This window comes from Oncorhynchus gorbuscha, linkage group LG10 (genome assembly GCF_021184085.1).
Source record: "Oncorhynchus gorbuscha isolate QuinsamMale2020 ecotype Even-year linkage group LG10, OgorEven_v1.0, whole genome shotgun sequence".
NCBI classification, from domain to species: Eukaryota; Metazoa; Chordata; class Actinopteri; order Salmoniformes; family Salmonidae; genus Oncorhynchus; species Oncorhynchus gorbuscha.
Genome location: NC_060182.1, coordinates 69278955 through 69342457, shown reverse-complemented (window position 1 = coordinate 69342457; position 63503 = coordinate 69278955). Strand labels below are relative to the sequence as shown.

The 63503-nt window shown below is 43.3% G+C and overlaps 2 protein-coding genes and 2 pseudogenes across 6 annotated transcripts; 2 read left to right on the top strand and 2 right to left on the bottom strand.

The window, feature by feature from the left end:
- Window positions 1-7672: 7672 nt before the first annotated feature.
- LOC124046435 (protein max-like) lies at window positions 7673-22491 on the bottom strand. Of its 3 annotated transcripts, none has more exons than XM_046366793.1 (4): window positions 22294-22491; window positions 8827-8934; window positions 8302-8485; window positions 7673-8127 (listed from the first exon to the last, which is right to left on the bottom strand). In XM_046366793.1, the coding sequence occupies exons 1-4, from the start codon at window positions 22468-22470 to the stop codon at window positions 7940-7942; spliced, it is 657 nt and encodes a 218-aa protein (XP_046222749.1). In that variant the 5' UTR covers window positions 22471-22491; the 3' UTR covers window positions 7673-7939. The 3 variants fall into 3 exon arrangements, with proteins under 3 accessions (XP_046222749.1, XP_046222751.1, XP_046222750.1); XM_046366795.1 differs by having other exon boundaries at window positions 8347-8470; XM_046366794.1 differs by having other exon boundaries at window positions 8347-8485; window positions 22294-22482.
- On the top strand, window positions 19798-21075 carry LOC124045257 (annotated as a pseudogene).
- Window positions 22492-41330: 18839 nt separating the features above from the next.
- On the top strand, window positions 41331-43039 carry LOC124046928 (annotated as a pseudogene).
- Window positions 43040-46030: 2991 nt separating this feature from the next.
- Window positions 46031-50893, bottom strand: LOC124045256 (sushi domain-containing protein 6-like). Of its 3 annotated transcripts, none has more exons than XM_046364539.1 (8): window positions 50689-50893; window positions 50156-50307; window positions 49503-49694; window positions 48979-49371; window positions 48661-48855; window positions 48312-48474; window positions 47571-47968; window positions 46031-47460 (listed from the first exon to the last, which is right to left on the bottom strand). In XM_046364539.1, the coding sequence occupies exons 2-8, from the start codon at window positions 50271-50273 to the stop codon at window positions 47435-47437; spliced, it is 1485 nt and encodes a 494-aa protein (XP_046220495.1). In that variant the 5' UTR covers window positions 50274-50307; window positions 50689-50893; the 3' UTR covers window positions 46031-47434. The 3 variants fall into 3 exon arrangements, with proteins under 3 accessions (XP_046220495.1, XP_046220496.1, XP_046220497.1); XM_046364540.1 differs by having other exon boundaries at window positions 50693-50893; XM_046364541.1 differs by having other exon boundaries at window positions 48979-49368; window positions 50689-50892.
- Window positions 50894-63503: the final 12610 nt, after the last annotated feature.

The window sequence follows — 63503 nt, the reverse complement described above, 5'->3', positions numbered from 1 at the left end:
GTTGAACTGCACATACTGATTTTCTGAAGAAAGTATTGCTACTTATTACCCTTATCTGCCAGATGTCAGTGCTGTTCTACTTCTCGTCACAAATACTGGAATTATTTCCTCCTGTTAAGGTTTGATGCCTGCATAGGCATAATTTCAGAAGCACTTTAGCAACATAAACACATCTTGGTGTTGATAGGCTATTGTAGCAGATGGTGCGGAGTACATGGACATACCAGTGTACCATACATCCTCCGATAATATTTTCATGAGGCTCATTTACCAAAAACCGGTGAAGTGTACATACTGACCACATCATTTGGAACTTGTTTGAATTGCTAACATGTTTTCATCCTCAACCTTTGACAAACATCAGTCTTTCATATCCTAGTGTGGAAGTGTTGTCTTTCTTTTACTCTCTTCACTCTCTGGCGCCAACAGAGATGGCCGCCTCGCTTCGCGTTCCTAGGAAACTATGCAGTATTTGGTTTTCATGTATTATTTCTAACATTGTTACCCCAGGAAATTTTAAGTTTTATTACATACAGCCGGGAGGAACTATTGGATATAAGAGCAATGTCAAATCACCAACATTACGACCAGAAATACAACTTTCCCGAAGCGGATCCTCTCTTTGGTCCACCACCCAGGACAATGGATGGACCCAGCCGGCGACACGGGGCACACCGCTCCCGAGTACAGTCATGGCCAAAGGTTTTGAGAATGACACAAATATTAATTTTCACAAAGTCTGATGCCTCAGTTTGTATGGTGGCAATTTGCATAAACTCCAGAATGTTATGAAGAATGATCAGATGAATTGCAAAGACCCTCTTTGCCATGCAAATTAACTGAATCCCCAAAACGATTTCCACTGCATTTCAGCCCTGCCACAAAAGTACCACCTGACATCATGTCAGTGATTCTCTCGTTAACACAGGTGTGAGTGTTGATGAGGACAAGGCTGGAGATCACTCTGTCATGCTGATTGAGTTCGAGTAACAGACTGGAAACTTCAAAAGGAGGGTGGTGATTGGAATCAATGTTCTTCATCTGCCAACCATGGTTACTTGCAAGGAAACACGTGCCGTCATCATTGCGTTGCACAAAAAGGTCTTCCAGGGAAGGATATTGCTGCCAGTAAGATTGCACCTAAATCAACCATTTATCGGCTCATCAAGAACTACAAGGAGAGCCGTTCAATTGTTGTGAAGAAGGCTTCAGGGAACTCAAAGTTCAGCAAGCGCCAGGACCATCTCCTAAAGTTGATTCAGCTGTGGGATCGGGCACCATCAGTACAGAGCTTGCTCAGGAATGGCAGCAGGCAGGTGTGAGTGCATCTGCATGCACAAGTGAGGCAAATAATTTTGGAGGAAGGCCTGGTGTCAAGAAGGGCAGCAAAGAAGCCACTTCTCTCCAGGAAAAACATCAGGGACAGACCATTCTGCAAAAGGTACAGGGATTGGACTGCAGAGGACTGGGGTAGAGTCATTTTCTCTGATGAATCCCCTTTCCGATTGTTTGGGGCATCCGTAAAAAAGCTTGTCTGGACAAGACAAGGTGAGCACTACTATCAGTCTTGTTTCATGCCAACAGTAAAGCATCCTGAGACAATTCACCTGTGGGGTTGCTTCTCAGCCAAGGGAGTGGGCTCACTCACAATTTTGCTTAAGAACACAGCCACGAATAAAGAATGGTACCAACACATCCTGCGAGAGCAACTTCTCCCAACCATCCAGGAACAGTTTGGTGACGAACAATGCCTTTTCCAGCATGATGGAGCACCTTGCCATAAGGCAAAAGTGATAACTAAGTGGCTCGGGGACCAAAACATCAATATCTTGGGTCCATGGCCAGGAAACTCCCCAGACCTTAATCCCATTGAGAACTTGTGGTCAATCCTCAAGAGACGGGTGGACAAAGAAAAACCCACAAATTCGGACAAACTCCAAGCATTGATTATACAAGAATGGGCTGCATCAGTCAGGATGTGGCCCAGAAGTTCATTGATAGCATGCCAGGGCAGATGGCAGAGGTCTTGATAAAGAAGGGCCAACACTGCAAATATTGACTCTTTGCATCAACTTCCTGTAATTGTCATTCCATAGTAACAGCTGACAAAAATATCTAAAGACACTGAAGCAGCAAACTGTGGAAATAAATATTTGTCATTCTCAAAACTTTTGACCACGACTGTATACTACTCACCAATGTCCAGTCTCTTGACAACAAGGTATACGAAATCCGAGCAAGGTTTGCCTTCCAGAGAGACATCAGAGATTGTAAAGTTCTTTGTTTCACGGAAACATGGCTCACTAAGGATACGTTATCAGTCGGTACAGCCACCTTGTTTCTTCACGCATCACTCCAACAGAAAAAAACTTCTCTCTGGTAAGAATAAGGGCGGGGGTGTATGCCTTATGATTAACGAGACGTGGTGTGATCATAACAACATACAGGAACTCAAGTCTTTGTTCACCTGACCTAAAATTCCTTACAATCAAATGCTGAACGCATTATTTACCAAGGTAATTCTCTTAGATTATAATCACAGTCGTGTATATCCCCCCCAAGCAGACACATCGACGGCCCTGAAATAACTTAATTGGACTCTATGTAAACTGGAAACCACATATCCTGAGGCTGCATTTATTGTAGCTGGGTATTTTAACTAGGCTAATCTGAAAACAAGGCTCCCTAAATTTGATCAGCATATCGAATGCGCGACCCGTGGCTGGCAAAACCCTGGATCATTGTTATCCTAAATGCCGCGACACAAGCCCTCCCCGCCCTCCTTTCGGAAAATCTGATCACAACTCCCTTTAGTTGCTCCCAGTCTATAGACAGAAACTAAAACAGGAAACGCCCGTGCTCAGGTCTGTTCAACGCTGGTCCGACCAATCGGATTCCACGCTTCAAGATTGCTTTGATCACGTGGACTGGGATATGTTCCGCATAGCGTCAGACAATAACATTCATTAATACGCTGATTCGGTAAGCAAGTTTATTAGCAAGTGCATCGGTGATGTTGTACCAACAGCGACTATTAAAACCTTCCCAAGCAGAAACTGTGGATTGATGGCAGCATCCACACAAAACTGAAAGCGCAAACTACTGCTTTTAATCAGGGCAAGGTGAGGTATGTGGCAGGGTCTAAAGTCAATCACAGACTTCAAAAAGAAAAACAGCCCCATCGCAGACCACGATGTCTTACTCCCAGACAAACTAAACAACTTATTTTCTCGCTTTAAGGACAATACGGTGCCACCGACACGGCCCTCTACCAAAACCTGTGGGCTCTCCTTTACTGCAGTCAACATGAGTAAAACATTTAAACGTGTTAACCCTCGCAAGGCTGTCGGACCAGACGGCATCCCCAGCCGCGTCAAAGCATGCGCGGACCAGTTGGCTGGTGTGTTTACAGACATATTCAATCAATCCTTATCACAGTCTGCTGTTCCCACATGCTTCAAGAGGGCCACCATTGTTCCTGTTCCCAAGAAAGCTAAGGTAACTGAGCTAAATGACTATCGCCCCGTAGCACTCACTTCCTTCATCATGAAGTGCTTTGAGAGGACCATATCGAGGACCATATCACCTCCACCCTACCTGAAACCCTAGACCCACTCCAATTTACTTACTGCCCCAATATGTCCACAGACAAGACAATCGCAATCACACTGCCCTAACCCATCCAGACAAGAGGAATACCTATGTAAGAATGCTGTTCATCGACGACAGCTCAGCATTTAACACCATAGTACTCTCCAAACTCATCATTAAGCTCGAGACCCTGGATCTCGACCCACCCTGTGCAACTGGGTCCTGGACTTTCTGACGAACTGCCCCCAGGTGGTGAGGGTAGGAAACAACATCTCCACCCCGCTGATCCTCAACACTGGGGTCCCACAAGGGTGCGTTCTCAGCCCTCTCCTGTACTCCCTGTTCACCGATGACTGCGTGGCCATGCACGCCTCCAAATCAATCAAGTTTGCAGACGACACAGTGGTAGGCTTGATTACCAACAACGATGAGACGGCCTACCGGGAGGAGGTGAGGGCCCTCTGAGTGTGGTGTCAAGAAAATAGCCTCACACTCAATGTCAACAAAACAAAAGGAGACGATCGTGGACTTCAGGAAACAGCAGAGGGAGCAGCCCCCTATCCACATCGACGGGACAGTAGTGGAGAAGGTGCAAAGTTAAGTTCCTTGGCGTACACATCACGGACAAACTGAAATGGTCCAACCACACAGACAGCCAGAGTGGTGAAGAAGGCGCAGCAGCTCCTCTTCAATCTCAGGAGGCTGAAGAAATGTGGCTCGTCACCAAAAACACTCACAAACTTTTACAGATGCACAATCGAGAGCATCCTGTCGGGCTGTATCACCGCCTGGTACGGCAACTGCTCCGCCCACAACCGTAAGGCTCTCCAGAGGGTAGGGAGGTCTGCATAACGCATCATCGGGGGCAAACTACCTGCCCTCCAGGACACCTACACCACCCGATGTCACAAGAAGGCCAAAAAGATCATCAAGGACAACAACCACCCGAGCCACAGCCTGTTCACCCCGCTATCATCCAGAAGGTGAGGTCAGTACAGGCGCATCAAAGCTGGGACCGAGACTGAGAAACCGCTTCTATCTCAAGGCCATCAGACTGTTAATCACTAACACTGAGTGGCTTCTGCCAACATACTGAACATCTCTAGCCACTTGAATAATGACAAATTAGATGTAATAAATGTATCACTAGCCACTTTATATAACGTTTACATACCCTACATTACTCATCTCATATGTATATATGTTCTCTATACCATCTACTGCATCTTCCCTATGCCGTTCGGCCATCGCTCATCCATATATTTTTTTATGTACATATTCGTATTCATTCCTTTACACTTGTGTTTATAAGGTAGTTGTTGTGAAATTGTTAGATTACTTGTTACATATTACTGCATGGTCGGAACTAGAAGCCCAAGCATTTCACAACACTCGCATTAACATCTGCTAACCATGTGTATGTGACAAATAACATTTGATTTGATTAAACAGAACAGGTATTAGCCTACACCACCAGATAAAGATGGCTCCTTTAAAATGCACGATGAGCCTGCATGAGAGGTGTGTGTCAGCTATGTGGATAATCTGAGCTCAGTGCTCACTTCAAATTGGCAGTGGCAATAGGCCGGCCAGCCAGCACTATGCAACTCCGTGCTTAGAGCATGTAGTGTTTAAAATGTGGGATAAACATTGACACTAATGGTGCTGGTAAGAACAAAGTACCAAGAAAACTCACCAAACAGTAAGGCATTCTTTGACATATATTTTAAGCTGCCATTGAGGTCATGTCTCCCTTGTAAAATAGGTATTCTGACCGCAATTGGACTTCCTGGATAAAGGTAGACTTGGTAAGGAACCATTTTACGTCTGTATTGTAGTCCCCCACTAACAAAGGTCATAACAAAAGCTGAAAGATTGTAAGCAAGACCACCTTGAAGCATGGTCTATCTAGGTTTTCAAACATGTATTGTCAAACAAGGGTAATCTAGTTGACTGTTCATCTAAAAGTATGCTATGCTATCACAACACCCTATCAGACCAAGAGTTTACCGTTCAAAATAAATGCATCCTGTCACTAAACACAGTACTGGATAAAATAGTTTTATTTATAATAGTTCCTCAGCAAAGGTATGCCTCAACTTCCAAAAATGGTTGGCAGTACTTACAACACCTGTAATATCAATAGAATCAACAAAATAAAATCTAGATTCTTACACACTAATTATCTGTAAAATAAAAAAATCTAAATGACAAACATTCCCAGGACAGACAAATATTTTGAGGGTTTTTCTTTGTAGAATGGACAACATTTACAAGTATACAGTAATATGCACTACACTGATATGGCCTTTTCCTTTAATACAAATAAAAAGTTTACTACCTTTTAACTGCATTGTGTAACATTAAGTATTTATCCATTTCGAAAAAATAAAAATGTAATCTCCATTTTCTTGAGAATAACAAAGTAAAAACATTGCTGAACCTGTGAGGTGAGAATATATTAAATTGATGCCAACACTGATGAAGGATGAACAATCTCCATTGACAAGTGGTAAAGTTGAACAAAAATGTACAATATGGAATAAGAAATCAATTTCAACATATCACTTTGAAATATGTGTATTCAAATCCCTATATTTAAAGCCATCCACCTTGATTCCAGAAGATTGCATTAGATACATTTTTTTTCACAGCAACTTCGCATTCTTTTGTGGAAAAGTACAAATATTAAAAAGGTAAACTATTCCTACAGACATTTTCTCAAAGGTCTGTGTAAGTCTCAACTCTTCTAACAGGTTCATTGAGGTGATTCAAAACGAGAGATGGGAGTATTTGTTGTAGCTAGACTAAAGCTGTTCACCTGCTCACCTTCATATCCAATTCTGAACAATGATGTTTTAAAAGCATCAAGTCCTTCAAACTGCAGAGCTGTCTCACTTTGGGGGTGTTGAGAGGTGTTGGTGCACCATGAGGCGTGACAATACACTGGCAAAGGAGGATAAAGGTTGAAGAGTTGTATATACCCTGCATTCGAAAAGTATTCAGACCTAGACTTTTTTCACATTGTTACATTCTTATTCTGAAATGGATAGAGACATTTCCTCAATCTACACACAATAACCCATAATGACAAAGAAACACCTGTCTATATAAGGTCCCACAGTTGACAGTGCATGTCAGAGCAAAAACCAAGCCATGAGGTCAAAGGGGCAGCAGGGAGCCTAGTGGTTAGAGCGTTGGGTCAGTAACCAAAAGATTTCTAGATCGAATCCTCAAGCTAACAAGGTAAAAATCTGTCATTCTGCCCCTGAACAAGTCAGTTAACGCACTGTTAACCGTCATTGTAAATAAATAATGATGGTCACTCTGACAGAGCGCCAGAGTTCCTCTGTGGAGATATGAGAACCTTCCAGAAGGACAACCATCTCTGCAACACTCCACCAATCAGGCCTTAATGGTAGTGGCCAGACATAAGCCACTCCTCAGTAAAAAGGCACATGACAGCCCGCCTGGAATTTGCCAAAAGGCACCTAAAGGACTCTCAGACCATGTAGAAACAAAATTCACCTGTCTGATGAAACCAAGATTCAACTCTTTGGCCTGAATGCAAAGTGTCACATCTGGAGGAAACCTGGTACCATACCTACGGTGAAACATGGTGGTGGCAGCATCATGCTGTGTGGATGTTTTTCATCGGCAGGGACTGGTAGACTAGTCACAATCGAGGGAAAGATGAACAGAGCAAAGTACAGAGATCCTTGATGAAAACCTGCTTAGGACCTCAGACCTGACAGCTTACCTTCCTACAGGACAAAAACACTAAGCACACAGCCAAGACAATGCACTAGTGGCTTCAGGACAAGTCTCTGAATGTCCTTGAATGGCCCAGCCAGAGCCCAGACTTGAACCGAATCGAACATCTCTGGAGAGACCTGAAAATAGCCATGCAGTGATGTTCCAAATCCAACCTGACAGAGCTTGAGAGGATCTGCAGAAAAGAATGGGAGAAACTCCACAAATACAGGTGTGCCAAACTTCATCATACCCAAGACTCGAGGCTGTAATCGCTGCCAAAGGTGCATCAAAGTACTGGGTCTGAATACTTGTGTAAATGTGATACGTTTACTTTTAATGAATGTGCAACAATGTCTAAAAAAAACAGTTTTTGTTTTGTCATTATGGGGTAATGCGCATACATTTAAAAAAACATTTTAATCCATTTTAGAATAAGGCTGTAAGTAACAAAATGTTGGAAAAGCCACGATCGCACCTTTCTCACATGGTCTTCCCTCTGTCTCCTGGACTGGCATGAGAAGAATGGAAACAGACTGAACAGGAGGGGGCTGGTGGATAAGAGTCTCTCTGGTGATAACACTGTGGATGGAGTCTAGATGGGCTCCACACGCAGCTTCTTTCTATTGGCCGGCTCCTCTGTCTCTGATTCAGAGCTGGAGTCAGAGCCTCCATCGAAGGCAGACACTGTGCTCCCCTTGGGGTTGGTGTACCAGCTGCTGTCAGAGGAAGAGTAGTTGGCCTGGAGAGTAGTGTTCCCTTTGGCCTTCTCCAGTGCACGGACTAAAATCAACCAGAGAAACACAGAACAATAGGATAAGTATAAGTCTCTCCCTTCTCCACCGTGAAACATTGTTCACTGGAATAATGCAATAAAGGCCATCAGAAGCAGAGCGTAAGTAGTGCAAGTATGGTTCTGATCAGTAGTGCCCATGACCAAGACACACCATGACTCACCCTCCTGCACCTGCAGTTGTCCCTGGGCCTTGAGCCCACACTCACCCTGCTGCTCTAGCATTGCATTCTGCTTCTTCAGGTCGTCAATGTCCTGCTGGTGTGTGTGGTTTTTTCGTCTCATGTACTGGATGTAGTCTGTGGCTTTGTCTAGGATCTGAGCTCGGGAAGCCTGTTTGACAGATTGCTGTCAGCAGCAAATTAAAAACTCAGCCATGAGGCAATGTTTCATTTGTCCTTATCAGAGCATTACAGATGACACACACTGCTGGCCTAGTTATTGAAGATTAGGCTAAATACCATTAGCTTATTGGAACCAAGTATCATTCCAAGCTGATTATTAACTCATTAATGAAAAATAAACCATTCAAAATGATGGGTGAGGCTTATTTGATCACCATTGCTACAGTAGTACATTTAGCATTAATACATTTGGACATTCATACAAACTACTAACTTCATATTGCATTTATTCTACAGTCCGACAGAGCTGGATAGTAGAAAATACCGATTACTAACTTCACTAACCTTCTCCCCTTGTAACACAGGCACAGAGTCCCGTAAACTGCTGAAGCTGTCTTTAATGTGGTCCCTACGTTTGCGCTCCAGCGCATTGTGATGTGCTCGTTTGTCAGCCTGTAAAGAGAGATTCACAGAGGAATCAAAGTCAACCCAAACTAGCAATAGGCGGCAAAATGTTAAAGCAAACATTTTAAAGTTGGCTGTCCATTTTAATTTCCATTAGAATCCAAACTCAACAATTTAACACATTAGCCATGAGTTGATCCTAGTAACAGTAAGGATAAATAGACTGATGCACGATTTAAAGGGATATTTCGCCCAAACTACAAAATTACATTGGTTTCCTTACCCTGTAAGCAGTCTATAGACAGGGTATCGGTGGCATAAATCCCATTAAAGTCATGGGACCGATATTAGCTTTTTTTTAACACATGTTCAAAACACCTAAGTGATTTGAGCTTCACAATACTTGGAACCACCAAGAATCTTCCTAGAGCTGGCCGTCTGGCCAAACTGAGCAAATCGGGGGAGACAGGCCTTGGTCAGGTAGGTGACCAAGAACCCGATGGTCACTCTGACAGAGCTGCCAGAAGGACAACCATCTCTGCAGCACTCCACCAATCAGGCCTTAATCGTAGACTAGCCAGACAGAAGCCACTCCTCAGTAAAAAGGCACATGACAGCCCAATTGGAGTTTGCTAAAAAAAAGGCACCTAAAGGATTCTCCGACCATGAGAAACAAGATTCTCTGGTCTGATGAAACCAAGATTGAACTCTTTTTCCTGAATGCCAAGCGTCACATCTGGAGGAAACCTAGACCTAATCCCTACGGTGAAGCATGGTGGTGGCAGCATAATGCTGTGGGATGTTGTTTTTCAGCAGCAGGGACTGGGAGACTAGTCACGATTGAGGGACAGATGAACGGAGCAAAGTACAGAGAGCCTTGATGAAAACCTGCTCCAGAGTGCTCAGGACCTCAGACTGGGGTGAAGGTTCAGCTTCCAACAGGACAATGACCCTAAGAACACGTCCAAGTCAACACAGTAGTGGCATTGGGACAAGTCTCTGAATGTCCTTGAGTGGCCCAGCCAGAGCCCGGACTTGAACCCAATCGAATCTCTGGAGAGACCTGAAAATGGCTTTGCAGCGATGCAATTTCCGTTTGTTCTTATTTTATTAATTTGCTACTTTTTCTAAACCTGTTTTTGCTTTGTCATGATGGGGTATTGTATGTAGATTGCTGATGAAAAAAAACGATGTAATCAATTTCAGAACAAGGGGTCTGAATACTTTCCAAAATCACTGTATGTTGCTTTCTGGGCTTTAACAGAAACAAACAGCCACAAATGCAATAACTGCATTGTCTTTTCACCTATTGATGAAGTGTGAACAACCTGCCAAAAGACTAAATCAATGACATCAGACATGTTTATGTTAAGCCGCAAGGTTTACAAGTTTCTTGCAAGAAAACAAACTAAAGGAATGGGTAATTTCGTACCGCTAGCTAGCTAAATACAGGATGTGTTCAGGTATTATATGATGGAACTACCCTTTCATAAGCCTTATGTAGCTAGCTAAAATTACATCTAAAAGAGAAAAGTCTACCTAGCTAGCTAACTTCTGAGAAATGGCACTGCCCTTGTACACTTCTCTTCATGAGCTAAGCCGACCTCGCAACCGTGTTGATGGGGTAATATTAACCTTTAGCACCCATTGACACATTCATAGACACTAAAACTACCTATAGCACACATTGATAATAGTATCTTCTGGGCAGGGGAGTTTTGTTAAGAGTCTCAACACTTCTCCAGAGTGGCGCAGTGGCCTAAAGCACTGCATTGCAGTGATTGAGGCGTTACTACAGACCCAGGTTCAAATCCGGGCTGTGTCGCTGCTGGCCGCGACCAGGAGACCCATGAGGCAGAGCACAATTGGCCCAGCATTGTCCAGGATAGAAGAGGGTTTGTCCGGCAGGGATGTCCATGTTCCATCGCGCTCTAGCCGGGCTCATGCACGCTGACTTCGGTTGCCAGTTGTACCGTGATTCCTCAGAAACATTGGTGCGGCTGGCTTCTGGGTTAAGCGAGCAGTGGGTCAAGAAGCAGTGCGGCTTGGCAAGTTCGTGTTTCAGAGGATGCAAGGCTCATTGGAATTGGGAGTTGCAGCAATGGGACGAGACCAATTGGATATTTGTTATTTATTTTAACTTTATTTAACCAGGTAGGCAAGTTGAGAACAAGTTCTCATTTCCAATTGTGACCTGGCCAAGATAAGGCAAAGCAGTTAGACACATACAGTAGAAAAATACATCTCTATACGATGTGAGCAAATGAGGTGAGATAAGGGAGGTAAAGGCAAATAAAAGGCCATGGTGGCGAAGTAAATACAATATAGCAAGTAAAACACTGGAATGGTAGATTTGCAGTGTAAGAATGTGCAAAGTAGAAATAAAAATAATGGGGTGCAAAGGAGCAAAATAAATACAGTAGGGGAAGCAGTAGTTGTTTGGGATAAACTATAGATGGGCTATGTACAGGTGCAGTGACATGTGAGCTGCTCTGACAGCTGGTGCTTAAAGCTAGTGAGGGAGATAAGTGTTTCCCGTTTCAGAGATTTTTGTAGTTTGTTCCAGTCATGGGTAGCAGAGAACTGTAAGGAAAGGCGGCCAAAGGAATAATTGGTTTTGGGGGTGACCAGAGAGATATACCTGCAGGAGCGCGTGCTACGGGTGGGTGCTGTTATGGTGACCAGCGAGATGAGATAAGTGGGGACTTTACCTAGCAGGGTCTTGTAGAGGACCTGGAGCCAGTGGGTTTGGCGACGAGTATGAAGCGAGGGCTAGCCCACGAGAGCGTACAGGTCGCAGTGGTGGGTAGTATATGGGGTTTTGGTGACAAAACAGATGGCACTGTGATAGACTGTATCCAATTTATTGAGTAGGGTATTGGAGGCTATTTTGTAAATTATATCGCCGAAGTCGAGGATCGGTAGGATGGTCAGTTTTACGAGGGTATGTTTGGAAGCATGCTTTGTTGTGAAATAGGAAGCCAATTCTAGAGTTAACTGTGGATTGGAGATGTTTGATGTGAGTTTACAGTCTAACCAGACACCTAGGTATTTGTAGTTGTCCACATATTCTAAGTCAGAACCGTCCAGAGTAGTGATGCTGGACGGGCGGGCAGGTGCAGGCAGCGATCTGTTGAAGAGCATGCATTTAGTTTGACTTGTATTTAAGAGCAGTTGGAGGCCACGGAAGGAGAGTTGTATGGCATTGAAGCTCGTCTGGAGGGTTGTTAACACAGTGTCCAAAGGGCCGGAAGTATACAGAATTGTGTCGTGTGCGTACAGGTGGATCAGAGACTCACCAGCAGCAAGAGCGACATCATTGATGTATACAGAGAAGAGAGTCGGCCCAAGAATTGAACCCTGTGGCACCCCCATAGAGACTGCCAGAGGCCCGGACAACAGGCCCTCCGATTTGACACACTGAACTCTATCAGAGAAGTAGTTGGTGAACCAGGCGAGGCAATCATATGAGAAACCAAGGCTATCGAGTCTGCCGATGAGGACATGGTGATTGACAGAATCAAAATCCTTGGCCGGGTCAATGAATACGGCTGCACAGTATTGTTTCTTAGTGATGGCGGTTAAGATATTGTTTAGGACCTTGAGCGTGGCTGAGGTGCACCCATGACCAGCTCTGAAACCAGATTGCATAGCGGAGAAGGTGCGGTGGGATTCAAAATGGTCAGTAATCTGTTTGTTGACTTGGCTTTCGAAGACCTTAGAAAGGCAGGGTAGGATAGATATAGATCTGTAGCAGTTTGGGTCAAGAGTGTCCCCCCCTTTGAAGAGGGGGATGACCGCAGCTGCTTTCCAATCTTTGGGAATCTCAGACGACACCGAAAGGGAGGTTGAGCAGGCTAGTAATAGGGGTTGCAACAATTTCGGAAGATCATTTTAGAAAGAAAGGGTACAGATTGTCTAGCCCGGCTGATTTGTAGGGGTCGAGATTTTGCAGCTCTTTCAGAACATCAGCTGACTGGATTTGGGAGAAGGAGAAATGAGGAATGCTTGGGCGAGTTTCTGTGGGGGGGTAGAAGTCGACAGATTAATTAGGGTCGATTTCAAGTTTTCATAACAATCGGAAATCTGTATTTTTGGGGGCCGATTTTTGTTTTTTACAACTCAGATAAGAACACATACTTTTTTTCATTGACGGCCTAGGAATGGTGGGTTAACTGCCTTGTTCAGGAGCAGAACGACAGATTTTTACCTTGTCATCTCAGGGATTCAATCTTGCAACCTTAAGGTTAACTAGTCCAACGCTCTAACCACCTGCCTCACAAGGAGCCTGCCTGTTGCGCGAATGCAGTAATAAGCCAAGGTAAGTTGTTAGCTAGCATTAAACTTGCTCCAACATGTACCTAACCATAAAAATCAATGCCTTTGTTAAAATCAATACACAGAAGTATATATTTTTTAACCTGCATATTTAGCTAAAAGAAACGTTAGCAGGCAACATTAACCAGGTGAAATTGTGTCACTTCTCTTGCGTTCATTGCACGCAGAGTCAGGGTATATGCAACAATTTGGGCCGCCTGGCTCATTGCGAACTAATTTGCCAGAATTTTGCGTAATTATGACATAACATTGAAGGTCGTGCAATGTAACAGCAATATTTAGATTTATGGATGCGATCCGTTAGATAAAACACAGAATGGTTCCGTATTTCACTGAAATAATAAACATTTTGTTTTCAAAATGATAGTTTCCGGATTCGACCATATCAATGACCTAAGGCTCGCATTCCTGTGTGTTATTATGTTATAATTAAGTCTATGATTTAGGAGATGGAAGCTATACTCTTACACTGGCAATACTAAAGTGCCTATAAGAACATCCAATAGTCAAAGGTATATGAAATACAAATCTTATAGAGAGAAATAGTCCTATAATTCCTATAATAACTACAACCTAAAACTTCTTACCTGGGAAAATTGAAGACTCATGTTAAAAGGAACCACCAGCTTTCATATGTTCTCATGTTCTGAGCAAGGAACTTAAACGTTAGCTTTCTTACATGGCACATATTGCACTTTTACTTTCTTCTCCAACACTTTGTTTTTGCATTATTTAAACCAAATTAAACGTTTCATTATTTATTTGAGGCTAAATTGATTTTATTGATGTATTATATTCAGTTAAAATAAGTTCATTCAGTATTGCTGTAATTACAAATACATTTTATTTTATTTATGTTTTATTAATTTTTTTAATCGTCCGATTAATCGGTATCGGCCTGTTTTGGTCCTCCAATAATCGGCATCGGCATTGAAAAATCATAATAGGCCGACATCTATTGGGGGGTACAGTGCAGTTGACTGGGGTAGGGGTAGCCAGCTGGAATGCAGGGCCAGCCGTAGAAAATGCTTATGAAATTCTCAATTATAGTGGATTTATCAGTGGTGACAGAGTTTCCTATCCTCAGTGCAGTGGGCAGCTGGGAGGAGGTGCTCTTATTCTCCATGGACTTTACAGTGTCCCAAGACATTTTTGTGTTTGTTGCAGGAAGCAAATTTCTGCTTGAAAAAACGAGCCTTGGCTTTTCTAACTGCCTGTGTATATTGGTTTCGAACTTCCCTGAAAAGATGCATATCACGGGGGCTGTTCGATGCTAATGCAGAACATCATAGGATGTTTTTGTGCTGGTTAAGGGCAGTCAGGTCTGGAGAGAGCCAAGGGCTATATCTGTTCCTGGTTCTACATTTCTTGAATGGGGCATGCTTATTTAAGATGGTGAGGAAGGCTTTTTTTTTAATAACCAGGCATCCTCTATTGACGGAATGAGGTCAATATCCTTCCAGGATACCAGGGCCAGTTCGATTAGAAAGGCCTGCTCGCTGAAGTGTTTCAGGGAGCACTTGACAGTGATGAGTGGAGGTCCCTTGACCGCTGACCCATTACGGATGCAGGCAATGAGGCAGTGATCGCTGAAATCCTGGTTGAAAACAGCAGAGGTGTATTTAGAGGGCAAGTTGGTTAGGATGATATCTATGAGTGTGCCTGTGTTTACGGCTTTGGGGTTGTACCTGGTAGGTTCATTGATCATTTGTGTGAGATTGAGGGCATCAAGCTTAGATTGTAGGATAGCTGGGGTGTTAAGCATGTTCCAGTTTAGGTCACCTAGCAGCACGAGCTCTGAAGATAGATGGGGGGCATTCAGTTCACATATGGTGTCCAGAGCACAGCTGGGGGCAGAGGGTGGTCTATAGCAGGCGGCAACGGTGAGAGAGTTGTTTTTAGAGAATTGGATTTTTAAAAGTAGAAGTTCATATTGTTTGGGTACAGGCCTGGATAGTAGGACAGAACTCTGTAGGCTAACACCGCCCCCTTTGGCAGTTCTATCTTGTCGGAAAATGTTCACATAGTAAACAGGATATTTTGTCAGGACAAGATGCTAGAATATGCATATAATTGACAGCTTAGGATAGAAACACTCTAAAGTTTCCAAAACTGTCAAAATATTTTCTGTGAGTATAACAGAACTGATATTGCAGGCGAAACCCTGAGGAAAATCAAAACAGGAAGTGGCTTCTATTTTGAAAACTCCATATTCCACAGCCTCCCTTTGCTGGATTTAAAGGGATATGAACCAGATTCCTTTTCCTATCGCTTCCTCAAGGTGTCAGACTTCAGACATAGTTTCAGGATTTTGTTTTGAAAAATGAGCCAGAACGATAACATCGCGTCAAGTGGTCACATGAGTTTTGCTCGCGCAACAGAATTTGGACAGCCATTGTTTTCCCCTCTCCTACTGTGAAAGACATTTGCGGTTGATATATTATCGATTATATATTTTAAAAACAACCTGACGATTGATTATAAAAAACGTTTGACATGTTTCTGTGGACATTATGGAAACTATTTGGAATTTGTCTGCGTTTTCGTGACCGCTCTTTCCTGTGGATTTCTGAACATAACAGAGGTATTTTGGATATAAATATTATCTTTGTGGAACAAACGGAACATTTTGTGTAACTGGGAGTCTCGTGAGTGAAAACATCCGAAGATCATCAAAGGTAAAATATTAATTTGATTGATTTTCTGATTTTTGTGACCGAGCTACGTATCGTGCGCTCGATAAACTTACACAAACGCTTGGATTGCTTTCTCTATAAAGCATAATTTCAAAATCTGACACGACAGGTGGATTAACAAAAGGCTAAACTGTGTTTTCCTATATTGCACTTGTGATTTCATGAATATAAATATGTATAGTAATATTTATTGTATGTAGCGCTATGCTATTCAGCGGTTGTTGATGACACTTATTCCGATATCGGGATTGCAGCCATAACAAGTTAACTGGGAATATTGAAGAACTAGGATTATTGAACCACAAGCTTTCATATGTTCTCATATTCTGAGCAAGGAACTTAAACTTTTGCTTTTTTAAATGGCACATATTGCACTTTTTCTTCTCCAACACTGTGTTTTTGCATTGTTTAAACATGTTTCATTTATTTGAGACTAAATAGATTTGATTTATGTATTATATGAAGTTGTGTTTATTGTTCATTCAGTATTGTTGTAATGGCATTACAAATATATAAACAAAAATAATGATTAATGAATAAATAAATGTAAAAAAATATATATTATTATAAAATTAAAATAAAATTAAACGCCCGATTAATCGGTATCAGCTTTTTTTTGGTCCTAGAATAATCGGCATTGGCATTGGACAATCATAAACGGCCGACCTCCATTTACTACACACCTTTTATAGGGTTACCAGAGGGCCATATCTCCATGTTACAGTGCTTGTTGACGGAAAACAGACAGAGGCGACCACCTGTGCTAATTAGCTATCTAGCGTGCTTTGAACACCTGTGTGTCAGCGTAACTCGAGAAGTGTAGCAAAAGTATAGTTTTGTTGGCTGTAGGCACCCATAGCTTTATGGATGTGTGCAAAACTGCTACAGTAAGTATCCTTTTCATTTTAAGGAGTCTTTCTCGCTGGTGAAAGATAACACCACTAGGGGGGATACAGTCCTAGACCACTGATATTCTACCCACAAGCAAATATACAAGGCCCTCCCTCATCCGCTAAATCGGCAGGTAGCCTAGTGGTTAGAGCGTTGGACTAGTAACTGAAAGGTTGAAAGATCGAATCCCAGAGAATCTGTCGTTCTGCCTCTGAACAAGGCAGTTAACCTCTCTTGAGTAGGGGGCAGTATTTTGTGTCCGGATGAAAAGCGTGCCCAAAGTAAACCGCCTGTTATTCAGGCCCAGAAGCTAGGATATGTATATATCATATGGTAGATTTGGATAGAAAACGCTCTAAAGTTTCTAAAACCTTAAATTATGTATGTGAGTATAACAGAACTGATATGCCAGGAAAAACCCTGAGGACAAACCATCCCCAAAAAAAGAAATTTCAGCCTACCACTATTTTCAATGGCTATCACTTTTATTATAAAGCCAAGTCCTCCCAGACTGCAGTTCCTAGGGCTTCCACTAGATGTCAATTCTTTAGAGTTTCAGGCTGGCTTTTGGAAAAATGAGCCAGAAATTGTAGTTTTTCTGATTGAAAAATTGAATTTTTTAGTTAAAAAATAAAATATCAGCAAATCAGGCCTCCGTACTCTTGCTTCCTGTTTTACAAGCAGAATCTAAAACCGGAAGTACCCACGATTCACTCCGTTGAGAAATGGTCTCCAGAATAAGAGGTTATGCTACTTTACTAGCGCTGATAGGAATATGTTTAGAGACTCCGCCAATAACATAGATGAGCTAACCACCCGCCACCGGCTTCATTAGAAAATGCATTGGCGATGTCGTACACACGGTGAGGGTTTGCTGCTTCCCCAATCAAAAGCCCTGGATTAACACCAAGGTTGGAGCTAAACTAAAAATCAGGGCTACCGCACACAAAGCTATCGTAGACAACCCTGATGCTACGACCGAAGACAGGAATAAGTACAAGGAGGCCCGCTATTAACGCAGCAGATTCATCAAACGAACAAAAGGACAATATAGGAATAAGGTGGACTCATATTACACAGGCCCTGACACCCGCCACATGTGAGAGGGGCTACAGTCCATTACAGATTACAAAGGAAGACCCAACCGTGATCTACCCAATGATGCCTCTCTAAAAGATTAACTCAATGCATTTTATGCACGCTTTGACCACGTTGGGTCATGTGTGAGGACTGGGTGATCTCACGCTGAGGCCGACGTGAGAAGGGTCTTTAAATCAAGTCAACACCCGCAAGGCCCCGGGACCCAACAATATTCCAGGGTGCGTTCTCAGAGCATGTCCAGAACAGCAGGCATATTCACATTCAATTTTCAACCTCTCCTTTTCCCAGTCTGTAGTCACCGCATGTTTTAAGATGACCACAATCATTCCTGTTCCTAAGAATTCTAAGGCTTCATGCCACAATGATTACTGCCCTGTAACAGTCACTTCTGTAATCATGAAGTGCTTTGAGAGGCTGGTTATGGCACACATTAACTCCACCATCCCAGCCACTCTAGACCCACTCCAATTCCAGTGTTGATTTGCTAAATTGTAATTACTATGGCCTATTTATTGCCATACCTCCTCATGCCATTTGCACACACTGTATATATACTTTTTTAATGTTTTTATTGTGTTATTGACTGTACGCTTGTTTATTCCATGTGTAACTCTGTGTTGTTGTTTCTTTTGCACTGCTTTGCTTTATCTTGGCCAGGTCTGCAACTGGATCCTGGACTTCCTGATGGGCCAACCACATGTGGTGAGGGTAGGCAACATCCCCTCAACCACACTGACCTTTAACACAGTGGCTCCACAGGTGTGTGCTTAGTCCCCTCCTGTACTCCCCGTTCACCCACAACTGTATGGACTTCAATGCCATTATCAAGTTCGCCGACGACACGACAGTGGCAGACCTGATCACCGGCGACAAGAGTCAGCCTACAGGAAGGAGGTCAGTGACCTGGCAGTGTGGGGCCGGAGCAACAACTTCTCCCTCAACGTCAAGAAGACCAAGGAGCTGATTGTGGACTACAGGAAACAAGGGGGGACGAGCACACCCCCACCCACATCAATGGGCGGTTGTGGAGCTGGTAGAGCGCTTCAAGTTCCTTGTGTCCAAATCACTAGACTTAAAATGGTCCACACGCACAGTCACGAAGAAGGCACGACAGTGCCTGTTCCCCCTCAGGAGGCTGAAAAAGTTTGGCCCTCAGAAATGTTTTGGTACCCTTCCCCAGATCTGTGCCTCGACGCAATCCTGTTTCGGAGCTCTACGGACAATTCTGTCAACCTCATGTCTTGGTTTTTGCTCTGACATGCACTGTCAACTGTGGGACCTTATATAGACAGGGGTGTGCCTTTCCAAATCATGTCCAATCAATTGAATTTACCACAGGTGGACTCCAATCAAAGTTGTAGAAACATCTCCAGGATGATCCATGGAAACAGGATGTACCTGAGCTCAATTTCGAGTCTCATAGCAAAGGGTCTGAATACTTATGTAAATTTGGTATCAGTTTATACATTAGCAAACATTTCCAAAAGCCCATTTTTGCTTTGTCATTATGAGGTATTGTATGCAGATTGACGAGGAAAAATAAGGCTGTAATGTAACTATGTGGAAAAAGTCAAGGGTCTGAATATAAATGGAATGGCATCAAACCATGTGTTTGATGTATTTGTTACCATTCCACTCCCAACAGTACCACGACCCCATCCTTCCCAATTCAGGTGCCACCAACCTCCTGTGACAGGTGTTCAGCGGATGCTAGATTGATAATTAGCACAGGTTGTTCGAGAACACATTTCTTTCCTCGAGGCAAGCAGAAGTTGGTAGCCGAAGTCTACGCCCTCCTCGTCGGCGATTGGTCAACCGTAGGGATTCCACAATGATGTGCACGTTGTCATTCAAGGAGAGAAGACTGGTCCTCATTCGCTTTTTTTCTCTCTTCCTAAAGATGGTGGCAGGGACTCTGTACACGTATCCAGAAAACTAGAGAGCCTTCAAGGCTCAGATTGCAGCCCAGTACAGCGGTGCCTGCCTCAAGGTGGCCAGCAGCGTCCCTGCCTTCACTTTCGGGCAGACGAACCGTACCCCCATCTTCCTCAACAACTTCCCCTTGAGCAAGGTTCCAGCTTTTCAGGGTGATGACGGCTTCCGTCTTTTCGAGAGTAATGCCATTGCTCACTACCTGAGCAATGAGGCCCTGCATGGCAGCAGTCCCCAGGCCCAGTCCCAGGTGCTTCAGTGGGTAAGCTTTGCTGATGCTGAAATCATCCCTCCAGGCTCTGCATGGGTCTTCCCAACCTTGGGAATCATGCAGTTCAACAAGCAGGCAACAGAGCAGGCCAAGGAGGAGGTGAAGAAGGTTCTGTTTGTCCTCAACACCAGGACCTTCCTGGTTGGAGAGCGAGTCAGCCTAGCTGATATCAGCGTGGCCTATAGCATGATCTGGCTCTTTAAACAGGTCCTTGAGCCTTCCTTCCGCCAACCCAGTTCAAGACCATGCTCGGAGAGGTCAAGCTCTGCGACAAGATGGCTCAGTTTGATCCCAAGAAGTTCTCTGACATGCAGCCCAAGAAGGACAGCCTTCCCAAGAAAGACGCCCCTCCCAAGAAAGAGAAGGCTGGAACGAAGGCAGGCAGACCTCAGGAGAAGAAGGAAAAGAAGAAGAAGGAAGAGAAGGAAGCTGCCCCTGCTGAAGAGGAAATGGACAAGTGTGAAGCAGCTCTGGCTTCAGAACCCAAAACAAAGGACCCTTTCACTCACCTACCAAAGAGTGCGTTTGTCATGGACGAGTTCAAGAGGAAGTACTCTAACGAGGACACGCTGACTGTAGCCGTGCCCCACTTCTGGGAACACGTTGACAGGGCTACTCCATCTGTTACGGTGAGTACAAATACCCCGAGGAGCTTACCATGACTTTCATGAGCTGCAACCTCATCGTGGGAATGTTCCAGAGACTTGACAAACTCCGCAAGAACGGCTTTGCCAGCGTGACCCTGTTCGGCGGGAACAACGACAGTAGCATTTCTGGAATCTGGATCTTTTAGCTTTCACTCTGTCTGTTGACTGGCAGATTGATTACGAGTCATACGCCTGGCGCAAACTGGACCCCGACAGCAGCGAAACCAAGACCATGGTCAAGGAGTACTTTGCTTGGGAGGGAGAGTTCAAACGCATGGGAAAACCCTTTAACCAGGGCAAGTGCTTCAAGTGAGCAGGGTGGAGGATGATGGCACCATGACCCCTATACGTCTGCCATTATACATCAACACCTTAACCTAAGGACATTCAAACACCTTGTGCTTGGACCTTCTCAAACTGATCTTCAATTGGAGTGGATTGTGTCTCAATGGTCTTAACAGAAGCGATTGTTTTGAGTTGACAAATAAACATGTTTTCCACAATGAAAAAATAATAATAATAATAAAAAGACTCGTCCTCATTCACATTTTTTTACTTGAAATACTGCACCAAACATCCTAGTCAGAAGCAAAATTGTGCAACTATCATCTCCTCTACAAAAATGTCAAAATTAATGACATATCTTGATGTAATGGACAAACAGTACTATTGAAAAAAAAATTCTCGCGAAGGTCTTATTAAGAGAGTATATGCCTGCCGAACGGAAGCATGCTGACGCCTTTACACACAGGTGTTCGGACCATAGCGAATTAGCACAGGTGGTGCCTCTGTCAACACGCGTTGTTCGTGAAGATATGGCAGTGTGGGAACGCTATAACCATATAAAAAGGTGTGTATCAAGTGAACATATTGTATTACATTTATTTTTCACTGATCTGAAATACAAGCTCCGTTCCAAAACTCGACTGCAAGTGATGCGTGTTAATGTGTCAGGGCTCTGAACTCCCCGTACAAAATACGCCTTCATCCAATGATGTGTAATGTAATGGGACAGCGTCATAAACTAATCTCATTCCTGCATTGAGGTACTTTTTCAGACCCATATCTGGCACCAGCTCCAAGTGTCTTAATGTAACCATGTTTGCGTTCCGATACCAGTGCATCTCAGCATAATTTTGGGGTTATATTCTTTCAAGGTAAACAACCCCAGTGCAGAGCAGTGTAATGGTGGGGTTATCATCTTACAATATATATAAATGATGCAGATGGATTTTGCGTCGCAGGCATCGCTGTTTGTTGATGCCCAAGGGTCTAGCCAGGTAGCAAGCGATTTTCATTCAGTTAACCACTTCAACTAGAACAGGCAAGCTCCGTGTTGGGTAACGCTTGCTAACGTTAACTACATTCTTCTAAAACTGGTAACGCTAACTAACATTAACTAGTAAGTCAAACGTTTGAATGTTTTAGCTAACCAGGTTACTGGGTCAAATATTTCTGATCTGCCAGTTCAGCTACACTAGCTAGCTAGTACGCGTTTCCCTCAAAGGCTCGAGCGAGCACATTAACTTACGTCACTGTCAACATCGATATCTTCGTTGTCGCTCATTCTTCGGTGAAACGTATGAGGAGGAGGGGGGTGTTTAAAAACAAAGCGAGGTGGCAACCAAAATGAAATCAAGAACGGAGCAACTCCTACAGCAGGGACAAGACGATCAACGGATTCTCCCCACGTGATTCGCCTACACATGGACACAACAGCCTGTAAAGCGCATGTGCGAAGACGAAATGTTGTATGGGTATTGGTGTCCTTGACTCATTAAACGCGTACTATTGTCACCATTTTGTAATTGGACTGTATTATTCCTGACAAAGTTTTAAAATACCATTACAATATCTGCTTTATAATTTTACCATATACCTTGTGGTGAATAGGCAACTGATCCTAATTCAGTGACTTCTACAGATGCATAGAAAGACAGACAGATTCTGATCAGTAAATTCACATTGATAAATGGTGTTAATTTATTACCCTTGATTAAGGAGGGATTCTGATGGAATGTTCAAACTACATACAGATGAGAGCACACTATCACAGATGATAGGGGGGAAACCTAACAATATATTTGGTCATATCATCATAGCTGTCTTTACCTGTTTATTATTATTCAGAATTAGGTGTAGGTATGTACAATCTATATTTTTCCTGTTTAAGCATGCATGGTTTCCATTCTTGTTTGCAGACGTCATTGATCACAAGAATAATAGAGGGGTATAGGCAGGTGGCGACGATAACCAGGCATGCCCTTCTGCAGCCTGTGATTATAAGCCAGGTGGCAGCTCAGCTTCAGCAGCCCTCCCCCACTCCGAGCAGTTAACCCACTGTTCCTAGGCCGTCATTGAAAATAAGAATTTGTTCTTAACTGACTTGCCTAGTAAAATAAAGGTAAACATATATATACACTTCTCTCCATAGGACCTGCATATAGCCATTGTTTCCCTACCAGCACCTGAAAATGTCCCTGGCTGCAGTCTGATGGTATTTAACATCGGCAGAACAAGTAAAACATTTTATCGTCTCACAAATGGGTATGATATTTGAAAATCAAGGAAATAACTCTGCACATTTTAGATATATACTTTTTTGTACTTGTAGTACCCCCCAAAAAACAGGCCACCTATAGTATTCATAGTGGGATTATGTTTGGTGTTCAGATAAGTAAACAAATTATCCAACCATCTGACATTCTGCAATTAAGCCATATGATCCTCTGATAGTTAATGGATGATCTTACAATAGATATATTCTGAAAATAAACAGTATAGAGTGCTTCTTGTATTAGTTATGTTTGACACTGATTCTTTAGCAGTGAAGAGAATGACACTATCAAATGATACACCTAAGTAGGCTCGACTTGTTCATAGAACAACCAGCTCTTTCCAACGCCATATTCATCACCACCCACACCATATGCTACCCTCAACCCTCACTGTCGTTTCCATCCCCCTCAACACACACAAAATAAAACGTAATCAGTTATATTACGTCTCTGTGTTGTATAACACGACATGAAGTGAGACCTAAGACAACTACATAGCATGGCACTAACACATCACAGCAACATTATAGCAACACAACATGGCAGCAGCACAAAACATCATACAAACATTATTAGGCACAGATAACCTCAAGAAGGTAGAGACAACAATACAACACCCGATGCAGCCACAACTGTCAGTAAGTGTACACGATTGAGTCTTTGAATGAAGAGATAAAACGGTCCAGTTTGAGTGTAGTTTTTTTTCAGCTCGTTCCAGCAAACTGAAAATAGGAGTAACCCAGGGATGTGTGCAGTTTTGGGACCTATAACAGAATGTGACTCAGAATGGGTGTTGTATACGGAGGCATTCTTCTTACCAAACCACATTACTTTTGTTTTGGAAGTGTTCAGAACAAGGTTAAGGGCAGAGAAAGCTTTTTGGACACTAAGAAAGCTTTGTTGTAGAGCGTTTAACACAATATTCGGGGAGGGGCCAGCTGAGTAAGACGGTAACATCTGCATATAAATGGATGAGAGATCTTCCTACTGCCTGAGCTATGTGTTGATCAAATCAAAGTTTATTTGTCACGTGCGCGGAATACAGCAGTGAAATGCTTACTTACAGGCTCTAACCAACGGTGTGGGGGAAAAAAAGAAAAAAAAGGTGTGTGTGTAGGTAAGTAAAGAAATAAAACAACAGTAAAAATACATTTGAAAAAAAGAGTAGCAAGGCTATATACAGACACCTGTTAGTCGGGCTTATTGAGGTAGTATGTACATGCAGGTATCGTTAAAGTGATGAACAGAGAGTAGCAGAAGCGTAAAAAGAGGGGTTGGCGGGTGGTGGAACACAATGCAAATAGCCCGGTTAGACAATGTGTGGGAGCACTGGTTGGTCGGGCCAATTTAGGTAGTATGTACATGAATGTATAGTTAAAGTGACTATGCATATAAGATAAACAGAGAGTAGCAGCAGTGTATAAGGGGTTGGCGTGGGGCACACAATGCAAATAGTCCAGGTAACCATTTGGTTACCTGTTCAGGAGTCTTCTGGCTTGGGAGTAAAAACGGTTGAGAAGCCTTTTTGTCCTAGACTTGGCACTCCGGTACTGCTTGCCATGCGGGAGTAGAGAGAACAATCTGAATGGGGTGGCTGGGGTCTTTGACAATTTTTAGGGCCTCCCTCTGACACTGCCTGGTGTAGACGTCCTGGATGGCAGGCAGCTTTACGCCAGTGATGTACTGGGCCATACGCACTACCCTCTGAAGTGCCTTGCGGTCGGAGGCCTAGCAATTGCCATACCAGGCAGTGATGCAACCGGTCAGGATGCTCTCGATGTTGCAGCTGTAGAACCTTTTGAGGATCTCAGGACCCATGCCAAATCTTTTTAGTTTCCTGAGGGGGAATAGGCTTTGTCGTGCCCTCTTCACAACTGTCTTGGTGTGTTTGGACCATCTAGTTAGTTGTTGATGTGGACACCAAGGAATTTGAAGCTCTCAACCTGCTCCACAGCCCCATCGATGAGAATGGGGACGTGCTCGGTGCTCCTTTTCCTGTAGTCCACAATCATCTCCTTTGTCTTGGTTACGTTGAGGGATAGGTTGTTATTCTGGCACCACCCGGCCAGGTCTCTGACCTCCTCCCTATAAGCTGTCTCGTCGTTGTCGGTGATCAGGCCTACCACTGTTGTGTTGCCTGCTAAATTAATGATGGTGTTGGAGTCGTGCCAGGCCATGCAGTCGTGGGTGAACAGGGAGTACAAGACGGGACTGAGCACGCACCGTTGGGGAGCTCCAGTGTTGAGATCAGCGTGGCAGATGTGTTGCTACCTACCCTCACCACCTGGGGGCGGCCTGTCAGGAAGTCCAGGATCCAGTTGCAGAGGGAGGTGTTTAGTCCCAGGATCCTAAGCTTAGTGATGAGCTTTGAGGGTACTATGGTGTTGAACGCTGAGCTGTAGTCACTTAACAGCATCCTCACATATGTGTTCCTTTTGTCCAGGTTGGGAAAGGGCAGTGTGGAGTGCAATAGAGATTGTATCATCTGTGGATCTGTCTGGGCGGTATGCAAATTGGAGTGGGTCTAGGGTTTCTGTAAATTGAGAAGGGCGTGAGGCCTAGGATCGAGCCTTGGGGCACTCCCTTGGTGACAGTCAGTGGCTGAGACAGCAGATGTTCTGATTCTATACACCACACTCTTTGAGAGAGGTAGTTAGCAAACCAGGCTAAAGACCCCTCAGAGACTCCTTAGCCGGCCCACAAGAATTAAATGGTCTACCGCAGGGTTGGGCAATTCCAGTTCTCGAGGGCCTGATTGGTGTCACAGTTTTGCCTCAGCCCAAGCTAACACAGCTGACTCCAATAATCACCTAATCATGATCAATTTAATTAATCAGCTGTGGTTGCTAGGGATGGAGACAGTGTGACACCAATCAGGCCCCCAAGGACTGGAGTTGCCCATCCCTGGTCTACCGTATCACAAGCTTTGGCCAAGTCAATAAAAATAGCAGCACAACATTGCTTAGAATCAAGGGCAATGGTGACATCATATAGGACCTTTAAGGTTGCAGTGACACATCCATAACCTGAGCGGAAACCAGATTTCATACCAGAGAGAATACTATAGACATCAAGAAACCAAGTCAGTTGATCATTGACAAGTTTTTCCAACACTTTTGATAAACAGGGCAAAATAGAAATTGGGATATAACAGTTGGGATCAGCTCGATCTCCCAAGTAATGGACACACCGTGGCTGCATTTCAAGCAATGGGAACCTCCCCAGAAAGGAGAGACGGATTAAAAAGGTCAGAGAAAGGCTTGGCGATGATATGGGCAGGAACCTTAAAGAAGGGTCTTAACCATCTGACCCTAATGTTTTTTGGGTCAAGTTTAAGGAGCTCCTTTAGCACCTCAGACTCAGTGACCGCCTGCAGGGAGAAACTTTGTAGTGGGGCAGTGGAAAAAGAGGGAGTAGCGTTCGGGCTAGCCACTTTAGAAAGGGTGGGAGATGAGGAAATGTTGGATGGGCAAGGAGGCATGGCTGAGTCAAATAGGAATCCTGACTTAATGAAGCGGTGATTTAAAGAGCTCAGCCATGTGCATCTTGTCAGTAACAACCACATTATCCACATTAAGGGACATGGGCAGCTATGAGGAGGACGGTTTATTCTCCAGGTCTTTAACCATTTTCCAGAACATCTTTGGGTTAGATCCAGAGAGAGTGAACTGCCCCTTAAAATAACTAACTTTGGCCTTCCGGATAGCCTGAATGCCGGATAGCCTGAGTATGCGTGTGCCAAGCCGTTTGCCAAATGGAATTCTCGAGGTGGAGTAACTCTACCAGATCATTGTTGAACCAGGGGCTGAACCTGTTTTTAATTCTAATTTTCTTTATGGGTCGTATTTAACAATACCACTGAAAATATTAAAAAAGAGGGTCTAACTGTCTTCGACAGAGGGGATCAAGCTGATTCTACAACATTTTACAGAGGCCAGTTCATGAAGGAAGGCTTGCTCAATAAAAAATTTTCGCAAGTGTTTGACAAATCTGGACAGGTTGTTTCACTGAGCAGCCATTACGAAGACATGCTATAAAACAGTGATCACTTAGGTCATTACAGAAAACATCAGACTGATACCTATCAGGATTATATCTTTTCTGGGTGTTTGGAGTCATACCTTGTGGGATTGGTGATAATCTGAGAGATTTGGGGAGTCCCATTGCTTTAGGACTTGGTCAGGTTGTTTAAGCATGTCCCAGTTTAGGTCACCTAGCAGGACACATTTAGACTCAGTGTAAGGGGCTAGGAGAGATCTTAGGGCATTTAGGATACAGGCCGGCGCTAATGGTGGACGATAACACCCAGCGACAGTCAACAAATATCTATTTGAAAGTTTAATGCTTAAAACCAGCAAATCAAAATGTTTGAGGACAGACTTGGTGGAGACAACCAAGCACTGAAGGTGTTCCTTGGTAAAGATTGCCACTCCACCACCTTTGGAAGATCTGTCTTGCCGAAAAAAGGTTATAACCAGAAAGGTTAACATCAGTGTTCAAAACACTCTTTCTTAACCATGTCTCAGTAATGACCAACACTTCTGGAATGGAGCTGTGAATCCACACTTTCAATGGATTGATTTTAGGTAATAAGCTTCTAGTGTTAACATGCAGAAAACCCAGGCTTTTACGAGAGCAGAAATCAGTGAAGCAGACATCAGAGCACAAGTCAGATTTGGGGTTAGCAACAGTAGATGTGCCAGGGTGTATTTGCACATTTCCAGATATCATCAGCAGTAATACAATCAGGGCACAGCAGAGGACAGGAAGAGCTCTGCAGTGTTGATTTATGACATTTGAATGTGCATTAGATGGCAACAATATCATATTGTACAGCAATTTCATCAGGTAACATGAATACAAAGCCGGCGAGAGGTGGTTAGAATATGATGGGAGTCCCGAGTATGGGAACAAACAGTCTGTCCCATGATTAGGTAAACAAGCAAGTTAATAGTCAACAAAGCACGCAAGGAGTCATGAGGCAAATAGCATAAAGTACAAGAAAAATATATAACTATGTTAGCTAGTTAACATTTGCTACGTATTGAATTTCCATCCTCTCAGGCCGGGGGCACATTGTATGAATTTATGGTTGGATCAGAATCGCTGTTATAATCATTGGCCAGTAGGGAGAATTAAGTAAAACCACAAGTCTAACTCCCTATCTCCATCCGTGGCTATTTTAGGAAAGGGACAGTTTTAGCTACCTAGCTAGCCACCGGAGGACAACAACATGCAACAATTCAAGTTTGGTCTGATGCCAAATCCAAACTAACAATCCTTTACATTTTATTTTGGTGCACCAGGACCATTCACAGCTGAGCTCATCAGTTTAGCTCAACACTGATTGGCTATTATTTGTTATTCTTTTATCAAGGGAGGCCAAATGCTTGCTGGCTTCCCTTGCATTCAATACTAGGTGCAGCAACCATGTCATACTCTTTTTGACCAAACAGCATCAGATAGATAAGTTCCACATATTGAGACAGTAGTTGTTTCGTCGGATGCTTTCTCTTGTGAGATACAATCGAATTGAAGGAAATTTATGAAACACAGAGAGAGACGAAAGATAATTTTGTATCTTTTCATATTTTTGCTTGGGAAAGCCTGTGTTGCCTAGGCATCCATGAATACACACCACTGCATGAAAGACAGGAGGATGCCATTACCATTTCTCAACAAGTAGGGTGAGTCAACATGTTTTTTCTATTTACACACACACACACACACACACACACACACACACACACACACACACACACACACACACACACACACACACACACACACACACACACACACACACACACACACACACACACACACACACACACACACACACACACACACACACACACACACACACACACACAAATCAGAACCATTGAGAGCCACATATTTAGCTTATATTGATTGGAATAAACTGTTTTTGGTATCTTTTAGTTGTCACTGTACTAGACTAAGGATAGGAGGTTTGATGTTGTTGAAGTGGAAATGGTGCTGGAATAGTGGAGGCAGTAACTGTTTTCTTCGCGACATGCGGTAGGTAACTCTGCGTGGTTCAAAGTCAATAGTTGTTTAGTAGTCCAAAAATGTCGGAAACATTAACTTGCTTGACCATGCTGTAGGTCATGTAACTGCTTGTTACATGCAGTATGCTTCGTGGACGGTTTTGTGATTAAATTAAGGTGTGGTTGCAACTGTGTCTTATTGTCTCGGCATTATGCCTATATATCACAGTTGCAAGGCATATGAACTACAATGCAATTATCATAACACATACAGTGCCTTTATAAAGTATTCACCAGAGGTGTGGAATCAACTCAGTTGCCGAAGAGGAAAGAAACTGCTCAGGGATTTCACCATGAGGCCAATGGTGACTTTAAAACAGTTAGAGTTTAATGGCTGTGATAGGAGAAAACTGATGTTCGATCAACAACATTGTAGTTACGCGACAGTACTAACCAAATTGACAGAGTGAAAAGAAGCCTGTACCGATTAAAAAATATTCCAGAACATGCATCCTGTTTGCAACAAGGCACTAAAGTAATACTGCAAAACATTTCGCAAAGCAATTAACTTTTTGTCCTAAATACAAAGTGTTATGTTTGTGGCAAATCCAATAAAACACATTACTGAGTACCATTCTCCATATTTTCAAGCATACTGGTGGCTGCATCATGTTATGGGTATGCTTGTAATCATTAAGGACTCGGGAGATGTTCAGGATTAAGCACAGGGAAAATTCTAGAGGAAAACCTGGTTAGTCTGCTTTCCACTAGACGCTGGGAGATGAATTCACCTTTCAGCAGGACAATAACCTGAAACACAAATCTCCACTGGAGTTGGTTACCAAAAAGACAGGGAATGTTCCTGAGTGGCCGAGTTAGTTTGACTTAAATCTGCTTGAAAATCTATGGCAAGACTTGAAAATGGTTGTATATCAATGATCAACAATCAATTTGACAGAGCTTGTAGAATTTTGAAAATAATAATTTGCAAATGTTGCACAATCCAGGTGTGGAAAGCTCTTAGAGACTTAGCCAGAAATACTCACAGCTGTTATCGCTGCCAAAGGTGATTCTAATATGTATTGACTCAGGGTTGTTTCCATACTTACTTTTCAATACATTTGTACAAATTTCTAAAAACATGTTTTCACTGTCATTATGGGGTATTGTGTGTAGATGGTTGAGGGAAAAATGTATTTGATTCATTTTGAATTCAGGCTGTAACACAACAAACTGTGGAAGGGGGTATGGATACTTTCTAAAGACACTGTAGGTTGTAATATGGCTTTTTCCTGGCTTGGCTTCCCCAGTGATTTTCCCCACACACTGCTACCTTCTATGTCATGGAAGGAATGTTCCTAATATGTTGTATACTCCGTGTATATCGAGTACATTTCATAGTAATTTATTTATACATTTAAGCTGGAGCTTTCTCAAATAGCTACGATTTGCCAAAGAACTGCAATTGCAACACATAGCTCACTTGGTGTGGTAAAATGCATTCTTGTGAACTGCCTGCCTGCATCAGCTGACCTGCAGGATGATTTGGCCAGGTGTACAGTTGCAACCTGGTCTCAGAGCATTTTGTATTATTCTGTATTGTGGCAGACCAGTGGGTTTGGTCAAGACGTTTACCCATATCAGACATGGACAGAGAAAGATTAGCTCAGTTTCAAGGGTGTTTATTTAAATAATAGGTAAAAAAGAAAAGGATAGGTCTCCCCTATGAGACCCTCTCCGGGATGCTGTCTTCTGGTATTCTGGGTCTGGTTGTATCCTGTCGGGCAAAAAACTGAACTCCCTCTTCTTACTTCTGCAACCGTCAACAATACCACGGGAGTCCTTTCTTCCCCTATTCCTCCTGTGTGCTGCCATTTTGGCAGCTTTATGGGCCTTGCACAGCTGGTGAGCAATCCGCCCTTGATTACTCACCAGCTCCCAATCAGCCCCAATTAGTTCTGGCTGGAGAGCCCGTCGAGACCTGGCACGTCCAGCAGATTGAGCCATCGCCTCGTGATGTATACTCCATCTGTTACCAGGCCTCGGCGAGTCTCCCCCTGGTGGCTGACCTGCTGTACACCACAGTATGTAAATCCAAGGTACTGCGTTTAGTATGATATGTATTAATTTGTGGTCCATCACCCATTTCTTGTGATATATTACTATTTACACTTCGTATTACATGTTACGAATTTACAAAACATATATGTTAGAATTCCTATCTAGGTGGCTAATGTTAGCTAGCTGGCTAACGTTTTCGAGGCACAACATTACTGAACATAACGAGCCAATGTAAACTGAGATTTTTGGATATAAATATGAACTTTATCGAACAAACCATACATGTATTGTGTAACATGAAGTCCTATGAGTGCCATCTGATGAAGATCATCAAAGGTTAGTGATTCATTTTATCTCTATTTCTGCTTTTTGTGACTCCTCTCTTTGGCTGGAAAATGGCTGTATGTGTTTTTGTGACTAGGCTCTGACCTAACATAATCATATGGTGTGCTTTTGCTGTAAAGCCATTTTGAAATCGGACATGAAGGGTAGATTAACAAGAAGTTCAGTTTTAATTTGGTGTATTGTACTTGTGAATGTATGAAAGTTAAATATTTATATTAATTAAATAAAAATATTTTGAATTTCGAGCTCTGCATTTTCAGCGGATGTTGTCGAGGGTTCCGACAAACCTCCAAACGAGCATCAACGCCATACAACACTCCTTCCGTGGCCTCCAACTGTTCTTAAATACTAGTCAATTTAAATGCATGCACTTCAACCAATCGCTACCGCCCGACTAGCATCAGTTCTGACGTTTCTGACTTAGAATATGTGGACAACTATAAATACCTAGGTGCCTGGCTAGACTGTAAACTCTCCTTCCAGACTCACATTAATCTTTTTGGGATAGGGGCAGTATTTTCACTTTTGGATGAATAGCATGCCCAGAGTGAACGCCTCCTACTCTGTCCCAGATGCTAATATATGAATATTATTGTTAATATTGGATAGAAAACACTCTGACGTTTCTAAAACAGTTTTAATGATGTCTGTAAGTATAACAGAACTCATATGGCAGGCGAAAACCTGAAATCCAACCAGGAAGTGGGAAATCTGAGGTTTGTAGTCTTTCAACTCAGCCCCCATTGAAGTTAGAATGATATTAGTTATGTTTCACTTCCCAGGGCTTCCACTAGATGTCAACACTATTTAGAACCTGTTTTGAGGATTCTACTCTAAAGGAGGGGCTCATAAGGGCTCTTTGAGTGAGTGGTCTGGCAGAGTGCCACACCCTCGGTATGGTGGAACTGTGTTTCCAAGGAGTGCATTCTGATGAAGATCATCAAAGGTAAGTGAATATTTAAAATGCTATTTCTGAGTAATGTTGACTACCCAATATGGCGGGTATCTTTTTGGCTGCTTTGTTGTCTAAAGGCTGTTATTATTGCATGGTTTGCTTTCTCCGTAAAGTTTTTTAAAAATCTGACACAGCGGTTGTGGTCCTTCTGTAGCTCAGTTGGTAGAGCATGGCGTTTGTAACGCCAGGGTAGTGGGTTCGATCCCCGGGACCACCCATACGTAGAATGTATGCACACATGACTGTAAGTCGCTTTGGATAAAAGCGTCTGCTAAATGGCATATATGGCATATATATATATATAAGGAGAAGTGTATCTATAATTCCATGCATAACAGTTGTATCTTTTATCAACGTTTATTATGAGTATTTCTGTAAATTAATGTGGCTCTGCAAATTCGCGGACCTGTTTTCTGGAGGCATGGATGAGTACAGAAATTAATGATAGTTATGATTTTGGAGATGCAGCCTGTTTAGATTTAGACCCCCTTACCATGTGACCATAATGCCATGTGACAGGGGGTTCTAGACAGAAAGCAAAGGGGTTCTAGAGAAGAATGTGAGGCGGGATGGGGAACGTGTGTGTGTGTGTGTGTGTGTGTGTGTGTGTGTGTGTGTGTGTGTGTGTGTGTGTGTGTGTGTGTGTGTGTGTGTGTGTGTGTGTGTGTGTGTGTGTGTGTGTGTGTAAGAGAGAGGGGAGCGACAGGGGGAGTGAGAGAGGAGAGACAAAGCACAAAGCGGACCAAAGATTTGAACATCACAATAAAGGTAAGAAAATACTTTTAAAATAATGACAGTTCCTTGAGGTGTCATGATAACCAACTTCATTAGTAATTGTATTATATTTTGGGATTGTTCTGTGCTTAATTTTTCTCTTACATCATATGTACTATAATAACAACTAGTTGGAATACAGTGACATTTAAGTACTAGTGCGTTTAAAACAGACAGGGTCTGCATGAAAGTAACCTATTTACACATAAAGGAGATCTAGCTTGAGTTTTTCTGGATTACAAATTAGTAAGGGCAATAAAATAACTGTATGTGTCTTGTGAAAACATCATGTTGAGTCCAGATGTTTTTGTTAAGAGACCATTGTTAGGTTCTAATTTTCAGAGGAAAAACTCAACAGACAATATGAAAGCTTAACCAACTTTATTTTTCCCAGAGGGTCAATACAGCTGCATTAGACAAAGACATTGTTCACACAAGCACTGATATTTAACCCTTTCTCCTAGGCTGAGTCTCCTCCTACACATCTGAACAAACATAGTTTCCTGCCTAGCAGTAAAGAAACAAAGTGATACGGGCCATAAACGGTTCTTTCTCCCTTAACATGACCTGACCTCGACCCCCTTCATCACTAATCCACAGCTCTCTCCCCTTATCAATACCTGCCACGTGATCACTTTCCCTGCACTCAGCATATTCCAAGCTTAATTGCACACACTATATACCTTCTGGTGTAGACCCTCTAAACCTATGCACTCAATATTTCAAATATGCAATAATCTGAGTACAGCGCTCAGACACAAAAACAAGCCATACAGATACCCGCCATGTTGTGGAGTCCGTAAAAGTCAGAAATAGCGTTATAAATATTCACTTACCTTTGATGATCTTCATCAGAATGCACTTGTGGAATCCCAGTTCCACAATAAATGTTTGTTTTGTTCGATAAAGTCCATCATTTATGTCCAAATACCTCCTTTTGTTAACGCGTTTAGATCACAAATCCAAAATCATGAGGCGCGGACAAGTCCAGGTGAAAGTTCAGACAAAGTTCAAAAAGTTATATTACAGTTCGTAGAAACATGTCAAACGATGTATAGAATCAATCTTTAGGATGTTTTTAACATAAATCTTCAATAATGTTCCAACGGGAGAATTCCTTTGTCTTCAGAAATGCAATGGAACGCAGCTATCTCTCACGGACATGCACGTGATCAGCTCATGCCAGTCTGCCAGACCTCTTACTCAATCAGCTCTCCTTCTCTCCCCCTTCACAGTAGAAGCCTCAAACAAGGTTCTAAAGACTGTTGACATCTAGGGGAAGCCTTGGGAAGTGAAATATGACCCCATAGACACGGTATATTCGATTGGCAATGAGTTGAAAAACTACAAACCTCAGATTTCCCACTTCCTGGTTGGAATTTTCTCAGGTTTTCGCCTGCCATATGAGTTCTGTTATACTCCCAGACATCATTCAAACAGTTTTAGAAACTTCAGAGTGTTTTATATCCAAATCTACTAATAATATGCATATATTAGCTTCTGTGACTGAGTAGCAGGCAGTTTACGCTGGGCACACTTGTCATCCAAGCGTGAAAATGCTGCCTCCTATCCCAAACAGGTTAACACAGTGTCCAAAGAAGGGCCAGATATATACAGAATGGTGTCGTCTGCATAGAGGTGCATCAAAGAATCACCCGCAGCAAGAGCGACATAATTGACATATACAGAGAAAAGAGTCTTGAACTCTGTGACACCCCCATAGAGGTCCGGACAACTCTGTGACAAGAATGTGGTGATTGGCAGAGTCGAAAGCCTTGGTCAGGTCGATGAAGACGGCTGCACAGTACTGTCTTTTATTGATGGCGGTTATGATATCGTTTAGGACCTTGAGCGTGGCTGTGTGGACCCGTGACCAGCTCAGAAACTTGATTGCATATCGGAGAAGGTACTGTGGGATTCAAAATGGTCTGTGATCTGTTTCTTCACTTGGCTTTCAAAGACTTTAGAAAGGAAGGGCAGGATGGATATAGGTCTGTAACAGTTTGGGTCTATAGTGTCTCCAACTTTGAAGAGGAATCTCAGACGATACGAAACAGGTTGAACATACTAGTAATAGGGGTTGCAACAATGGCGGTGGATAATTTTAGGAAGAGAGGGTCCAGATTGTCTAGTCCAGCTGATTTGTAGGGATCCAGATTCTGCTTCTCTTTCAGAACATCAGCTGGATTTGGGAAGTTTCATACCGTAAGGAGCAACGCATGTTGCGCACAGAGTTGTTTTGGTAAAGCGCATATTCAGCTGTTTATATATCAATCAGTATGGCGACTAAGTCAGGGAAAGCTAAATCTAAGTCTAGATATACAGATGTACACACAATTTTAGAAGAAATTAATCGAGGACGAATCATTTAGCGATTCCCAAATGGTGGAATATATTTTGAACGGAGAGAACATCGTTTTGGACTGGTAAGTTCTTCTCATGCTATAAATAATATAATATAAAAAATAAAATATTATTTGTGAAATGAAATAGCCTATTTGAGGCTGTTGAGGGGAGGGCAGGCCCACAACAATGCCAAAGTGAAATGGAGACAGTAGATACAGCTGGTCTGTTGTAATATAATAAAGACAGTAGATCTAGCTGAAATGTCATAATATAAATGAGACAGTAGATGTAGCAGGTCTATAATAATATATTCAACCTTATGTTCCCTGTACTATATATATATATATATATATATATATATATATATATATATATATATATATATATATATATGTTTATTATACCTGTTGATACAGGGCTCATATGTGAAACTATTCTAACTGAACATTTTCTTTCACGGTGACACTGACTCTGAATGGGAGCCCCCAGTGCCAAGGTGTCCATACCCCACTGAAGCTGGTTCATCCAGCTCCTGCCACAAGTGGTGTTCATCTGCCCAAATGTATTTCTGCAGGCATGGATGTGCTATGGCACCTGCATCAGCAGCATAATATTGTGTGTAGAGGACTGCAGATCTTCCAAATATTGAAAATGTTATTTTGTAAATTTATATATTTTTTCTCAATTTTGGGGGGGGGTGTGTTAGAATACCAATTTTGGTATTTTGTATATAGTTATTCCATTCAAAATGTATAACTTCACCAATTTGGCCACTTGGGTACATTTGGGCTACTTGTGTGGGACACCTGGGTCACTTCATGATAAATGTCATGTAGCACACTCATTTTGGAAGTTCTGAACCTTTGATTTCTGAACCTTTGCACAAGTACTGTTGCCCTCTTATGTTTTCCCCTGAAATTGTCCCCATCATCCTATCTGAATGTTTGCTTTATCTTGTTCATTTTAAAGATGATGATACAATGAAAAAAAACATATATTTTTTTATTGTTGTGTTAACAGACCTATTGTTATATTCTCCTACATTCAATTCACATTTACACAAACTTCAGAGTGTTTTCTTTCAAATGGTACCAAGAATATGCATATCCTTGGTTCTGTGCCTGAGCTACAGGCTGTTAGATTTGGGTATGTCTTCAGGCGGAAATTGAAAAAAGTAGGGGGTAGCTCTAAGAGGTTTAAGCATATCCCAATTTAGGTAACCTAGCTGTACGAACTCTGACGATAGATGGTGGGCAATCAATTCACATATGGTGTCCAGGGCATAGCTGGGAGCTGATGGGGGTCTATAACAAGCAGCAACAGTGAGGGACTTATTTTTGGAGAGATGGATCTTTAAAAGCAGAAGCTCGAACTGTTTGGGAATAGACCTGGATAGCAGGCTATCTCTACAGTACATTGCAATTCCGCCCCCTTTGGCAGTTCTGTCTTGATGGAAAATGTTGTAATTGGGGATGGAAATTTCTGGATTTTTGGTGGCCTTCCTAAACCAGGATTCAGACACGGCTAGGACATCAGGGTTGGCGAAGTGTGCTAAAGCAGTGAATAAAGCAAACTTAAAGAGGAGGCTTCTGATGTTAACATGCATGAATCCAAGGCTTTTACGGTTGTCGAAGTCTGCAAATGAGAGCGCCTGGTGACACACAGGGCCTGGCTTAACCTCTACATCACAAGAGGAACAGAGGAGGAGTAGGTTGAGGGTATGGCTAATTGCTATAAGAACTGGTCGTCTGGTGCTTTAGGAACACAGAATAAAAGGAGCAGATTTCTGGGCGTGGTAGAATAGATTCAGGGCATAGTGTAAAGATTTGGTAGGGTGAGTACAGTGGGGGTAAACCTAGGCATTGAGTGACGATGAGAGAGGTTTCATCTCTGGAGAGGCTAGTTAAGCTAGGTGCAGTCACCGCATGTGTGGGGGTGGGACAATGGGGCTATCTGAGGCATGTTGAGCAGGACTAGGGGCTCCGCAGTAGAATAAAACAATGAGAGCTGCCCTAAATAACAGTATACAAGGCATATTGACATTAATGAGAGGCATAAAGCAATCCCAGGTGTTGATTGGGGGAGCTAAGACAACAACGGGTGAGACGACAGACAACAGTAAACAGCTAAGACAACAACAACGGGTAGATGGCGATAAATGGGCAGAGAGGGTCAGTTAGCCACACACAAGGCCTGAGTTTGAGGCTGGGGCCGACAGATAAACAAAATGAAGTACTGTGTTAATGAACAGTCCAGCAGGCATCAGCTGTGTAGCCGAGTGATCATAGGACCAATGAGCAGCAGTAAATGAAACAGGGAGGCGTTCGGTAGTCGATTACTATGCTAGGTGAGCGGGAGACAGTGTTCAGGAAGCTAGCAGACCGAGGCTAGCAGATGGATCTTCACCACATCCACGACGCAGAGGCTGGTTGAGAGCACATCGGCCGAATTACGTCAGCAGATCAGCAGACCAGTCGTGATGCTTGAGGCTGTTGCATGCTTCTGGACGTTAGCCACAATAGCCACTTGGTAGCAGCTAGCTAGCTGCGAAGATCCGGTGTAATGGTCCAGAGCTTGCGGCAGGAATCCGGTGATGTAGTGGGGGGAAAAAAGCAGTCTGATATGCTCAGAGCTGATATTGCGCTGTTCAGACTAGCAGGTATAATACCAGGCTATCGCGGCTGGTGTACGTGCTGAAGGTAAAGACCTCTAGCAGTGGCTATCAATGACTAAATAGCTAGTAGCTCATTAGCTGGCTAGCTTCTGATGGAAGTTCCAGTTATAAGGTCTAAAAAATAGCAGATCTGTACCACATTGGGTGAGGTGGGTTGCAGGAAGGTATATATAATTCTAAAATTGAAAAAATAGATTGAAATATCATGAAATGTATACAACAACAAAAAACTAAAAAGAAATTGGACAAAAACAAATATGTTTTACTGCTGCGCCATCTTGGAAAAAGCCTCAAAGAATGCATGTATGATTGGGCACACCACTGCATCTATTTTTTGGGCACTGTGCCTGCTTGTTGCTGTCTGACTAGCACAGGTTGATGAGAGGCCCTGTCAACAAGGGCGCCGCCAGGGATTTTGGGCCCCATGAAAAGATATCACATTGGGCACCAACCATGCACAATTGCTGTAACCACACACTTCCAGAACCCAATTGTCTCATTCAAAGCTTTAAATAACTCTACCTTGCAGGCTTGCAACTCTCTTGTAGTCCAATATTTACTGTACAATATTTACTGATAGTGAGCTGTGAAAATATAACACTGTGCAGACATGCATGCAACATTCTGCATACAGTGGAATTCACTATTTGATGCTAGACTGATACCCTCTATAAGAAATGTGCTAAAGGCCGTCTTTTACAGTCTAAATGTACGTTTTATGGTAAAATTCTTGAATGGAAAATCCTCTTAGATTTATTTTAAGTTCTTCATTAGTATTAACTTAAATATACATTAACCTCTTCAATTAAAATAAATGAACAATCTATAGAATGATATAACAAATAAAATAATTACATTCCGCAGCAGAACTAAGTATACATACCAACTAGAAAATAAGCAGCTGTAAAAATGGAAAATAGAAAACAAAATGTAAATGAAAAGGCCTGATGGTGGCGCTAGAGGAAAGGTCAAGTGGTCATCAAATCAACAGGTTTCTTCCACTTGGGTTCTTGATGATGCACAACAAATTTTATGGCAATCCAGCCATTAATTGAGATATATCTTGTACTCAGTCTTGTTCTCAGCCTGTGGGCATCATGTGTGTAGCGATCCAATATCCATAGCCATGCCATTTAACAGTTATGGCCCTTGTTCAGCCTTACTCACCAAGAGCCCAGCGCCGAGCCTTCTTGCTAGCAAAGTCACTGATCAAGTCCAGCTTTCCAGCTAACTGACTTTCAATGGACAGCATGGCAAGACTGCAAAGCCTGTCCTGGGACATAGTGGACCTCAAATAGTTTTTAAATCAGTTTTAGCTTACTGAAAAATAGAATATAAAAATATATGTAAAGCAATGCACACTTCTCCAAAAATGCTTTGCAGCTGCATCTAACAAATTGCATTCAGGAGACCAAGAGGGAACAAGTTAGGGGGGGGGGGGAGTGGCAGCATATACAGTGTTCTGGTGTCTTACTTCATTTTGAAACTCAGGTGTAAGATCTCTGGAATACTTCATGGTCAGTGGTTGGCACACAGAAGGGACTTTATCCTCACTAATCTGCCCAACTTTCAGAACAGCAGAAAATGATTAAAAAATGTTTGCGGTAGTGTCCAAGTCACTTATGATGTTGTCCATAGCAGTAAAAAACACTGTGTTCCAAAACACCTTTGCTGCACTTTCCTGAGCTGTCTCCTCTTGAGAGGTCTCATCATGGAATCTCTTCCTTTTCCTCTGACAGCTGTGTTCCTTGAGGTTAAACATCCATTTGCGTAGCAGTCATTGTTGCCTCAGACAAGAGAGACTCACATACATCTCTAAGAGCCTGCATCTCTTCCTTTACGGCTCTGATATTGGCTGCCTCTGTGTCAAGTGAGATTTTTCCTGACTGTAGAATCACATTCCTGTCCTCAATGCATTGCAGTACCTGAAATTATGCCAAATGATATGTCATTGAACACAATGCTGCTCACCTCCTTCAGTTGGGAGTAGGGCTGCTTCAGGGGTATGGAGATGAGGAGACAGGGCTGTTGAGCCTGAAGCTGCATCTGTTGGGACTGGCACCAGGCAGAGGCAGGGACAACTGATTTAGTATGAATAGCTTGCTAAAATTTTGCCTGCATTGATTAAATGACAGCAAAAAGAGGAGCAAAATGTAAACACTTTTCTGTGACAATATTTAGTAACTAATGTCAGGGGAGCAAAAGTTGCCTCTTTCACCAGCTAACAGGTTAATTTTCACCACTCACGGACTACACCCTCCTTCCTTTGTGAAAAATTGGGTGACATACTGTCGCCCTTTATTTTCTCTCACCTCTTTACGTTTTTTCTTTAGGAAGCTGAGACATGATGCTCCACCGTCACTCCTCACTCACAGTTCACTGCTAGCATGTACCGTTTACGCCTGTTTTGGGGGCAGGACCGAACTATTTAATCTAAATAAAGGGTGAGGAGGTGGGAGGGTTAGTACATTGTAAATAAAATATTATATTAATGATGATAGGTTAATAATTGAATATTGAAAACATTTTACCTAATGTTCTAATAATTTTTTAGGGCCCGTCAGTCACAGGCCCCTTAGAATCGTCCTAACTTTCCCCCCTCATATGGCTCCCCAGCCTGTCAGTGGGTGCCTATGGAATCGCATAAGGATAGCAAAGCATCTAGAAAAACAAATCCTACTCATCCAATTCATTATGCTAACATTGCTATGTTTGCTCCTTAGTCACAAGGAAAGTGGCATATTCTTTAAAAAATGATTTGCCCCTTATCCTAGCAGCTGAAAGTCACAAGGAGAATATCTTAGAGCGCTCGAAGAAATTCCAAAGGGTAATACTAACCGCTGCATGGTCAGAACTGAGTGACAATGGCATGCATTTATAGAGTAGTCTACTAACTCTCTGGACTGGTGAGACATTATCTGCATAGCTACAGAGTCATTCAACATTACAGGACATATTTTAATCATATTCTGAGGTGAAATGTCACCTGGTAGCAAAATACATTAATTGATATTGCTGTTCAAGTTTCATCTTGTATATGAATTGTGCGTTTGAATTGAGTGATACATTATACACTGAGTATACTAAACATTAGGAACACCTTCCTAATATTGAGTTGTACACCCCCAACCCAGCAGCGTTGCAGTTCTTGACGCAATTTTTTGTCTTGCCCACACATACACAATCCATATCTCAATTGTCTCAAAGCTTGAAAATCCTTCTTCAACATGTCTTCTCCCCTTCATCTACAGTGATTGAACAAGTAATTGAACAAGTGACATCAATAAGGGATCATAGCTTTCACCTGGATTGACCTGGTCAGTCTATGTCATGGAAAGAGCATGGAAATGTCATAGAAAAGGTAGTTAATGTTTTAAAAACTGTGTTTTTGTAGCTATTTCAAGAACTAAACTGTCTTATTGTGAAAATAGTAATACTCATGGAAGTGAATTCAAAGTTTGATCACAAGGTTGAAGTGTAATAGAGTAAACAGGATCAATTTTAACTGCAGTTGATCAAGTCCAAGAGACAACAAAGAACCCTTTGCTCTCTATTGACATAGGATATATTTTGTCTGTTTGATTGTTATGTTCTGTGTCTCAAGGTATAATAAATATAAAGTAAATGAACAACTTTGGGATGAATGGCACCATGAACCAGACAGAGGGCAGCACAGAGACAACTATGACGTTTGGAATGGCAGCAACACCTACAACATCACACCTCTCAATGTAACCTCTGTCTTCCAGTCCCCTCATCCCCCCCTGGTAATGGACAAGGCCATCAGTGGCATCACCATCATCATCCTCTTCATCACCATGGTGTCCCTGGGCTGCACCATGGAGATCTCCAAGATCAAGGCCCATATCCTGAAGCGGTGGCCATTGCAGTGGTGGATCAGTTTGGTATTATGCCCCTCACTGCCTTCAGTCTGGCCAAGATCTTCCAGCTGGGCCCCATAGAGGGTGTGACCATGCTGATCTGTGGCTGCTGTCCGGGGGGAAACCTCTCCAACATCTTCACCCTGGCCCTGAAGGGTGACATGAACCTCAGATGAAACTCATTGATATGTATGTTGTGAGGAGATTACAGCAGTCTGCTCCATCAGGCTGCTGAGGGTTTTCAGCACATTTACGTCAGGCCACAGAGGCCATTAACATGTCAGACAAAACCTAAATGGTAACTTCTTGAAAGTAAATTTGTTTCACAATAGAAAAATGCAAATGTTGAAATAATTGTGCACATGGCATAAATGCTAAACAACAAAAAAATCACACAAACTCAGTTAATAAAATATGGAATGAAAATTATAAAAAGTTTAATTCCCCCTTCTCTTTATATCCTACAGCATTGTCATGACCACATGTTCTACTGTTTTGGCCCTGGGTATGATGCTTCTGCTGCTCTTCCTATATTGACATAGCTTAAATAACTTGGAAAATGCTGTGCCTCACACCGGCATCACCATAGCTCTCATCATGACATTAGTGCCCTGTGCCATTGGCATAGCCATCAACCATTGTGTACCACAATACGCTCAGATCATAATATAAGTAAACTGAAATACATTTACATTTACATTTAAGTCATTTAGCAGACGCTCTTATCCAGAGCGACTTACAAATACAGGTCCCAGATTCACAATTCTTACACAAAAACTTAAGTAGCTTCTTCAGAAAAAAATAAGAAGTTCATAATATAGTTTGTAAATTCAATTCATCAACAATATCTTAAGATTGAATGATTTTCTCACAAACATCTCAAATACACTGCTCAAAAAAATAAAGGGAACACTTAAACAACACAATGTAACTCCAAGTCGATCACACTTCTGTGAAATCAAACTGTCCACTTAGGAAGCAACACTGATTGACAATAAATTTCACATGCTGTTGTGCAAATGGAATAGACAACAGGTGGAATTTATAGGCAATTAGCAAGACACCCCCAATAAAGGAGTGGTTCTGCAGGTGGTGACCACAGACCACTTCTCAGTTCCTATGCTCCCTGGCTGATGTTTTGGTCACTTTTGAATGCTGGGGGTGCTTTCACTCTAATGGTAGCATGAGACGGAGTCTACAACCCACACAAGTGGCCCTGGTAGTGCAGCTCATCCAGGATGGCACATCAATGCGAGCTGTGGCAAGAAGGTTTGCTGTGTCTGTCAGCGTAGTGTCCAGAGCATGGAGGCGCTACCAGGAGACAGGCCAGTACAGGAGATGTGGAGGAGGCCATAGGAGGGCAACAACCCAGCAGCAGGACCGCTACCTCCGCCTTTGTGCAAGGAGGAGCACTGCCAGAGCCCTGCAAAATGACCTCCAGCAGGCCACAAATGTGCATGTGTCTGCTCAAACGGTCAGAAACAGACTCCATGAGGGCCCGACGTCCACAGGTGGGGGTTGTGCTTACAGCCCAACACCGTGCAGGACGTTTGGCATTTGCCAGAGAACACCAAATTCCCCACTGGCGACCTGTGCTCTTCACAGATTAAAGCAGGTTCACACTGAGCACATGTGACAGACGTGACAGAGTCTGGAGACGCCATGGAGAACGTTATGCTGCCTGCAACATCCTCCAGCATGACCGGTTTGGCGGTGGGTCAGTCATGGTGTAGGGTGGCATTTCTTTGGGGGGCCGCACAGCCCTCCATGTGCTCGCTAGAGGTAGCCTGACTGCCATTAGGTACCGAGATGAGATCCTCAGACCCCTTGTGAGACCATATGCTGGTGCGGTTGGCCCTGGGTTCCTCCTAATGCAAGACAATGCTAGACCTCATGTGGCTGGAGTGTGTCAGCAGTTCCTGGAAGAGGAAGACATTGATGCTATGGACTGGCCCGCCCGTTCCCCAGACCTGAATCCAATTGAGCACATCTGGGACATCATGTCTCGCTCCATCCATCAACGCCACATTGCACCACAGACTGTCCAGGAGTTGGCGGATGCTTTAGTCCAGGTCTGGGAGGAGATCCCCCAGGAGACCATCCGCCACCTCATCAGGAGCATGCCCAGGCGTCGTAGGGAGTTCATACAGGTACGTGGAGGCCCCACACACTACTGAGCCTCATTTTGACTTGTTTTAAGGACATTACATCAAAGTTGGATCAGCCTGTAGTGTGGTTTTCCACTTTAATTTTGAGTGTGACTCCAAATCCAGACCTCCCATGGGTTCATAAATTTGATTTCCATTGATCATTTTTGTGTGATTTTGTTGTCAGCACATTCAACTATGTAAAGAAAAAAGTATTTAAGAAGAATATTTCATTCATTCAGATCTAGGAGGTGTTATTTTAGTGTTCCCTTCATTCTTTTGAGCAGTGTATATTATTACAAACTTAAAATGTTTGTTGCTCGGCAACCGATTTAGCTAGCTATCTATCTCGGATGACAATCATGTTAGCATATTTCCTACTGAGATTACTGTTCTAAAACATGTTCTTGGGTTTAAAATAATCTATACTGAAACTCAGATTAAGTTTGTGAGTCAATGAAACATGTTCAATTGCTTTATGAGTGTATTCTGATTTGGCAGAGCTTTAACAATCATCAGTAAGTGCACTGCTGTATTCATCTGGTCATGGATGGGGCCAAGGGGCATGTATCCATTCATAGCTATCAATAATAATATAGTCGAGTGAACCATGTAACAAATAGGTGGCCTTTCCCCCGGAGTTTATTGGCCCCCTTTATCTGTTCTACATCATATTCCAGGGTGGTGAGGCACTGCTTTTTATCATCTTCAGCTGTTACCAAAGCTTCAAGCCACCAGTTTAGGGTAAGTGTCACAACTGTCTGGATAACACTAAAGTAGGTGTGGCTCACAGATCGTAATGTAGCCGAACCACGCTGTCGTTAGTGTGCCAGACTGTTTTGACAAAATAAAGGCAGTCTTTCTTCTAAAATAATCTCTTTATCTACCTGTATACCTGGCAGTGGCTGGCAGTATAAAGTTACTATAGGTCCCAGAAGGGAGAAGCCCATAGAGATGGAGAGGGCACAGGAGGACAACAGGTCCAGGACAGGAACCACCACAGCAAATGCAACAGAAGACATCAAATGTATGGCATTTAGGGCAACATAGCTTGCTTGGGATGTGGAGCACAATTTTACCAATGCAACTGTATACTGTAGGTGGAATGCAGTGTCTAAGAAACTAGATACTATCATGTATTGTTGACCCTAGAGTTTGACACAACAGGGAATGCCCAGGTATGTTATACTTAGTGTGTAAATCTGAAAAAATTATGTAGATTAAGGTTTTTTAACCAAATACAATAAGTCATTTCTGTATAACATAAAAGCAGCATATGTTCCTTTTGCTGATAGTATGGAGTAGCCAAAAATCCATCAGTGTTCTTGTGGCAGTTTTATGAACAATTGTGACGCTTGTAATTAAAAACCTAATTTTCAAAAAGTGGGTTTTAGAAGTCAAGACTATGAATCAAGTAATTCACAATGCCACCAGGTGCTGAAAAGGTACACTAACCGTGGCTATAAAACTATTCAAGTGAAAAAGTTTGGGATTGGTTGACAAGAACAAAATGTTCCACAGCTAAAATTATATTTAATCAAAAATTATCACAGGGTATATACACAGAGTAAAATAAACACACACCAATTGCATTGTTTAGTCCCAAAGGAAATCCAAAGCAACTGAAACCATTTGAATAGACATGACACTAAGCTTCTGTACATAACAATGACCTGTTTCATTAAATTATGGTTAACCCTCTTCACTTTAGTCTCACATTATGTCCTTATGAGTCCACCAAGGTGGCAAAGTTAAAAGACCCGTCTTCATATGATTTCCCAAGAATTGTGGAAGCGTCAAAGGAACCATGGCTGATCAACAGCATTCTGAACATGAATATATTAAATACTCAATTAAGTTTCCCTATCTAGACTTAATTAAAACCATTTCAAAAACAACCCACAAATAAATAGTAAGTAGCAGGTGTCCAAGAAACACCAACTATGCTCCAATTTGTTACATCACTAAGCTGTGGCGACTGAAAATGTACATTCATTTTAAAATCATTTTCAGGAATGAAACCCAATACAGATGGTGTTTGTGCATAGAAGTGGAGATCTAAGGCCATTCGAGAAAGGGTGTACTGACATGAGTGAGAGAATATGAATGCTAAGCCCAATGTCAATGAGCTGAGAAAAGGTGTGCCTCAACCTTGGGAACACTTGCCTTCAGCGAAATCTTCAAATAAGTGCGCGGGGAAAACATTTGAGTTCAAAACCATGATCAGAAAGGATGTGACATCAAATAGTTGTGCCATAAAGAACCCCATGAGAATATGAAAAGTTAAAATCATACCTTCTTATCATTAAAATGTTAAGAGTAATTGTAAAATCTGTGTATGTGTGATAATTACTGGTTCAATCTAAGTTGCCGTTGTCTTTATCATGCATCATGCCTGTTGTGCTGCAGTGATCATGTAAAAACAGGTTGACATGGTACAAATTGGTGATGGGGGCAATGGTTCTCAAAATGTGTTTGCAGCATTAACCATCATGGGGGAAAAAATAAATACATACGGATTACAAGTACAGAATTTTCAAAAGGCATATTGAGCCTTTCAAAAAAAACTTCCAACATACTGGGTGCTCTTTCAGTTATGTCTCTGCACTAAGCCAATGGTTAAAAGAGCACGTGTCAGACACTGGACATAGTGTAAGAAGTCCTATAAAATTGCAAAGCATGTATGTACATGTGAAATCCCTCTTCCCCCATCCAGAGGAGGGCACAGAGGTAACATTCTGCTGAGAATGACACAGCCTCACTTATTGCCCCAAGGGGGGGGTGGATAGTCTGTTGTGTTGGCAGCTGCTGCAGTGGGGAGCTCCAGACAGGCCTCTGGCTCAACACAGCAGGTCAACAGCAACCCTGTCAGCAACTCTGGGTGTTTCCGTAACATACACCCCAGCGTCTGCAGCATGCTTCAGGCCTCCTTTAACAAAGGCATATCTGCAGGACGAAACAAGATACATCAATACACTGTATGCATATATGGGCATTATCAACCAATACATGCATGAAGAGAGGCCTGTTTGGAGAGACATAGATCGACGTCCCACCGTCAGAGTAGTCCATCTCAGAGTTGAGGGGCAGGCTGTGCTGCTCTCTGCATGTGGAGTCCCTCCGCAGTGAGGGTGAAGGCACTGCAGCAGCAGCCTGCTCCAGGCCCCAGCGGGAGGAGGATGAGAGAGAGGAGGGAAAGGCGAAGGATGATGGTACTGGGTGAACCACTGCCATCTCTGAGAGCTGGGGGAGGGTGGAGGGCCTGGCTTGAGCAATGAGAGGTTCTGTCGTCCCTGCAGCTTGCCGGCCCTCTGACAGCACTATCTGGACTCGGGACTCAGAGCTGAGACTCAGAGCCCCTTCCCCACACACCGCCTCCTCATAGGAGGGCAGGGCCACCTGTACCCCCTCCACCATGATGGACACGGGCTGGCCTGACACCCCCTGCTCACGGCTGAGGGGGAGCACAGAGGAGTGGAGCAGTCTGTTAATACCTCATTACTTTAGACTCTTAAAGGAAAGACTCACCCATTTAGAAAGTTATCGTATTTGTACATTTCTGAGCGATGGACTATCGATCCCCAGGGTCATATCATGTTTTCACGTGTATCCGAGCTATTCACTGTTCAAGCAGATATGAATACAGCCGGAATGAGAAGTTTTGCATCATATGAACTATTTCTGCCTGCTTGAACAGCTATGAGACATGCACACCCCTGGAGTACACACAGCTTTAGTAGGATTAGCCTACCACAGCTGATACTGAATAAGCACGTTTGTGGTTTCAGGCCACTCACCGGCTGTGGTTGAAGGACTTGAGTTTAGGCTGCAGCAGGACAAACAGGACCACCAGCAGCAGGACAAACAGGACCACCAGCAGCAGGATGAGGGCTACAGAGCTGGCAGTGGAGGCCACAATGGATAGGGTGGGTATGCCAAACACAGGGGTAGGGTCTCTGTCTGGAAGAGGGGAAGCAGGCAATGAGACCACACTCAAACACTGTCCATTAAAAAGCATGAGGCGTCAAAAGGTAGCATAGTATAATTTCATCTTACAGGTTGATACAACAATAAAACAAATAGTTCAAGCTACCTAACACTGAACCCTGGAGAATAAGACCGTGTAATCACAATATGGTCACCAACCTTGGTCCAGGAGACAGCTAATCTGCAGGGAGCCGTCCCACTCCCCGTCCTGGCAGGTCAGGTATTTATAGTCTCCCTTCAGGATGTAGCCTTCATCACAGAAGTACTCGATAACAGTGTGATGGTTTAGTCTATGGCAGGGGGACGGGTGGCAGGTATAGCCCCCATTCTCTGGTTCAAATGGAGGCAGACACACTGTCGACAAGAAGAAGAAAAAAAGAGAACCATTATCAGTGAGCGAACAAACCAAATTTTAGACTTAAAAATATGTTAGTGTGTTTGGAATGAATTCAGAGTATTTAGTAAAGCCATTAGTACCATCACTACGTATGCAGCGGGGTGGGTCTGAGGACCAGCAGCCCAGGTGGGTGCAGGTGATTATGTTGGGCCCGTCCTCCAGGAAGCCTGGGTCACAGCTGTACTGGAGCACCGTGCCCACAGGGAAGGAACCTCTGTTGGTCTCTGTCAGGTTGACTGACCCATGCTGGACCATGAATGGCCTCACACATCCTTGGTTGACACAGCTAATCTGCATCGGGCCATCCCACTCCCCTTCCTGACAGGTAAGATATTTGTATTTGTAGTCTCCCCTCAGGATGTAGCCTTCATCACAGAAGTACTCAATCACAGTGCCCTGGCCTAGCCCATGGCAGGGAGAGGGGTGGCAGATGTACCTTCCATTTTCGAGTTCAGACGGAGGCCGGCACACTGCTGGTCAGAAACAACACAATCATGTTATAGTTATAATCCTGCATTAACTTCATTTTGATTTCAACTGGAGAGAAATTATACTTATCACAATGAGTTATAGTGGTGTCCACATTGTGGAGAGAACCACTCACAGTCACTCTGTATGCAGCGGGGTGGGTCTGAGGTCCAGAGGTTAAGAGGGGTGCAGGTGAGGATGCTGGGCCCATCAGCCAGGTAGCCTGGGTCACAGCTGTACTGGAGCACTGTGCCCACAGGGAAGGAACCCCTGTTGGTCTCTGTCAGGTTGACCAGGCTGTTCTGCACCATGAAGGGCCTCACACATCCTGAGGGACAAAAGGGCATATAATTGATGCTAGAACATTCTGATGTTAATGTTCTATTTGATGGTTTTAAAGCAATGTTGTTAAAAGGTATTTCTGATGCTTATATAATATAAATGATTCATGAAAACAGTGGGAGCAGAGTTGGCACAGGGCAAGAGAGGATCTCTAGCAACAGCTTCAAGCCCCCATCCACATCCAGCATTTTTTACTAATCAGCTATTGGAAGTAGAGAATGTGGGGACTTGACACCTTAATATTGCATGTGGCAGATGTGGGCCAGCTGTTTGCTCAAACGAACCCAATTCCAATGTTACAATTGACCATAAAGAGCAATGTACATCTGGCATTATTAGACTTAAAGAGGAGAGCTGAATCTTAGCAGGGTAAAAGCAGCTGTAGTGTACAGAAAGGAGGAATGAAGCTGTGTGAGAGCCTTTTGCTGAAGATGAGTGATCTCTTACCTGACCCTTGTCCAGTGGATAGCACAGTCAGGAAGAGCAACAGAGAAATCGACTGCTTGTCTGCTGAGGTAGGCAGCCCAAGGGCTTTTGACGTGGGCTCGTACATTCCATTGCACATCTTTTACTTCCACTGCAGAGGTAGTCAGCTCAACCTATGGGATAGAAGAGCATCCCCATCACAGCTCTAGTTATGCTAGCCACATTTGACGGAGCCAATACGAAAATTCAATTTGATAGCTAGCTAGCCAGCTTGTTACGTTCTGTTAGGTCATACTGTACCCAGGTCCATTTTGTTTTAAGCTAGCTAACTTAGCTACACCACAAAACCAGACTAGCAGCGGTACTAGCTAACGTTATTTATCGCCAGACGTCAGCACACTAGATAACTGCGAATCAATTAGCTCTAGCTAGAACTAGCTATGCTAACAACAAAACCCTTAGCTATCTATAGTAGCTGCATCGCTAACGAACTAGCGTTAGCTCTGCTTGTACGCTATACTATACTTAACTAACGTGTCGCTTTGCATGCTTACCCACACAACAATACAGCCAGTTAGATCCTCCTCCACCCTCTTCCTCGCTTACTGTGGATACATCTGGATCATAATATCAGTCTCTGTCGAAGTACAAAGGCAAAAAGGCAACTGTCCTTCGCCAGATGAATCAACAATGCGCGATCAGGGGAGACTGGAAATCGCCGGGTAGGCTGAGCTCTTCTCTGGACTGAGTTCTTCTTCTTTTACGTTTTATGGCAGACTTCACCTATTGATGTATTGCCGCCACCTACTGTATGGGATATTGAAACAAAACGTATATATCCCCAATCCTTCAGTCACATTCAAATCACACAGTAGTGGAAAAAGTACTTAATATTGTCATACTTGAGTAAAAGTAAAGATGCCTTAATAGAAAATGACTCAAGCAAAAGTGAATGTCACACAGTAAAATACTGCTTGAGTAAAAGTCTAAAGGTATTTGGTTTTAAATCTACTTAGGTATCAAAAGTAAAATGTATAAACCATTTCAAATTCCTTATATTCAGCAAACCAGACGGCACAAAAAAAAACATATGACGGATTACCAGGGGCACACTCCAACACTGAGACATATTTACAAATGAAGCATAATGAGAAGTGGGCTTATTTTGTTAATTGTGTTTCTATGGAACAGAAGGAGTGACTCAAGAAGATGTCTGATTGGAATGTGTTGTGTGTGGAACTTCCAAACAGGGCGCCTATCATGGGTGTTATCTCTGGGGTGGTGCTAGATGTAAATGCAAAGGATATACGTGAAGAATTGGATCAAGTGGTTGGTGAACAACGACTGATCCGCATGCTAGATGGAGTGCGGAAGACCACTCCATCCATTCTATTGTTTTTTTTGATGCAGAGTCTCTCCCTTCTCACGTGTAATTGGATTATATGAGATTCCCTGTGAGAGCCTTTGTGCCCAAACCCATGCAGTGTGAGAAATGATTTGATCATGTGTCAAGTGTATGTAGAAGGTATTATATGCCAGCTAAGCTTAAATGCTGCAATTGTGTTGGTGAACATCCACCCAAATTTCTGAAGTGTCCTGCTAGGGTGAAGGAGATGGAGGAGGCAAGAATAAGGGCTGTCCAGAATGTCTCCTGTCTCGACTATTGACGAGTGTAGTTGAAGAAGTAATGCTAGTAAGAATAAAGACACAAGGTCATGTCCAATGTCAACAGAGGGATCCTGACATTTTACATGTTAAGAAGGTGGCCTTTGTAGCGTTTATTACTTTGGTTATCAATGGATTTGGCCGGTGTAGGCCGTCATTGTTAATAAGAATTTGTTCTTAACTGACTTGCCTAGTTAAATAAAATGTATATATATTTAAATAGCAACTGCACAACGCAAGCGGAGAGGAAATTTGAAAAAACAGGCATTAATTTTCTACAGAGGCATTACAAGGAATCCTGTCGATGAATGCTCCATCCTCACAGGCACCTGAGTCTTGGTAGGGATGTGATTTCAGTGGTGTAAAGTACTTAAAGTATTTTTTACTTAAAGTACTACTTAAGTCCTTTTTGGGGTATCTGTACTTTACTCAACTATTTATATTTTTGCAAACTTTTACTACATTCTGAAAAAAATGTACTTTTTACTACATACATTTTCCCTGACACCCAAAAGTAATTGTTACATTTGGACAGGACAATGGTCCAATTCACACACTTATCAAGAGAACATCCATGGTCATCCCTACTGCCTCTGATTTGACGGACTCACTAAACACATTTTTATTTTATTTTTTAATTTTACCTTTATTTAACCAGGCAAGTCAGTTAAGAACATATTCTTATTTTCAATTACGGCATGGGAACAGTGGGTTAACTGCCTGTTCAGGGGCAGAACGACAGACCCGACAAACCATCTGGCAGACCAGGGGGTTTGGTCAAGACGTTTACCAATATCAGACACGGACAAAGAAGGATTAGCTCAGTTTCAAGGGTGTTTATTTAAATAATAGATCAAAAAGAAAAGGACGGGTCTCCCCTATGAGACCCTCTCTGGGATTCTGTCGGGCACAAAACTGAACTCCCTCTTCTTACCTCTGCAACCGTCAACCATATCATGGGAGTCCTTTCTTCCCCCCATTCCTCCTGTGTGCTGCCCTTCTGGCAGCTTTATGGGCCTTGCACAGCTGGTGAGAAATCCGCCCTTGATTCATCCCCAGCTCCCAATCAGCCCCAGTTGGCTGGAGAGACGTCGAGACCTGGCATGTCCAGCAGATGGAGCCATCGCCTCATGATGTATACTCCATCTGTTACCAGGCCTCGATGAGTCTCCCCCTGGTGGCTGATCTGCTGTACGCCACACACTTTACTTCTCTTATTTCCTTTTGCATTCACCACTATAATCCAACTAACCCTACACCTACAGGAAATCACCACCCCATTAACTCCTCTGCAGTAAAATCTCATACACCCAGGTACTTCTCTGCAGTTGCCACCTGTGGCTCTGTTGGGCTAAATTGCTGTGAGCGCTGCAGTCTGTCCCAGGATCCTACTAGATTCTGCATAGGGGGAGTGACACGAAAGCCCAGCTAGCCTCCCAGTTGGTTCGGCGGGTCTCAAATGGAGACCACTATTGAAAGTTTCCAGCACTGCAAGGGCGGTGTTTACTTTGCTTTGTTCCGGGACAATGTGGTACACGCTGACTTTAAATGTAGCAATTGCTTGCTTGCGGAGGACTACAGTGGCTTGCGAAAGTATTCATCTCCATTTGCATTTTTCCTTTTTTATTGCGTTACAACCTGGAATTAAAATAGATATTTTTGGGGGGGTTTGTGTAACGTCCGTCGTTAAATGAAGACCAAGGTGCAGGGTGGTAGGCATACATTTTCTTTAGTTTGAAATAAGACAAAAAAAATAAAACTGGAGTGTGCATAACTATTCACCCCTCCAAAGTCAATTCTTTGTAGAGCCACCTTTTGCAGCAATTACAGCTGCACGTCTCTTGAGGTATGTCTCTATAAGCTTGGCACATCTAGCCACTGGGATTTTTGCCCATTCTTCAAGGAAAAACTGCTCCAGCTCCGTGAAGTTGGATGGGTTCCTCTGGTGTACAGCAATCTTTAAGTCATACCATAGATTCTCAATTGGATTGAGATCTGGGCTTTGATCAGGCCATTCCAAAACATTTAAATGTTTCCCCTTAAACCACTCGAGTGTTGCTTTAGCAGTATGCTTAGGGTCATTGTCCTGCTGGAAGGTGAACCTCTGTCCCAGTCTCAAATCTCTGGAAGACTGTAGCAGGTTTCCCTCAAGAATTTCCCTGTATTTAGTGCCATCCATCATTCCTTCAGTTCTGACCAGTTTCCCAGTCCCTGCCGATGAAAAACATCCCCACAACATGATGCTGTCACCACCATGCTTCACTGTGGGTATGATGTTCTCGGGGTGATGAGAAGGGTTGGGTTTGCACCAGACATAGCGTTTTCCTTGATGGCCAAAAAGCTCAATTTTAGTCTCATCTGACCAGAGTACCTTCTTGCATATGTTTGGGGAGTCTCCCACATGCCTTTTGGTGAACACCAAATGAGTTTTCTTATTTTTTTCTTTAAGCAATAGCTTTTTTCTGAACACTCTTCCGTAAAGCCCAGCTCTGTGGAGCGTACGGCTTAAAGTGGTTCTATGGACAGAAGCTCCAATCTCCGCTGTGGAGCTTTGCAGCTCCTTCAAGGTTATCTTTGGTCTCTTCGTTGCCTCTCTGATTAATGCCCTCCTTGCCTGGTCCGTGAGTTTTGGTGGGCTGCCCTCTCTTGGCAGGTTTGTTGTGGTGCCATATTCTTTCCATTTGTTAATAATGGATTTAATGGTGCTCTGTGGGATGTTCAATGTTTCGGATATTCTTTTGTAACCCAACCCTGATCTGTACTTCTGCAAAAAGCTGTCCCTGACCTGGACTTCATCACTTCTCTGATTACCTTCCCTATATATGTCACTCCCTTTGGTTCCTTCCCCAGGCGTTATTGTCTCTGTTTCCGTTTCATGGCTGTGTTCTGTTAGTGTTTCTTGTTTTGGATTATGTTACGTTTACTTTATTAAAACACTCACTCCCTGAACTTGCTTCCTGACTCCCAGCGCACATTGTTACACAACCTACCAGGGTAGTTACAAACAGCACAGCAATTAAATCATCAACATGTATTGATCACATCTTTACTAATGCTGCAGAAATTTGCTTTAAAGCAGTATCCAAATCCATAGGATGTAGTGATCACAATATAATAGCCATATCAGGGAAAACCAGTTCCAAAGGCTGGGCCTAATATAGTGTATAAGAGGTCATACAAGACGTTTTGTAGTGATTCATATGTTTTTTTTTGTGATTCATATGTTTTTTTTTGTGATTCATATTTGCTGGTCTGTGGTGTGTAATGAGGAGCAACCAGAAGCTGCACTTGACACATTTGTGAAATAGCTTATTCCTGTTACTAATAAGCACACACCCATTAAGAAAATGACTGTAAAAACTGTTAAATCCCCTTGGATTGATGAGGAATTGAAAAACTGTTTGGTTGATAGGGATGAGGCAAAAGGTATGGCAAATAAGTCTGGCCTCCCAACTGATGGCAAACGTACTGCAAATTAAGAAATCGTGTGACTAAACGAAATAACAATAAAAAAGAGACTATACTATGAAACAAAGATCAGTTAAATAAAGAATGGTAGTAAAAAGCTTTAGGGCACCTTACATTACATTTTTTGGGGAAAAAAGCAAACTCGGCTCCATTCATTGAATCAGATGGCTTATTCATCACAAAGCCCATATTTCCAACTACTTTAATTACTTTTTTATTTGCAAGATAAGCAAACTTAGAGATGACATTCCAGCAGCAAACGCTGACACGACAGTCGTGGCTAAAAGTTTTGAGAATGACACAAATATTAATTTCCACAAAGTCTGCTTCCACAGTTTGTATGATGGCAATTTGCATATACTCCAGAATGGTATGAAGAGTGATCAGATGAATTGCAATTAATTGCAAAGTCCCTCTTTGCCATACAAATTAACTGAATCCCCCAAAAACATTTCCACTGCATTTCAGCCCTGCTACAAAAGGACCAGCTGACATCATGTTAGTGATTCTCTCGTTAACACAGGTGTGAGTGTTGACGAGGACAAGGCTGGAGATCACAATGTCATGCTGATTGAGTTCGAATAACAGACTGGAAGCTTCAAAAGGAGGGTGATACCTGGAATCATTGTTCTTCCTCTATCAACCATGGTTACCTGCAAGGAAACATGTGCCGTCATCATTGCTTTCCACAAAAAGGGCTTCACATGCAAGGATATTGCTGCCAGTACAATTGCACCTAAATCAATCATTTATCGGATCATCAAGAACTTCAAGAGTGGTTCAATTGTTGTGAAGAAGGCTTCAGGGCACCCAAGAAAGTCCAGCAAGCGCCAGGACCGTCTCCTAAAGTTGATTCATTTACATTACATTTACATTACATTTAAGTCATTTAGCAGACGCTCTTATCCAGAGCGACTTACAAATTGGTGCATTCACCTTATGACATCCAGTGGGACAGTCACTTAACAATAGTGCATCTAAAACTTAGGGGGGGGTGGGGTGAGAGGGATTACTTATCCTATCCTAGGTATTCCTTAAAGAGGTGGGGTTTCAGGTGTCTCCGGAAGGTGGTGATTGACTCCGCTGTCCTGGCGTCGTGAGGGAGTTTGTTCCACCATTGGGGGGGCCAGGGCAGCGAACAGTTTTGACTGGGCTGAGCGGGAGCTGTACTTCCTCAGTGGTAGGGAGGCGAGCAGGCCAGAGGTGGATGAACGCAGTGCCCTTGTTTGGGTGTAGGGCCTGATCAGAGCCTGGAGGTACTGAGGTGCCGTTCCCCTCACAGCTCCGTAGGCAAGCACCATGGTCTTGTAGCGGATGCGAGCTTCAACTGGAAGCCAGTGGAGAGAACGGAGGAGCGGGGTGACGTGATTCAGCTGCGGGATCGGGGCACCATCAGTACAGAGCTTGTTCAGGAATACCAGCATGCAGGTATGAGTATATCTGCACGCACAGTGAGGTGAAGACTTTTGGAGGATGGCCTGGTGTCAATAAAGGCAGCAAAGAAGCCACTTCTCTCCAGGAAAAACATCAGGGACAGACTGATATTCTGCAAAAGGTACATGGATTGGACTGCTGGACTGGGGTAAAGTAATTTTCTCTGATGAATCCCCTTTCCGATTGTTTGGGGCATCCGGAGAAAAGCTTGCCCGGAGAAGACAAGGTGAGCGCTACCATCGGGCCTGGCCATGCAAACAGTAAAGCATCCTGAGACCATTCATGTGTGGGGTTGCTTCTCAGCCAAGGGAGGGGGCTCACTCACAATTTTGCTTAAGAACACAGCCATGAATAAAGAATGGTACCAACACATCCTCCGAGAGCAACTTCTCCCAACCATCCAGGAACAGTTTGGGGACAAATAATGCCTTTTCCAACATGATGGAGCACCTTGCCATAAGGCAAAAGTGCTGCCAGTAACTAAGTTTGCTCGGGGAACCTAACATAGATATTTGGGTCCATGACCAGGAAACTCCCCAGACCTTAATCCCATTGAGAACTTGTGGTCAATCCTCAAGAGGCGGGTGGACAAATAAAACCCCACAAATTTTGACAGACTCCAAGCATTGATTATGCAAGAATGGGCTGCCATCAATCAGGATGTGGCCCAGAAGTTAATTGACAGCAAGCCAGGGTGGATTGCAGAGGCCTTGAAAAAGAAGGGTCAACACTGCAAATATTGACTCTTTGCATCAACTTCACGTAATTGTCAATAAAAGCCTTTGACACTTATGAAATGCTTGTAATTATACTTCAGTATTCCATAGTAACATCCGACAAAAATATTTAAAGACACTGAAGCAGCAAACTTTGTGGAAATTAATATTTGTGTCATTCTCAAAACCTTTGGCCATGACTGTACACATGCAAGTATATCGGACCAAATTTTGAAAGACAGAAATTGTACTTTTGAATTCTGTCAGTGTGGAAGCGGTGAAACAATTATTATTGTCTTTCAACAATGACAAGCCACCGGATTCTGACAATCTGGATGGGAAATTACTGTGGATAATAGCAGACGATATTGCCACTCCTATTTTCCACATCTTCAATTTAAGCCTACTAGAAAGTGTGTGTCCTCAGGCTTGGAGGGAGGCTAAAGACATTCCGCTACCCAAGAATAGTAAAGCTCCCTTTACTGGCTCAAATAGCCGATTAATCAACTTGTTACCAACCCTTAAAACCTAAAAGAATAGTGTTTGACCAGATACAATGCTATTTCATAGTAAACAAATTGACAACAGACTTTCAGCACGCATATAGGGAAGGACATTCAACAAGCACAGCACTTACAAAAATGACTGATGATTGGCTGAGAGAAATTGATGAAAAAATTATTGTTAGAGTCTTGTTAGACTTGAGTGCAGCTTTTGACATTTCCAATCATTGTCTGCGTTATGGCTTTACACCCCCTGCTATAATGTGAATAAACAGTTACTTGTCTAACAGAACACAGAGGTTATTCGTCAATGGAAGCCTCTCAAACATAATCCAGGTAAAATCAGGAATTTGACATGCCACTGACTTTGAGTACGGCCAGTGTGTCTGTATGCGGATGACTCAACACTGTAAACGTCAGCCACTACAGCGACTGAAATGACTACAACACATACACAAAGAGCTGCAGTTAGTTTCAGAGTGGATTGCAAGGAATAAATTAGCCCAAATATTTCTAAAACTAAAAGCATTGTATTTGGGGAAAACCATTCACTTAACCCTAAACCTCAACTAAATCTTGTAATAAATCATGTGGAAATTGAGCAAGTTAAGATGACTAAACTGCTTGGAGAAACCCTAGATTGTAAACTGTCATGGTCAAAACATATTGATACAGTAGTAGCTAAGGTGGGGAGAAGTCTGTCTATAATAAAGCAATGCCCTGCTTTCTTAACAACACTATCAACAAGGCAGGTCCTACAGGCCCTAGTTTAATCGCACCTTAACTACTGTTCAGTCGTGTGGTCAGGTGCCACAAAAAAGGACTTAGGAAAATTGCAATTGGCTCAGAACAAGGCAGCATGGCTGGCCCTGGATGTACACAGAGAGCTAATATTAATAATATGCATGTCAATCTCTCCTGGCTCAAAGTGGAGGAGAGATTGACTTCATCACTACTTATATTTATGAGAGGTATTGACATGTTCAATGCACCGAGCTGTCTGTCTCAACTACTGGCACACAGCTCAGACACCACAAGAGGTCTCTTCACAGTCCCCAAGTCCAGAACAGACTATGGGAGGCGCACAGTACCAGATAGAGCCATGACTATATTGAACTCTATTCCACATCAAGTAACTGATGCAAGCATTCAAATTAGATTTTAAAAAACACCTTATGGAACAGCGGGGACTGTGAAGCAACACAAACATAGGCACAGACACATAGACAACACACACACACACACACACACACACACACACACACACACACACACACACACACACACACACACACACACACACACACACACACACACACACACACACACACACACACACACACACACACACACACACACACACACACACACACACACACACACACACACACACACAGTATGGGTGGTAAACTATATATAGGAAAAATATATTTTTTAAAAGGGGAGGAAAAAAAACACATTATCAAAAATACAAAATATAGACACATGAAAAAACCCATCTCACTTCTTTAGTTACATTCCAATTTAAGTCACATCCCTACACAGTCTCAGGGGCCTGTGAGGGCAGAACATCCTTTGACAGGAGGCCCAAAAAGTGTTCTACTGCACTCACAATGATTAAAATGTTCTCTGGTTTCTTCTCCGTTTGTGCTGTTCAGTTTATGAACATTGCAATAAATGCTACAAAGTCCATCTTTTTAACATTCAATATATTAGGACCACTCAGTTGCTGAGAAACAATCACTGGTGTAGGCTCTACTACCATTTCTTCTTCAGCTCTACCCGCTCCTTCAACTCTTTTCACCGCTTTCAAGTAGGAGACACGTTGGACAGCCCTTACTCTTGCCATCTCTGTCTCCTTCACCCTAACAGGGGAATTTGGCCGCATGTCTGCCACCACAATTGCAACATCTAACCTCCACTGGCATTCGTTCCTCTTCCCGTCTGCATACACTTGACAAGTCCAAATCTTTTGCATTTATGACACTATAGGGGTTTGTGCACAAAAGCTCTTACAGCGTATCTCATGTAGTCCAACTTTACATGAGAAGGGAGAGACTCTTCATCAAAAAACTAAAGTATGGATGAAGTGAATTTCTTCACTCCATCTACTGTCTCCTACGGGTCAGTTGACGTAAACCAACCACTCCACCTACTTCCTCAAGTATTACATCTGCATGCACGGTATGCGCCACCCTAAAGATTACCTCCTTTATAGGTACTCTGCTTTGATGATCCATACACAAAAAAATCCACTCATATATATATATATGCATGCTTCTTCGACCCTCACTGACGCCACTTCACCCAATGCATTCATGACATTTATCAAGACTTCAAAAGGATCTCCCAGGTTACATTGGCTCAAAACCCTCACTCCGATTTAAAACGAGTCTAGGGGTTTCCTATTTTCCACCACAACTTTACTTCTCCTTTCCTTTCTTTTTTGCCACTGTAACCCACTCATTCACACTCTCTGTCCTCTCATCTTCCCCCATCTAGGCCTGTGAGGACAGCACATTTCCATTCAACACACCCTGCAACTCCTCTGCAGTAAAATCCTACATACTGCTGCAACATGACCATAAGCTTGGGACCTGAAACATCATAGTGGGTTGGTCACAAAAGCTCTCATGGGATAACTGACATATCCTAACGTTACTTTGTCAGGTTAAAGATTCTTCTTCAAACCAAATCACATAAATGGTTTGTTGAGATCGGTGTGGAAGAACTTGACTGGCCTGCACAGACCCCTGACCTCAACCCCATCGAGCACCTTTGGGATGAATTGGAGCGCCGATTGCGATTCAGGCCTAATCTCCCAACATCAGTGCCCAACCTCACTTATGCCTTGTTGGAAGAAAGTTCCAGCAGCAATGTTCCAACATCTAATGGAAAGCCTCCCAGGAAGAGTGGAGGCTGTTATAACAGCAAAGGGTGGACCAACTCCATATTAATGCCCATGATTTTGGAATGAAATGTTCGACGAGCAGGTGTTGTTAGGAATTTTATGAATAATGACTAAACAATATCTACATTTTAAATATAACTATAACTAATGAAACTTATACTCTGTTTTATTATATCTGATTAATAATATTAATTCATAAGGAAGGGATTGTGGAGCATGAAACAGGGGGTAATTAAATAAAATAAATACCATTCCAGCTAGGTTGGGGAGGATTGCAATTGTAGAAAGGATCTGTTATGCAGGTGAATGAGGACCCAAAAGCGACTTGGCGAAAACAGAGTCTTTAATCCAGTATAAGGAAATAGCAATACTCCTAGACAAATCGGAGCGGTAAATAAAGCATAAAAAACAATTTCACTCGTAATCACGAGAACTGTCTGGAGACTCGATAATAAACTGCAGGTTGCCTCGGGAAGGCACTTGACCGTAGCAGACTCAGACACCTGCTCACCACGCAGCATCTGAGGGAAACACGACACGACAGGGCGATACAAAGACACAGCACGGTGAACAATAAACAAGGATCCGACAGGACTGAAACGGAAAACAAGGGGAGAAATAGGGACTCTAATCAGGGGAAAAGATAGGGAACAGGTGTGGGAAGACTAAATGATTGATTAGGGGAATAGGAACAGCTGGGAGCAGGAACGGAACGATAGAGAGAAGAGAGAGAGAGGGAGGGAGAGAGAAAAAGGGGAACGAACCTAAAAAGACCAGCAGGGGGAAAACGAACAGAAGGAAAAGCAAAATGACAAGACAATATAAGACAAAACATGACAGTACCCCCCCACTCACCGAGCGCCTCCTGGCGCACTCGAGGAGGAATCCTGGCGGCAACGGAGGAAATCATCAATCAGTGAACGGTCCAGCACGTCCCGAGACGGAACCCAACTCCTCTCCTCAGGACCGTAACCCTCCCAATCCACTAAGTATTGGTGACCCCGTCCCCGAGAACGCATGTCCATGATCCTACGTACCTTGTAAATAGGTGCGCTCTCGACAAGGACGGGAGGGGGGGAGGGAAGACGAACGGGGGTGCGAAGAAAGGGCTTGACACAGGAGACATGGAAGACGGGATGGACGCGACGAAAATGTCGCGGAAGAAGCAGTCGCACAGCGACAGGATGGACGACCTGGGAGACACGGAACGGACCAATGAACCGCGGAGTCAACTTACGAGAAGCTGTCGTAAGAGGAAGGTTGCGAGTGGAAAGCCACACTCTCTGGCCGCAACAATACCTTGGACTCTTAATCCTACGTTTATTGGCGGCTCTCACAGTCTGTGCCCTGTAACGGCAAAGTGCAGACCTCAACCTCCTCCAGGTGCGCTCACAACGTTGGACAAACGCTTGAGCGGAGGGAACGCTGGACTCGGCAAGCTGGGATGAGAACAGAGGAGGCTGGTAACCCAGACTACTCTGAAACGGAGATAACCCGGTAGCAGACGAAGGAAGCGAGTTGTGAGCGTATTCTGCCCAGGGGAGCTGTTCTGCCCAAGACGCAGGGTTTCTGAAAGAAAGGCTGCGTAGTATGCGACCAATCGTCTGATTGGCCCTCTCTGCTTGACCGTTAGACTGGGGATGAAACCCGGAAGAGAGACTGACGGACGCACCAATCAAACGACAGAACTCCCTCCAAAACTGTGACGTGAATTGCAGACCTCTGTCTGAAACGGCGTCTAACGGGAGGCCATGAATTCTGAACACATTCTCGATGATGATTTGTGCCGTCTCCTTAGCGGAAGGAAGTTTAGCGAGAGGAATGAAATGTGCCGCCTTAGAGAACCTATCGACAAGCGTAAGAATCACAGTCTTCCCCGCAGACAAAGGCAGACCGGTAATGAAGTCTAGGGCGATGTGAGACCATGGTCGAGAAGGAATGGGGAGCGGTCTGAGACGACCGGCAGGAGGAGAGTTACCTGACTTAGTCTGCGCGCAGTCCGAACAAGCAGCCACGAAACGGCGCGTGTCACGCTCCTGAGTCGGCCACCAAAAGCGCTGGCGAATAGAAGCAAGAGTGCCTCGAACACCGGGATGACCAGCTAACTTGGCAGAGTGAGCCCACTGAAGAACAGCCAGACGAGTGGAAACAGGAACGAAAAGAAGGTTACTAGGACAAGCGCGCGGCGACGCAGTGTGCGTGAGTGCTTGCTTAACCTGTCTTTCAATTCCCCAGACTGTCAACCCGACAACACGCCCATAAGGAAGAATCCCCTCGGGATCAGTAGAAGCCACAGAAGAACTAAAAAGACGGGATAAGGCATCAGGCTTGGTGTTCTTGCTACCCGGACGGTAAGAAATCACAAACTCGAAACGAGCGAAAAATAACGCCCAACGAGCTTGACGAGCATTAAGTCGTTTGGCAGAACGGATGTACTCAAGGTTCTTATGGTCTGTCCAAACGACAAAAGGAACGGTCGCCCCCTCCAACCACTGTCGCCATTCGCCTAGGGCTAAGCGGATGGCGAGCAGTTCGCGGTTACCCACATCATAGTTGCGTTCAGATGGCGACAGGCGATGAGAAAAATAAGCGCAAGGATGAACCTTATCGTCAGACTGGAAGCGCTGGGATAGAATGGCTCCCACGCCTACCTCTGAAGCGTCAACCTCGAC

What these genes read in the sequence shown, in the direction of transcription:
- LOC124046435 (XM_046366793.1), bottom strand. Translation starts at nt 22,470, where the DNA reads ATGTGTAGGCGAATCACGTGGGGAGAATCCGTTGATCGTCTTGTCCCT. An exon ending in ATATCGATGTTGACAGTGAC is followed by an intron (nt 8,935 to 22,293) that starts GTAAGTTAATGT and finishes CTCTCTTTACAG; the next exon opens with GCTGACAAACGAGCACATCA. An exon ending in CTGTGTTACAAGGGGAGAAG is followed by an intron (nt 8,486 to 8,826) that starts GTTAGTGAAGTT and finishes TGCTGCTGACAG; the next exon opens with CAATCTGTCAAACAGGCTTC.
- LOC124045256 (XM_046364539.1), bottom strand. Translation starts at nt 50,273, where the DNA reads ATGTGCAATGGAATGTACGAGCCCACGTCAAAAGCCCTTGGGCTGCCT. An exon ending in TAGCTGTCTCCTGGACCAAG is followed by an intron (nt 48,475 to 48,660) that starts GTTGGTGACCAT and finishes CCCCTCTTCCAG; the next exon opens with ACAGAGACCCTACCCCTGTG. An exon ending in TGAGATGGACTACTCTGACG is followed by an intron (nt 47,461 to 47,570) that starts GTGGGACGTCGA and finishes TTCGTCCTGCAG; the next exon opens with ATATGCCTTTGTTAAAGGAG.